This window comes from Sebastes fasciatus, chromosome 17 (assembly GCF_043250625.1).
Source record: "Sebastes fasciatus isolate fSebFas1 chromosome 17, fSebFas1.pri, whole genome shotgun sequence".
Taxonomy (NCBI): domain Eukaryota; kingdom Metazoa; phylum Chordata; class Actinopteri; order Perciformes; family Sebastidae; genus Sebastes; species Sebastes fasciatus.
In genome coordinates this window covers 30,610,821-30,671,768 of record NC_133811.1, presented here as the reverse complement: position 1 = coordinate 30,671,768, position 60,948 = coordinate 30,610,821, and the positions used below count along the sequence as shown (strand labels likewise).

The following is a 60,948-nucleotide window of genomic DNA, read 5'->3' as shown; positions in this document are numbered from 1 at the left end:
ATCAGCAATGTGTGGACTGTCAGGAATGATTGGAAGAAGTGCTCTATGAAGTAACTCGAGGGAGCGAGTTAATAAAAGTTTTCTCCTAGGGGTCTAGGGGGGCTCCGTAAAAAAACGGTCGACCCACAATTTATCATCCAGCAAGTTTGCACAGCATTGGACAGACATTGTGATAATTTCCACGTCTAACTCTGTGAAGCTGTCCTGAACTCGTCTGTTGACTGGTGTATCTGGAGAGACAACCTCGTTAGAATTACATGCACAGACTGAAATGAAGAATCAGTAGTTTTTCCTTTGCAGATAAATCAACAACTTTATTGATCTGGTCACCTAATGTAAGCTCCCTCTTTGTTATATTTCAACGTCTCTTAATCATGAGCCACAAACATGATCAGCTGTATCTTGACGATGTGAGGCTGCAAGCAGCTTTTAAATTACACAAACACAACAGGCTACCTGATATTACTCTTGAAATAGTTTTGGTAATCATACAGCAATGCAATGGTTTTTTTTTTTAATTCAAATAATTAGTAAAAGAAAAATTATTGTCCAATATGTTTTTATTTTACAAGCTGAATTAGTTGACAGCTGATCCGATGTGTATAGAATGACTATTGTGAGCAAAACAAATACTTAACTGCATCCTGCACAACAGTGGCTTTGCAAACTAGAGATAAAAAAAATGATGTATCACTGATCAAAGAAGGTGGGTAAGTCATTTCCTAGAATGACTTTCTCCTCCGTGCCGTGTTCATCAATGGAGACGATATAGGCCACGCCGCCACTGGAGCCATCGCGGCTCATTGCCAGAGAGAGAGCTACGAGAGAGAGAGAAAGATTATAAGAGAAGGGTTTTAAAAGATAACATATTCAAAAAAACATGAAATAATCGAATGATAGATCTTCTCAGCAGTCGGTACGAGAAGCAGCAAACGTCTGGTTTCTCTTTTCACCATCCAACCAAAAAAAAATGCTTTCTGTGGAAAAGAAAAACGTACTGTTGACAACAAACTGCTGGCACTCCTCCTTGTTCATATCCCTACGATACTCGGCATCAACGAACCCGTACACATATGAACTGCCAGAGCCGCCGACTGCAAAAGGCTGCCTCGTCAGGAGACCATTCAGGGTTGCAAACACCTGGGAGAGGTCAAAGGGCACAGAGCAGAGCAAGACAGATTACAATGTTCCATCTGTGTGTTGGTGAGATATGATCTTTTATTTAAGCATCCAGCAACAACGACGTTAGCAGCTGCTCCATCTATTATAGGTAGGGATGCACCGATACCAATACCAGTATCGGGTATTGGGTCCGATACTGTGCTCATGTACTCGTACTCGCAAAAAAGGCTCCGATACAACGGCACCGATACCACTTTACGGCAGTGTGACGTTAACATATCGTCATCATCTTTCGGGTCCTATCGCACGCGCTCATGCTCACACTCCAGCTCCCCGACGGGCGAGACAGGCCGATGGTGCACCCGAACCGGGGTTTTGATTGCACCCTCTGACTCGCGCATACGTTAGACTCCTTGGTCCGTGTTTCAAGACGGGTCGGGTGGGTTGCAGACATCGCCGCAGACTCCTGGCGCCTTTTACGTGGGCCGAGCCCCGCCCTGGGGGCACGACGACGCGGTTGGGGTGCACTGGTGACAGTCCGCCCCGGTGACACTTTGTCCACGGCCCCGGGAAGCACCTTCGCCCTGAGCCTTTCCAAGCCGACCTAGGGCCGGTCGCAGCGCACCGCCTCGTATGCGGGACTCCCCAGCCTGCCGTGTGTCGCTCACACCCTCCAGCTGGCTGTTAACGAGGGTCTTTTGGCACAGAGAAGTACTCGTATGGGTACTCGCTATCAGCGATCAGCGAGTACCCAAATGTAAGTACTTGTACTCGGTCTGAAAAAGTGGTATCGGTGCATCCCTACTAACAGGTTAAAGTATCACCTTCTATCTTTAGCAGAAGTTGCAGACATTCATTTTGACATTATTAACATTGTCTTTCCAGTAATCTTTCTTGTTTCATGCTTGAATCTCTGGAGCCGACTACATGTTATTATCACCGACCTGTCCTTTGTCCTTCCTGTCCCAGCCGGCCACGATGAGATGCGCTGACAGCTCCTCCTTGTACTTGTACGAGATGTTTCTCACCAGAGTGGCAGCTGAGCGAACCTGGGGGTCCTCGTCTATCTCAATGCTGACAGAGGAAGACATAAAAAAAATGTGTTGTGGTTTAGACTTACGGACACTTTTGAAAAGGCCAATATAATACTGATATCTTTATATTTAAGCTGCCAGTAGCTGGAATATTTCACTCAGAGGAATTTTCTGTATTGTATTTCTGTTTAATATTAAATTTTTAAATATCACGATTATCGTCAATACCGGTATATCGCGACACAGAGTTGGACTATACGTTTCCATTGTGTTGTATTTGGTTAAACGGTAACAAGTCTGTTGCTCTTCTTTGAGCGTGTATTTATGTACCTGTGGACATCGAGCTGGTAGTTGACCATCTCAGCGATGGTCTGAGCGTCTGCTGCAGAGCCAGACAGAGCACAGTAGATCTTGTCATGGAGAGGAGACAGCTTGTTCATCACCCTGTTCACCACTGATGCCCTGGATGGAGGATGGAGAGGGAGAGTGTGATTGTGGGTTAATCATACTGTATATAACTTAGTGTATTCATATTTACCCCTTACTGTTTATTTATATATCAGCACCATACATATGCACATATCTGCACTTTAATACTTTTTGTACTCCAATCTAGAGATGGTGCATGACAGGAAAGATGGAGAGGTGGAAGGATTTTGGGTCATTACGCATGAGGTGTCTTGGTAAAAATAGTATTATGCAGATAGAAGTGCATGCAAAACACAACACATACGCACACACTTACCCTGCAGACACCCGGGAATCAGACCCCAGCACGACCCCTCCATTAAACTCTATGGCAATGATGGTCGTCTACAAACAGAGGTAATAAAAGCGATGCATAGTTAGAAGTTATTCGCAATTCCGCATGTGGCCCAGGATACGTTTTCACACCAAGTCTCTCAAACATCAACATTAAAATATCTTATACTTACTCCTGTTTTCACCTCCTCAGACAACCACTCAGGCCCGGTTTCTTCCAACATGCTGCTGCAGCTCCGGTACCGACAACAGCACCGACCGTCTCCGTCTCCGTCTGTGCGTAAAGGGACGTTTAGGAGACCCCGGAGGACACTGGACCGTTCAGGCGAGCGGTCACGCTTTATTATAAAGTTCTGAAACCTTCTTACGGCTCTATAAAGTGTTCTCGACGCGTTTGTTCCTTCATCAGACGGACTCCATGTTTTCCTGAATTAGGTCGAAATTGAAAGTGAACTGTGTTCCTCCTCTGAGCTGAGCTGAGCCACTGAGAGCAGCAGAGAGGCTTTCAAACTGCGTATCACTGAAATGTGCGCACATTTCTTTAAAGTGGAACACCACCTAAATTAATAACTCCAATGTGTTATTTCTTTATTTTAGCCTAGGAAAGTTATATCAGTATTAGTGAACATGAGCTACTCCATGGTGTAGCCTAGTGGTCGTTGATAAAGTAGGTGTTCTACTGAGTAGATATGGGTTACTGAGGAGGAAATGGGTATTCTCTCCTATTCCAGTGTCTTTTTGGCTGATAGATGGGTAAACTGTAAACCACCAGATAAATATAGGTTTTGTATATAAAAAGGAGTGAACCCTCCACTACACCACCGAGCTCCTCCCCCTCAAAGCCAAAACCAGTAAGTCTTAAACTTGTGACGTCATCAGGTATTAAAGTGTGGAGCTGCTGCACAGACGATGAGGGAGGCAGATTTTATGATCCGTTTTATTATTTCAAAATGAGTTTTATTCTATTGTAGAGTTCTCAGTCCCATCTAAAGGGAGGGAAAGAGAGAGATAGAGGGAAAGAGGGAAAGAGAGAGAGAGGAAGGGGGGAGAGAGAGAAAGAGAGATAGAGAGAGAAAGAGAGAGAGAGGGGGGAAAGAGGGAGAGAGAGAGAAAGAGGGAGAGAGAGAGGGGGAAAGAGGGAGGGAGAGAGAGAGAGAAAGGGGGAGAGAGAGAGACAGAGAAAGGGGTGAAAGGGAGAGAGCGAGTGAAAGAGAGAGAGAGGGAAAGAGAGAGAGAGAGAGAGGGAAAGAGGGAGAGAGAGAGAGGGAGAGAGCAGGTGAAAGAGGGAGGCAGAGAGAGGGGGGGAGGGAAAGAGAGAGAGAGGGAAAGAGGGAGAGAGAGAGGGGAAAAGAGAGAGAGAGAGAGAGAGAGAAAGAGAGATACAGATGGAAAGAGAGAGAGAGGGGGAAGAGAGAGAGAGAGAGAGAGAGAGAGAGAGAGAAAGGGGTGAAAGGGAGAGAGCGAGTGAAAGAGAGAGAGAGAGAGAGGGAAAGAGGGAGAGAGAGAGAGGGGGGGAGGGAAAGAGAGAGAGAGGGAAAGAGGGAGAGAGGGAAAGAGGGAGAGAGAGAGAGAGAGAAAGAGAGATACAGATGGAAAGAGAGAGAGAGAAAAAGAGAGATACAGATGGAAAGAGAGAGAGAGATAGAGAAAGAGGGAGAGAGATGCACAGCAGCTATAAGTAGTAACAAGGACTAATAACAATAATCAACAGCAGTGGATGTAATAGAGTGATAATAGAAATAGCAGTAATAATAGCAGTAATATAATATAAATATAACTAATAATAATAAAAAGGCTGATAATAATGATGGTGGCAGTGGGTGTCAGGCAGCAGACGCAACCCTGATCCAGGTGTAAACCCCGATCCGTGGACACCTGCGAGACGAGACAGCACAAAGACTCCGGGGGAAGGAATCATGTCAGTAACATGTATGACTGGGACATGAACATATACAGATAGAGAGGGAGAGGAGGAGAGAGGAGCTACAGAGACTAGGCTATGCACCAGACTGTAACATTTTAAAACCTTTAAATGATATATGACAACAGGATCATTTACAGAACACATCACAAATCCATGAACAGATTTTAAAGCACAGAACCCAAAAATAAAGAAACAGAGGAAGAACGATGAGGTTTATGGAATATGTTTATTTGTATTTCTACACATTAAGAGAAAATACACAAAGCATGTGATGTGGACTCAGGAAAAGGCAGAGATGACCTCATATAATAATGGAAATACAATATGAGTTGTGAGTAGAATTTAGTAGTTTGGTATAATTAGTTACATCCCAGTCCTATACAGCATATTACTGATGAAACTGAGGCTCAGGGATTACAAAGCATGACTCCATAATGCATCATCAACGTGTCACTCATCGTGGAACTTGGGCAGCTTGTTACCGGGGACAACCACATGCTCCACCCCGGTTTCCGTGATCACCACCAGGTGAGCCACGCCTCCGCTGACGTTGTCTCTGCCCATGGCCAGAGCAAGAGCTGTGAGCACAGAGACGAAGAGAAGGGAGGGAAGAGGAGGAGGAAGGGAGGAACAAAGAGCAGGAGAAATAGAGGTCAAGTTGAACAACCTCAGATATTAACTCTGGAACATTTAGAAAGCTTCTAACTACAACACACATTTTCAAACATGAATGTTATCTTTCCCTCTGAGTGCAAACAGAAGCTTTCTCCTCTCAAAAAAGGTGTAATACCCAGGGGTCAGCAACCTTTACAGTGAGGGAAAAAAAATCTGAGATTTCCAGAATAAAGTCATTAACATACACGAAAAAAGTTGTAATATTTCGAGAAAAAAGTCGTAACTTACGTAAAATTACTACTTTATAATATTATGAGTTTATTCTCGAAATCTCAGATTTTTTTTCCCTCAATGTTTCCTTAATACTCCGTCGTACCATAGACCTACAACAATGATAAATAAAAAATGAAAATTTAAACATAAAAAACAGTTATTCATTTCCATTTTTAAAAGTCCACAGGGAGCCACTGGAGAGGAGCTGAAGAGACGCATGTGGCTCAAATCCTGACATGAACTTTTTCTGACAAAACATATTTAGGTTCACAAGTAAGATAATACAACAAGTACCATTAGTGGCAAACTGTAGGCACTCCTCTCTGCTCATGTTGGGTTTGTATTTGGCGTCAACGTAGCCGTAGATGTAAGTGCTGCCTGAGCCGCCGATGGTAACCGGCTGACCGACTAACATCCCGCCTAGAGACACCACGTACACCTGGAGAAGGGACGGAGAAGATCAGCTATATGCAGCAAGGTGGAGTTATTATGTACCATCATCATCATCATCATCATCATCATCATCATCATCATCATCATCACTGCTGTCCTGCTCCCTACCTGTGGTCCTTTCTTCCTGTCCCAGCCTGCTGTGATGAAGCCAGCCTGCAGCTCGTCTTTGTTTTTGTAACACAGTTCTTTCAGCACCGACGCTGCTGCTATCACCAGTGGAGGGGTCTCCATCTGGACACTGGGGATTAGGAGGGGGCAAGAAAGATCAGGGAGGGTCAACTGTTGTTTACTGGATGTGTGTGAGACTGCTGGAGCACATACAGGATATGCATTACAACTGTGTATGACTGTCTTCACATAGGAGTCATAGAGGAATACAAATAACCAAAATAACCAATGGGATTAACACAATTTTATTTCAATGTGATGTGAAAATGTGATAAGCACGTTTTCTCTGTGTGCACACTGTGCGTAACATGTGCCAATGTATTCATGTGTGTGTGTGTGTGTGTGTGTGTGTGTGTGTGTGTGTGTGTGTGTGTGTGTGTATGTGTGTGTGTGGATATGGCACCTGTGGAAGGACAGGTGGAACTTTGCAGCCTTAGTGACGGCCTGAGCGTCTGCGAGTGAGCCAGCCATGCAGCAGAAGATCTGGTCATGAACCTGAACCACCTTGTTGATGGTCCTAGACGATACATATTCCCTGAAGAGAGAGATAAGACGAGATGAAATGAATAAAGTAACTAGAATTACCGGCGCCTAGCAAGTTGTACGCCTCCGCCAACCAGTCAAGTTGCAGTCTGTCTAAAATGTCCTCACTACATCACTTCATCCTGTTAGATATTTGTGTGAAATTGTCATAATTAGCATATGAATTCTTGAGTTATGGCCCAAAATCATCCGGTAGTGCACGGTTTAGCTGTAAAATGAGAAAGTTAGCTCTGGCTGGTGGGCAGTGCTTGGTATTAAAACATTTTTTGCAAGAAATAGGCATTACAGTAACAGAATATTGATTCATATTTGATCAGCGCTGCCTAGTTTGACCGTTTGGTCGGCGAGTGATTGACAGCTGCTCAGAGACGGCAAGGCTCCAGCTCGGCTCTGATTGGTTGTTTTCCTCCGGTCTGTGAAATCTTGCAGATGCCGTTAGGAGCACCGGAGGACACAGAGGAACATTATTTTTTTTCAGATTACCTGTCTCAAGCACTACTGCCAGGATATAGTGACGGTTTCATAAAAATAACTTTTTTTAATCACATTTGCTCCAATCTCGCCTTCTTCAGGCTTTAATAGAGCAATACATAAAAATTTAACTGCTTTAGTTTTGAAGTTTATATAAAATGTAGTTTTTAACTGGAGCTGTGGCCTTAAAAAGTTACCATATTGCAAAACATATTATTGTTATTGTTTGTAAAATTGGTTTTCACGGTGGTGCAGTGGTTAGCACTGGCGCCTCACAGCTAGAGGGTTGCAGGTTCGAATCCGGCTTGGGACCCTTCTGTGTGGAGTTTGCATGTTCTCCCCGTGTTAGCGTGGGTTTTCTCCGGGTACTCCGGTTTCCTCCCACAGTCCAAAGACATGCAGGTTAAGTTAATTGTGGACTCTAAATTGCCCGTAGGTGTGAGTGTGAGCGTGAATGGTTGTCTGTCTCTATGTGTCAGCCCTGCGATGGACTGGCGACCTGTCCAGGGTGTACCCTGCCTTCGCCCAATGTCGGCTGGGATCGGCTCCAGCCCCCCCGCGACCCCTAACGGGATAAGCGGTTGCAGATGGATGGATGGATGGTTTGTAAAATTGCAGGTTGTGTGTGTCCTGAAATATTCTGTTCTGTTGGCCTTTTGTGCCTACACAACTAATACACTTTGTAACCTTGCTCTCTGCTTTAAAATAACCTTATAACACGTTTCAAAGGTTGTGCACAACACATCAGCCTTTTGTTTCCGTGTATCAATTTGAGTGTGTCGTCACAACATCCTCACCCTCCAATGGAAGCCCTGGAGTCTGACCCGATCACGACCCCTCCATCGAAGGTGGCAGCCAGGATGGTGGTCTAAAGGGAGGAGGACAGTGTGGTTGGAGACACGGTTTCATTCTCCAGCACTGAACAAGTAGTTATATATTGAGCTAAATATGACAGAAGACAAATATAACATACGTAATTGGCATTGTTTGAGTTTTGCATTGGCAGTAGAGGTTTTAAACGCTTGGTGTGCATGACGGTGGTGAAAACGCTTTCTCAGTTTATGTGATATTTTAATTCATATTTTACTCAAACTGATAAGAGAGAATGTGGTTGTTGTTGTTTTTTTCCTTTTTAGGGGTTTTGAGCTGTACGGCCAAATTCTTGAAGTGTGTTTGTATTCACACACAGCTTTCCCTTCTTTCTTTCCTTTTTATTCTATGCACCAGTGAAATGACAGACTTTGTTTGGACACCTTGATTTTCCAGCTGAGCAGCACAACAACAAATGCAAAGCCCATGTCAGCTATGATCATTTCGTATCCTTGAGTTGGATAAATTGTAAATGTACCGTAGTGATGCTGTTAGTCAGACTGTTAAAAGCTGCTTGCAAACTAAAAGTAATACTCAGTAGGTCCACAACTATTCTCAGGGACTCCTCGCACCCAGCTCATCACCTGTTTGACCGGCTGACCTCTGGCAGGCGCTACAGGTCAGTGAAAGCCCGCACCTCCAGTTTCTCTCCCTGGGCCATACGGACACTGAACCAAAAACAAATCTGTGCAATATCAATACACTGAATGTGAATATATTTATCTGTGCAATATATACACCTCAAGTGCAACTTTGTTTACATTTTATTTATTACATCTACCCTACCTCCTATTTTACAAGTGCTATTACCTCTGTTTACATTACATCTATTTTTATATTTTATACTTCTAGTGTAACACTTCTGTTTCTATTTATTTATTACATCTACTTCACCTGTTTTATTTACTTTATAACTGTGTGTGTTTTACCTGTTATATGTTTTATCTGCCTCGTTTAGCACTGATCAGAAGTGGACACTGTGAATCTCGTTGTATTTAATACAATGCCAATAAAGCTTTCTATTCTATTCTAATACTAAGACATGTCTTATTTATCACTGCTTCGTGTCCATACAGCAGACTGAGCAACGCTATGCATTCTGGGATTTAGAGTTCTGTGAAGGTTCTTAAGGGGATATGAACTGAAGGTGAAAGTGTAGCCATGTCGCTTCTCTGTAGAAACATTGGGAGGTAACAGAGGAAACATTTAAAACAATTCACTGATAATAAAACACAAGGAACGTCCAGTCGACGTCTTTTCATTTTGTGTTTGTACTATTCAGGCATCACCTGCTCATCCTGCTCGGAGACGGTTATCGATCATTTTTACGCGTAAAATGCGCGTAAAAGACGCGTAAAAGGCATCACTACTGCTGCTGCTGCTTCAGCAGGCTGGATACAAGATACTGGTGAACCGATCCGGATTTACTCACCCCGGTGCTGACTCCTTTAACTTGTGCGTCCGTGCAGCGTTTCTCCATTTTTCACTCCAAAATCGAAAGAGAAGAAGGAGGAGAGGCGACGCTCAGAACAGCGACCTCAGGCGCATCGAGACGCGCAGAGAAGCCGCAGCTCAACTCTTCAGCATGGCGCTATCAAATGTCCTCCAAACTCCTGCAGCTGGGTTCAATTTCGACAACGCAGCGAGGTATGAGCTTCTTCTTCTTGTATGTTATAAGAGCAGCAGGCTGTATCATTAAAGAAAACACATTAAAACGAGTCAAAATCAAAAAGATCAAAAGTGAAAGTAACTTTTTTTCCTGCTTGTTTATCAGTTGAATCAATGATGGCGGTTATTATATCTATAACATATATTCATCAGTTGACCCTCCCTCTTCTCTCCTTCCCTCTAGGAATGCTGCATTAGAGGGTCTTTTTGATGGACACACACCTAAACCTATGAAAACAGGCACCACAATAGCAGGAATGGTGTTCAAGGCGAGTATAGAGCTGTGTAAACTGAGCTGGACCAGAGGGGTGACTTTAGTCCATGAGCCATAAATTAGATTTTTTTACATTGTTTTTAGTATACCAGATTGTAGGAAGGTAAACAATGAAGTCTCTGTTTGCATCTGCATTGCCATGATGCATATGCATGACAGGAGCTGCCCAGTGCATCTCCACTGCTGGTGACTGGGCAGCTCCACTGGACCGACTGAGATTGAAATGCCTTGCCCAGGGGGAAGGAAGGCTGGGTCAATTTATTCCTCCCTTTCACAGTCAAATCTCATGACTGTCCATCCTCCATACACAGCCCCCTCCCCTGGGTCATGGGGATCATGCCCACAATGGGCCAGCCCTCTCCTATAAGGGTCGGGGTCGGCCCAATGCTGGGTCATTCAGTCAAGAATAAATAATTAAAGAAAAATAAAATAAAATAGAATAGATGCACAAATACAACTTCAAATCAATAAGTACAATATGAAACAATAACCTAGTTGACCCTGCCGAACTGAACCTGCTGACCTGCTCTGGAGGTCTCTAACGGTGCCCCTGTTGTGCCTCGCCGCCGGTGGATGGGGCTGCGCCGCCCCTGACTCTATCGTTGTTATAACTGTTATTATTAGTCTAATTATTATTAGAATTAATTATGTTCCTTGCTCATTTATTTAGTTATTTCCTCCTCTATGCTTCCCCTTAGTTAACTACTTAATAATTGTTTTTGTATATATGCATGTATGTATATGCATGTATATAAATATATATATTTTTTATTAACCTCTCCTCTCTCCATGTATCCACCCTATAGACCCCACCCCAAGGCACATGCTCGTACGCACGCTCACGCGCATACACACACATACAGAAATGTGCTAACTGGCCTGTCTTCACTGTTCTTGTCGTCCTCTTGTTGTTGTGTTAATGTATTGTCGTTTGTCTTGCAATAAAAAAAAAGAAAGAAAAGAAATGCCTTGCCCAAGGGCAACCAGAGGGGATGACAATTTGAGTGGTTACCAGTATCCCAATTTGTGTGTGTGTTGGTGCAGGATGGTGTGGTGCTGGGAGCAGACACAAGAGCGACCTCCGGTGAAGTGGTGGCCGACAAGATGTGCGCCAAGATCCACTACATAGCTCCAAATATATAGTAAGTCTCATATACATGGTACCCTGAAACCAGAGGCGGAGGAAGTCAAAGTACTCCCGCTATTATCCGTCTATACCAGGGGTCAGCAACCTTTACTATTAAAAGAGACATTTTAGTGCAACAAAAAAAAAAAAATCTGTCTGGAGCCGCAAAACATTATACAGTTTATACAGCTTACACACAGTTTATAGTCTAAGTATATAGTATATCAGTCTAATGCAGTGAGGACCAAAGAGACAATGTACTACGGAGTATTAGGGCCACATTGAGGGAAAAAACATCTGAGATTTACAGAATAAAATATTACGAGAATAAAGCCATAACTTTACAAGAAAATAAGTTGTAATATTACAAGAATAAAGTAAATAACTTAATGAGAAAAAAATAAAATAACACTACTACTTTATAATATTATGACTTTATTCTCGAAATCTCAGATTTATTTTTTTCCTCAATGTGGCCCTAATACTCCGTCGTACCGTCGTACCATAGACCTAACAATGATAAATAAAAAGGAAAAAGTAAATGAACAGAAACAGTTATTCATTTCCATTTTTAAAGCTCCACAGGGAGCCACTGAAGAGGGGTTAAAGAGACGCGGGTTGCTGACCGCTGGTCTATGATGTCCAATGCAATTCTATTTGTTTTGCAATGAAATGTCGTTTCCTTTTTTGGTGCCTCCTGCATATTTTACCTTAAACTGCCTCCTTTACTTGTGATTTCCTACATATCCCAGAATGCCCTACAGTGACCTTTTAAGGTTGGCCACATTGACTGTATTTTGGCTTCACTTCTGTACGTGAGATGCGTCGTCCATCTTAACATACAGTCTGTTGTTTGCCACATAAAAACAGCTGGAAAGTAGACAGTCCTATGGTGACTTCTCGTTTGAAATCAGACTTGTAATTACAGTAACATGCTATCGATGACAGATTGCCCCAATGCAAGTTGTGGTTGCATTGCATTCTGGGATATTGAGGCTATTGAGGGAGAAGAAATTACTTTAGTTTAGTTTTCCACTTTATCTTGTTCTTATTTTCCCCTCATCTCTTCTTCCTTGATCTCTCTGATCCCTCTCCGTAGTTGTTGTGGAGCAGGCACAGCTGCAGATACAGAGAAGACCACAGACATTCTGTCCTCCAACCTCACCATCTTCTCTCTGAACAGCGGGAGGAACCCTCGTGTCATCATGGCCGTCAACATACTACAGGATATGCTGTACAGGTTCGTGTTTGCATCTAGAGGTGTTGTGAATGAGTTAAACTCACACGGTGGTGGTAATCAGACTTGGATCTCTGTGCCCCTCAGGTATCACGGACAGATTGGTGCCAGTCTTATACTGGGAGGAGTAGATTGCACTGGGAACCACCTGTACACGGTGGGGCCGTATGGGAGTGTAAACGAGGTGCCTTACCTTTCTATGGGTATGTACAGTTTGTTGCATAACAATGTTCTATAAGCGTTGGCGGCACTGTATCTGTGTCATCTTTTCCTTGGGTTCTTTGCTGGTTTAGTCTCTCTATCATATCACAACATGTTCTATCGTATATTATGATGTCATTCTATAATTTACCAATATAATCAACATTTTAATTAGCTGCAGTTTTGCATTTGATTCCCTCTCTGGCTACATCTTCACTTCACTGTGTGTCTGTGCAGGATCTGGTGATCTGGCTGCTCTTGGGATTCTAGAGGACGGGTTCAAACCCGACATGGAGGTACGCCACCTGGACAGCTGCTGTTACACATCGTGACAATGATTGCTGGTCGTGATCATTTAGACATGATCACAACATAATTTAATTGTTTAATTGGATGACTGTAGTGTGGTGGGACTATACTACATACTGTAAATAAGCCTCTAGATCAGGGGTTTCCAACCTTTTTGTCCTCTGAGAGCTAATTTGACCAAATGAAAGTGGCCGAGAGCTACTCCTAGCACCATGTTATATATCGCCAATCGCATACTTAAATTCTATCTTACTTTTATGGTCCTTTAATAACGTACGTATTCAGTATGACCAAGATGACCCATATATTTATTTTTAGTAATAATTCTACACACAGAACCAAGTTATTTGTCTTTATTTATTTTTCTTGTTTTTGTTTTTATTTGTTTTTTGCAAGTATATATTTATTTATTCAATTATTTATTTATTTTTATTTGTTAGGATGCATATATTGCTATGATGTGTTTTTTTTTAGCAAGGCTTACTCACTCATCTCACTGCCCAATGTTATGTTGTGTATAAGAAAATTCAAAGAAATAGATCACAAAAAAAGATTAAACATGAAAGAGTGTGTAGGTATTTGGGAAGGTGGATTTTAAAACTGATGAATGTCTTCTCCTTCATTTTCTTCCATGTCTCTGTTTGTCCCTCTCTCTCTCTCTCTCTCTCTCCATCATTTCTCTGACTCCTCATAAGCTGGAGAAGGCGAAGGAGCTGGTGTGTCTTGCCATCCACGCGGGCATCATGAGTGACCTCGGCTCAGGCAACAACATCGACATCTGCGTCATCACCAGACAAGGAGTGGACTACATCAGACCCTACCAGGTGTCAGAGTACAAAGACAACAGGTAGGCCAGTGTGTTTCTTACAAGAAGAGGTATCATGTTGAACCACATCTGCAAATCAGATTTCCTTCTCAGAGAGTGGTGCATATCTTTAGTTTGTGACTAACATGTAATCCTTCAGCTTTTTAATCAACAATTTACCACTTGTTTTGAATACCAAAGATGAAAACCTCCATCAATATATTATTTGTTCTGTAAAACAAACTTGATCAAGCTTCGCCCATCTCCATCTCTCTCTCTCTTCCTCTCTCCTTAGGAAAATGAAATACAGGTATGGTCCGGGCACCACAGCGATCCTGACGGAGAAAGTAGTCCCCTTCAAGCTGGAGGTTGTGCAGGAGGCCGTGCAGCAGATGGACACAGCCTGAGCCACGACGCACACACACGACGTCAATCCATATAATCACCACAACATTCACATTAATAAATAGAAGTAGTGGGACATCTCAGACATTTAATTAACATTGTCATCATCGTTTTTTTACTGTGCCTCTCTCTACTTCACTTTAATGTGGAAGAGTTCAGAAATACTGCAGTTCTACAGTAAGCAGTAAAATGTTTTTACAGTGTGGAATAATAATAATAAAAAAATTGAATACAATTCTACCTGTTGCATAATTTCTTTGTTGCATGTTTTGTAATTATTTACTGTAATATTTGAAGCCCCAAACAGCCCAGTATGAAAAGGACGTATAGGCATGTTATGTTAATGTATATATATAATACTTAATTAACCTAACTGCATAGATTTTGTGTGATCAATACTGTGATCTACCTCTGCTGGCTTCCACAAACCTGAATTCTACATTTTGCTGAGAGACTGATGACGAAACAAATATCCTGCTCTCCTATTGGTCAATGCGGGTTTTTTAGAGCCATTTTTTTTTTTTTATTCTAGATGAATATGGCGGAGTGTTGTGTTTTTTATTTTGATTAATTACCTTTTTAAGTTACAAAAAACCACAGGACTGGCCAAATATATTTAATGATAATTTCGCATAGATTTAGTGCTATTTAGCATCTTATTTTCAGAGGACATTCAGGACTACAATGAAGTAGTTTTTAAACTCTTTCACTTTCGAATTCCTCGTCACGCACAAGGAAATTATCCTCCTCGCTTTGTCAGATCGCCTTCGTCGTTGTTGGAACCCCTGAACTATAGTATAGTTATAGTATATACTGAGTATACTACCGAGTATAGTTTGACACATAATGGCTCTTTTCCAAGTCACTGGTTTTAAGCCTTATGCTGAACTCCGTGGGCAGATTCTTCCAGCAGGACAGACGCACCTCGTCGACCGAACCAACCACTACAATTTCGGGACCAAAACTCAAGAATTTGCAGTGCCTGTGGGTGTAGACGTGAGTATCATTTTCATCAAGTTTTGGTAAGAAAGTGATCTTCTGAATGTGATCTGGTAAACCAGCTGCTGCGTGCGTAAAAGCGTCCAGACGCGCTTTGGATCGAGCTCTTTTACGCGTCTGTGACTCTCAGCTTGTGGTGCAGCTTTGCGTATCTTATAATGCTTTTAGCTTCACTATCACGAGTTATTGTCAAAGAATATTAGATTATGATTGATATTGCACTCTCGTGTTCTCTTACATGCACACACACACATACATACACTTATAGCGCCATTACGCATCATGTGTCCACTCTGCTTTCATTTTAGCCTTCAGGGTTTCTCAAATCCTGCAACCGTGACGGAGGTGTGTGCATAGACCTGAACCACGGCACGACCACCCTGGCCTTCAAGTTCAGACATGGAGTCATCGTGGCTGTGGACTCCAGAGCCTCAGCTGGTCGTTACTTAGGTGAATAGACAACACATTATTACTTCTCTCTTCCAGACCTGGAAAATGTTAGAAAAGATGGATGGAACTGCACAACATGTTTGGAAATGTGTGGGACAAGTAGATTGTGCAAACACATAGCTCATATAATGTATCATAGTCTTATCTGTAAAGAAAAGGAAGGAGTGACATGACCCAGTCAGTCTTATTGCCCAGCTACCATCAATATACTGTACATCATTAAATCAGACAGACTCATCAGCTCAACAAAAGGTCTCAAAGAGGAGTGGAGTTTTGAAATGTAACATTTAGGGACCATGATGGTCACAGAATGTAAATCAGGCAACACGTGTAATCAAGGTGCTGCTACACTGGGCTACTCTATGCTGCAAACTGTAATCTTGCTCACTAAATGTCTCCTTTCCCCCAAATGTATCGCGGCTCTTCAGCGTCCAACGATGTCAACAAGGTCATCGAGATCAACCCCTACCTGCTAGGCACCATGTCGGGCAGCGCTGCGGACTGCCAGTACTGGGAGAGACTCCTGGCCAAAGAGTGCAGGTCTGTCATGCAGTGTTTTCAACATTGGTCTGTCAGTCCCTTTTTATCACTTAAAGCTGAAGTAGGCGAGATTGGAGCTAATATGATTATATACAAAAACATGTATTTTAGTGTTAATCTGAGGAGCAAAACCTGACATTTAGCAAATCGGACAGCACAAAGACAGCAAATTCCAGTACAGAATATGCATTTTCTGCAAAATAAATGATGTGACCTTTTGATTTTTTTTGTATTAAATGAAAGAGAAATGTGCCCCGATATAGAATTGATCATTGCTAACCTGCACCACATGCATCACTGATTTGATTTGCTTATGAATTGTTTTATTATTTCATCCATCCAGGCTGTACAGGCTGAGGAACAACCACAGGATCTCTGTGGCTGCTGCCTCCAAGCTGCTGTGTAACATGATGGTGGGTTACAGAGGCATGGGCCTCTCTGTGGGGAGCATGATCTGCGGATGGGACAAAGAGGTAAACTGTGGATGTGAATAGAGATGTCCTCACTGTGGTAGTAGAGGATGGTGATGTTGTGGTTTGCAGTGCAGGTCAGGGGAGTGTAGGGGGTGGGGCAGGATTCCTACTGTAATCTGGATGTTTTCTGCTCCTGTTAACATTATAAAAAAGGGCTACATTATCATTATTTCTATTTACTATCAATGACACTTAAAGCTGCGTGGGGTAGAAACGGAGCAATTATGATTAATAAATAAAACGGTCACTATATCCTGACAGTAGTGCATGAGACAGGTAATCTGAAAATAATCATGTACCTCCGGTGTCTTCCGGTGCTAGATGTTCTCAAGCCTGAAAACAGAGCCATGAGGAGGAGCAGAAGTCTAGTTTTCTCTCAGAACACTTGAATTATAATATGCTGAAAGGTTATTATGGAATTTTTGCCCAATTATGCCAAAAATATACTGACTACTGAAGATTTAAAGTATACTTTCTTTAAGAAAACATTACCCAAAACGTACGTTATTATTGTCTCGCCTCTATTTGGAACTTAGTATACTAACTTAAAGGGACTGTTTGTAACTTCTTACACGTATAAACATATGCGCGCTCACATGTGTGTCTCCGCTGTTCAGACAAGACTCCAACACAAACTACAGTGAATCACCAAAACCTCTTGGTTGTATCTAGTGAAGCCCGTCTGTTAAACAGTGTTGGCCGCGGTCGGAGGACGCGGGGGAGACCGTAGCTTTGGTCTCCAGGGCCGGAGTCTCTGCTGTACTCTGCTCCTCTGCCTGCCTTCACTCAGCTCGCTCCACCTCTCACGTGCATGCGTGCACACTACACACTGCAGAACGTCTGATGTGACGCGTGTCGCCTCACTGTTTTGAGCAATTTTTGTTCATGTCTATTTAGAGCGAGCAAGCGCGAGCCCGACGCTGACTTTCGTTGACTTAACGGCCACAGGTGTCGCTGTTAACAAGCATTTCTGATTCTTACCAACAGACTCTTTAATCTAGTTGTCTGGTAAAATAATGTAAATTAAAATGATCATTTCCCTGCAGACTATACTGATTAATGACCCAAACTGTGCTCTCCAGGGCCCTGGGCTGTACTATGTGGATGACAATGGGACGCGTCTGTCTGGCCGTATGTTCTCTACCGGCTGCGGCAACAGTTACGCCTACGGCGTGGTGGACAGCGGTTACCGGGAGGACATGACGGTGGAGGAGGCGTACGAACTGGGCCGTCGGGGCATCGCTCACGCTACGCACAGGGACGCCTACTCTGGAGGGTCGGTCAACAGTGAGTATACTCTGAGAATACTCCTCGGCTTTGTTTTTTGATTTAGCATTCAAGCATATCTTTTATCTCTGTTTGGCCGCACCATCGGTATGGTTACAGAGGGTCAGTCCGTCCTCTTTGGTCCAGACTGACATCTTAACAACTATTGGATGGATCGCCATGAAATGTTGTACAGACATTCATGGTCCCCATAGGATGAATCCTCGAGCTCCACTGTGAGGTTCACATTTTGGTTTTCAGTTAAATATCTCAACAACTTTTAGGATGGACTACGATGACATTTGGTTCAGACATTCATGTACCGGTGATCCTCTGACTTTTCATCCGTCACCATCATCAAACCTTCAAGACTAATGACATTCCCATCATCCTCAACTGCTCTTTTACTAGCAAGGACCACACCACCAACAAGACGAGCTTAACGATTTATTAAAGAAAGACATGACTGATGTGTAAGACTTAAACTGCCTGTAGCTCATCCGCTTTGCCAAATGCGCTGTGGGGATGCTTCGACAGGGAATCAGCCGCAGCACCCGGACACGACGAAGCATAGACTGAATGTTGTGCAGTCATGAAATGTATAACGCTGGAGTATTAGGGCCACATTGAGGGAAAAAATAAATCTGAGATTTTGAGAATAAAGTCATAATATTACGAGAAAAAAGTCATGCGTTTACGGGTAAAAAAGTTGTAAAATAATGAGAATAAAGTCAGAAGTTTAAGAGAATAAAGGCGCAGTATTATGAGACTAACGTCATAATATTATAAAGTAGTAGTTTTACATGTTATTTTAGAGGGGAAATAGAGCAGCGTGTGTGAAAATGAGGAACGTGGAGCATCTTGTGAAGTTCTACTTTAGTTTAGGTTTCACAAATAACCAAATACTCACCATCAGCAGCACATTATCATCAGGATCAGGACCTGGAAAAGAAACTGCGTTTATTGCAAAGAAAGAACAGCACGGACCTGATGGAGGAAATATTTTTTTTCTCATAAAGTTATGACTTTATTCTCGTAATATTACGATTTGTCCATCCATCCATCCATCTTCAACCGCTTATCCGGGATCGGGTCGCGGGGGCAACAGCTCCAGCAGGGGACCCCAAACTTCCCTTTCCCGGGCCACATTAACCAGCTCTGACTGGGGGATCCCGAGGCGTTCCCAGGCCAGAGTAGAGATATAATCTCTCCACCTAGTCCTGGGTCTTCCCCGTGGTCTCCTCCCAGCTGGTCGTGCCTGGAACACCTCCCAAGGGAGGCGCCCAGGAGGCATCCGTGCTAGATGCCCGAACCACCTCAACTGGCTCCTTTCGACGCAAAGGAGCAAGGACTCTACTCCGAGTCCCTCACGGATGACTGAGCTTCTTACCCTATCTCTAAGGGAGACGCCAGCCACCCTCCTGAGGAAACCCATTTCGGCCGCTTGCACCCGCGATTACGATTTGTTTTTCTTGAAATAGTATGACTTTACCTTCCATCCGTCCCTCCTTCCGTACTTCCGCCCGTTCGCGTGTCACACTTTAGTTTCCGGAGCAGAACTCGGAAACTATTTAATTTTGGAACTTCAACTTTGGTCTGATGGTTGACAGTTTGGTCTAGTTGTGCCTTTTGCGGGTTAGAAGTCCAGGGTGCCCATTAGTTAATTAGTTAATGCTCATTAATTCCATTAGTTCCAAAAGGGCAAAACCTTTGGCACTACTTTAGTAGGGGTCAAGCAGTGTGCGGGGGTAAGTGAGTCATGCTCACTTTTGCCACTTTTCCCTCAATGTGGCCCTAATACTCCGTCGTACTGGGAGCACTTGAAAAGGGTAAATTGTCATTTTTGTCTTTATGTGTTTACGTGTACATTTGTGTGAATATGTGTGAATATGTGTACTCATCTCTGTGTGTGTGTGTTTCTGTGTGTGTGTGTTTGTGTGTGTGTGTGTGTGTGTGTGTGTGTGTGTGTGTGTGTGTGTGTGTGTGTGTGTGTGTGTGTGTGTGTGTGTGTCTAGTGTACCACATGCAGGAGGACGGCTGGATAAAGGTGTGTAAGGATGACGTATCAGAGTTGATCCACCGCTACAGGAAGGGAATGTTCTGAGTTTGACCCCTGAACCCAGATCAACCTCAGCACTCGACCCAATAAAGCGCTTGTTTCCAAGATGATGCAATGTTTTTTCAATACAGTTTATTTAAAGATAAATTGAAATAGTTGATTTTAGAAATGAATGACCCCACTTTGTCTCCCAGCAGAGTGTGTGGTCCATTTCTGATTTTGGATCAATGAAATATCAGAACATGAAATGCTAAAGAACCGTTTCTTTCCGGGACAGACGAACCTAAACTTTGCAGAATCAAACTGTTATTAGATCGTTAACATCTTTGTTTGGTTATTGTTCTTTAATATGATGTAATGCAGGTAACTGTGTATGTTGATTCTTACATGGTTCAGTGTATTGTTTTGTGGTTTTGTTAAAACAATCTCAGCAACACAACACACAGCTCCAAATAAAGACGTTTGTTCAGCTCACTGCTCTGTCCTGTAATGATTAACCTGAACTGATACGTCCTGTTGCTGTATGATATAAAGTGGACAGGATTCATGATGATGATGCAGCATGCTGTATGATATATGTAGTAAAATATGTTGACATGATGTGGGTGATGGTGTTAAATATAAATAATATTCCTTGTTTTCTGTCAACCACATAGTTATTCAATATGATCGTGTCATCACATTTTCAACGTGAGGTAAATCTATGTTTTTTTTTATATATCTTATTTTTATATTTATGGGAGAAACACTCTCGATGCATCGTCTGATCGTTACAGACTTTGTTTTTATCATCGCTGGGCGTCTGGTGAAATGTGACCGCAAACATACAGGAAGTGCCAAACCTCATTTCCATGACTAAATCTGTTGGGTGAGATTTCTAAAGCTGTCGTATTTCTGATAACTGGTGTTACTGTATCCTACTAACAAATCCATATTAATACTGGACTGTTTTACATCACTTCAGTATATTTAAGTATGGTTTATTATATCATTTATAGTTTAAAGTATAATACAGGTAGGTAATGCAACACAAAAAAATATAAATTTTGACAAAATAGCTCATCTGTTTCCGTGCAGAACTCAGCCACACACACAGGTTTTACCCGTGGAGGTATATACAGACGTAGGCAAAATTGTTGGTACTCTTCCGTTAAAGAAAGAAAACCCCACAATGGTCACTGAAATAACTTGAAACTGACAAAAGTAATAATAAATAAAAATTTACTGAAAATGAACTAATGACAATCAGATATTGCTTTTGAATTGTGGTTCAACAGAATCATTTTAAAAAACAAACTAATGAAACTGGCCAGGACAAAAATGATGGTAGCCCTAGAAAAGATGTAAAATAATGTGACCATAGGGACATATTAAACTAAGGTGTGTCCTGTAATTAGCATCACAGGTATCTTCAAACTTGTAATCAGTCAGTCTGCCTATTTAAAGGGTGAAAAGTAGTCGCTGTGCTGTTTGGTGTCATGGTGTGTACCACACTGAACATGGACCACAGAAAGCTAAGGAGAGAGTTGTCTCAGGAGATCAGAAAGAACATTATAGACCTTCATGTTAAAGGTAAAGGCTATAAGACCATCTCCAAGCAGCCTGATGTTCCTGTGACTATAGTTGCACATATTATTCAGAAGTTTAAGGTCCATGGGACTGTAGCCAACCTCCCTGGACGTGGCCGCAAGGGGAAAATTGATGACATATTGAAGAGACGGATAAAACGAATGGTAACCAAAGAGCCCAGAACAACTTCCAAAGAGATTAGAGGTGAACTCCAAGGTCAAGGTACATCAGTGTCAGATCGCACCATCCGTCACTGTTTGAGCCAAAGTGGACTTAATGGAAGACGACCGAGGAGGACACCAAATCCTAAAAAAGCGAGACTGTAATTTTCCAAAATGCATATTGATAAGCCACAAAGCTTCTGGGAGAATGTCCTTTGGACAGATGAGACAAAACTGGAGCTTTTTGGCAAGTCAAATCAGCTCTATGTTTATAGACGCAAAAATGAAGCATCCAAAGAAAAGAACACTGTACCTAATGTGAAACATGGAGGAGGCTCGGTTATGTTATGGGGCTGCTTTGCTGCATCTGGCACAGGGTGTCTTGAATCTGTGCAGGGTGCAATGAAATCTCAAGACTATCAAGGCATTCTGGAGCGAAATGTGCTGCCCAGTGTCAGAAAGCTTGGTCTCAGTTGCAGGTCATGGGTCCTCAAACAGGATAATGACCCAAAACACAGCTAAAAACACCCAAGAATGGCTAAGAACAAAACATTGGACAGTTCTGAAGTGGCCTTCTATGAGCCCTGATCTAAATCCTATTGAACATCTGTGGAAGGAGCTGAAACATGCATTCGGAGAAGGCACCCTTCAAACCTGAGACAGCTGGAGCAGTTTGCTCACGAGGAGTGGGCCAACATACCTGTCGACAGGTGCAGAAGTCTCATTGAGAGTTACAGAAATCACTTGATTGCAGTGATTGCCTCAAAAGGTTGTGCAACAAAATATTAAGTTAAGGGTACCATCATTTTTGTCCAGGCCAGTTTCATTAGTTTGTTTTTTTAAATGATTCTGTTGAACCAAAATTCAAAAACAATATCTGATTTTCATTAGTTAATTTTCAATAAATTTTTATTTATTATTACTTTTCTCAGTTTCAAGTTATTTCAGTGACCTTTGTGGGTTTTTCTTTCTTTAACGGAAGAGTACCAACAATTTTGCCTACGTCTGTAAGTATAAGTACTTCATCTGTTTGTGAACAGAGGGCTAGCAGTTAATGATATGACTTTTAAAAAAAAAATTTAAAAACCAAAGGCTGCACAAAATGTTGTTATCACAGCTATTTTAATGACATAAAGTATGTATTTGGGGTATTTATTACTGTAGGTACAGTATAACCTACAGCACATTGCATCTAGTTAGAAAGATACTGAGGAGCCACAGAATTTCCTGACTGTTGTAGTGTCATCAGTTGCCGGGCAGATTTCAGTGCAACAGGTTATAACAAGGGAATACCAGTGCAGCGTGCAGCCGGAAGAATAGCTGAGTGGAGTGGATCTGCCAAGTCTATCAATAAAAGAATATATACTGTATATATACAGTATATACTGTATTTATATATATACATACAAATAACATGTTAAGACCTTTCTTATTAGAAAAAGCAGAAAACCACACGAGAGAGAGAGAGAATGTAAAAGGTGGTCAAACTAAATCATCCCATTTGTTTTCTTATCATGTGAAAAGTAAAATCCTCCTTCCTCTTCCTGCTCTTTAGTTTAACATCTACAGGTCAGAGACACGTTCATTTAGTCTCTGTGACTATATAATGAATACTATTCAGATAGTTGTAGCTACAATCAGCCACTGGAATCACACAAAGACACACACATTTGTAATATTGGCCAATTTATTGAAAAGCAAAACAGTACAAAAAGGAGTAAAATAGCAGAGGAACTTGATTCATGTTCATCTAGTTCACCCAGGGGTCAGCAACCTTTACTATCAAAGGAAACACAGACTGTTAAGTCTAATGCAGTGAGGACACAAGTCCAAAAGAGACGCAGGACATTTGGCTGGAAGCTCCTGCTGGAATATATTCAGCAGATGCAGTGAGCTTCTTCTGAAAATGTCTTTCAATATTACTGTTTTATTGTTGAATCTGTCCGCGCACTATTAAATTACTCAGAGACTTTTCTTCTTTGGGATTTGGAATCGACAGCGAGCCTATTGAGCTATTAAGGTTCGGCAAAATTAGAGGATAAGGCGCCGGGCCGAAGACAGACATACATAGACTATGAGGCACGTTTTAGCTGATTGAAGTGATGACAATTTGTATTCAGTGTATAGGCTACATATTTTTTTTTTTTTTACAATTGGAGAATGTAAGACACACTTTAGGTCTACAACAATGATGTTAAAAATAACTGTTATTCATTTCCATATATATTTTGTTGTCAAAGCCACTGGAGAGGGGCTAAAGAGCTGCAGGTTGCTGACCGCTGACTTAACCCAACACAAGACGTGATTTTGAGCATCGCTGTTTATATTTACAAGAACATTTCTATCAGTGTGCTGAGAAGCTCCAAACATCCCACAACCCTTTAAGAAGCTCAGCTAACATTACAATATATTAATGTGTCAAAACAGATCAACAGATATTATGAAACAACAACACACTCCTGATTAATTAAGAAAAACCTCAAATACATGGATTATTATTTGCTTTGGAAAAACAAGATCTTCAAAATGTATCAGTTTTTAAAGGGACTGTTTGTAACTTCTTACACGTATAAATCATTGCGGGTCGGTGTCCCATGCGCGCTCGCGTGTGTCTACGCTGTTCAGACTCAGACTCCAACACAAACTACACAGAGTTGTATCTAGTGAAGCCCGTCTGTTAAACAGTGTTGGCCGCGGTCGGAGACCGTCGCTTTGGTCTCTTAATCTAGTTGTCTGGTAAAATAATGTAAATTGAAATGATCATTTCCCTGCAGACTATACTGATTAATGACCCAAACTGTGCTCTCCAGGATCCTGGGCTGTACTATGTGGATGACAATGGGACGCGTCTGTCTGGCTGTATGTTCTCTACTGGCTGTGGTAACAGTTACGCCTACGGCGTGGTGGACAGCGGTTACCGGGAGGACATGAAGGTGGAGGAGGCGTACGAACTGGGCCGTCGGGGCATCGCTCACGCTACGCACAGGGACGCCTACTCTGGAGGGTCGGTCAACAGTGAGTATACTCTGAGAATACTCCTCGACTTTGTTTTTTTGATTTAGCATTTAAGCATATCTTTTATCTCTGTTTGGCCGCAACATCGGTATGGTTACAGTGGGTCAGTCCGTCCTCTTTGGTCCAGACTGACATCTTAACAACTATCGGATGGATCGCCATGAAATGTTGTACAGACATTTATGGTGTGAGGTTCACATTTTAATTTTCAGTTAAATATCTCAACAACTTTTAGGATGGACTACGATGACATTTGGTTCAGACATTCATGTCCCCGTCAGGATGAATTATCACTTTGGTGATTCTCTGACTTTTCATCAGTCACCATCATCAAACCTTCAAAGCTAATGACATTCCCATCATCCTCTACTGCTCTTTTACTAGCAAGGACCACACCATCAACAAGATGAGTTTAACGATTTATTAAAGAAAGACATGACTGATGTGTAAGACTTAAACTGCCTGTAGCTCATCCGCTTTGCCAAATGCGTTGTGGGGAAGTTTCGACAGGGAATCAGCCGTAGCACCCGGACACGACGAAGCATAGACTGAATGTTGTACAGTCATGAAATGTATAACGCTGGAGTATAAGGGCCACATTGAGGGAAAAAAAATAATCTGAGATTTCGAGAATAAAGTCATAATATTATAAAGTCGTAGTTTTACGTGTTATTTTAGAGGGGAAATAGAGCAGCGTGTGTGAAAATGAGGAACGTGGAGCATCTTGTGAAGTTCTACTTTAGTTTAGGTTTCACAAATAACCAAATACTTCATCTTTTGGCTCATCAGCAGCACATCATCATCAGGATCAGGACCTGGAAAAGAAACTGCATTTATTGCAAAGAAAGAACAGCACGGACCTGATGGAGGAAATATTTATTTTCTCATAAAGTTATGACTTTATTCTCGGAATATTACGACTTTTTTTTCTTGAAATAGTTTGACTTTACCTTCCATCCATCCCTCCTTCCGTACTTCCGCCCGTTCGCGTGTCACAATTTAGGTCTGGAGCAGAACTCGGAAACTATTTAACTTTGGAACTTCAACTTTGGTATGAAGTCAACTGATGGTTGACAGTTTGGTCTAGTTGTGCCTTTTGCGGGTTAGAAGTCCAGGGTGCCCATTAGTTAATTAGTTAATGCTCATTAATTCCATTAGTTCCAAAAGGACAAAACCTTTGGCCCTACTTTAGTAGGGGTCAAGCAGTGTGCGGGGGTAAGTGAGTCATGCTCACTTTGCCCACTTTTCCCTCAATGTGGCCCTAATACTCCGTCGTACTGGGAGCACTTGAAAAGGGTAAATCGTCACTTTTGTCTTTATGTGTTTATATGTACATTTGTGTGAATATGTGTGAATACGTGTACTCATCTGTGTGTGTGTGTGTGTGTGTGTGTGTGTGTGTGTGTGTGTGTGTGTGTGTGTGTGTGTGTGTGTGTGTGTGTGTGTGTGTGTGTGTGTCTAGTGTACCACATGAAGGAGGACGGCTGGATAAAGGTGTGTAAGGATGACGTATCAGAGTTGATCCACCGCTACAGGAAGGGAATGTTCTGAGTTTGACCCCTGAACCCAGATCAACCTCAGCACTCGACCCAATAAAGCGCTTGTTTCCAAGATGATGCAACGTTTTTTCAATACATTTTTTTTAAAGATATATTGAAATAGTTGATTTTAGAAATGAATGAACCCACTTTGTCTCCCAGCAGAGTGTGTGGTCCATTTCTGATTTTGGATCAATGAAATATCAGAACATGAAATGCTAAAGAACCGTTTCTTTCCGGGACAGACGAACCTAAACTTTGCAGAATCAAACTGTTATTAGATCGTTAACATCTTTGTTTGGTTATTGTTCTTTAAATATGATGTAATGCAGGTTCTGTGTATGTTGATTCTTACATGGTTCCGTGTATTGTTTTGTGGTTTTGTTAAAATAATCTCAGCAACACAACACACAGCTCCAAATAAAGACGTTTGTTCAGCCCACTGCTCTGTCCTGTAATGATTAACCTGAACTGATACGTCCTGTTGCTGTTTGATATAAAGTGGACAGGATTCATGATGATGATGCAGCATGCTGTATGATATATGTAGTAAAATATGTTGACATGATGTGGGTGATGGTGTTAAATATAAATAATATTCCTTGTTTACTGTCAACCACATAGTTATTCTATATGATCGTGTCATCACATTTTCAACGTGAGGTAAATCTATGTGTTTTTTTTATATTTTATTTTTATATTTATGGGAGAAACATTCTCGATGCATCGTCTGATCGTTACAGACTTTGTTTTTATCATCGCTGGGCGTCTGGTGAAATGTGACCGCAAATATACAGGAAGTGCCAAACCTCATTTCCATGACTAAACCTGTTGGGTGAGATTTCTAAAGCTGTCGTATTTCTGATAACTGGTGTTACAGTATCCTACTAACATATCCATATTAATACTGAACTGTGTTATATCACTTTAGTATATTTAAGTATGGTTTATTATATCATTTATAGTTTAAAGTATAATACAGGTAGGTAATGCAACACAAAAAAATATAAATTTTGACAAAATAGCTCATCTGTTTCCGTGCAGAACTCAGCCACACACAGGTTTTACCCGTGGAGGTATATAAGTATAAGTACTTTATCTGTTTGTGAAGTTAACCTTTGGAGGTCACAGAGGGCTAGCAGTTAATGATATGACTTTAGAAAAAAATATATTAAAAACCAAAGGCTGCACAAAATGTTGTTGTCACAGCTATTTTAATGACAAAGTATGTAATTGGGGTATTTATTACTGTAGGTACAGTATAACCTACAGCACATTGCATCTAGTTAGAAAGATACTGAGGAGCCACAGAATTTCCTGACTGTTGTAATGTCATCAGTTGCCGGGCAGATTTCAGTGCAACAGGTTTCAACAGGGGAAAACCAGTGCAGCGTGCAGCCGGAAGAATAGCTGAGTGGAGTGGATCTGCCAAGTCTATCAATAAAAGAATATATACCGTATATATACAGTATATACTGTATTTATATATATATATACAAATATCATGTTAAGACCTTTCTTATTAGAGAAAGCAGAAAACCACACAAGAGAGAGAGAGAGAATGTAAAAGGTGGTCAAACTAAATCATCCCATTTGTTTTCTTGTCATGTGAAAAGTAAAATCATCCTTCCTCTTCCTGCTCTTTAGTTTAACATCTACAGGTCAGAGACACGTTCATTTAGTCTCTGTGACTATATAGTGAATAATATTCAGATAGTTGTAGCTACAGTCAGCCACTGGAATCACACAAAGACACACACATTTGGAATATTGGCCAATTTATTGAAAAGCAAAACAGTACAAAAGGAGTAAAATAGCAGAGCAACTTGATTCACGTTCATCTAGTTCACCCAGGGGTCAGCAACCTTTACTATCAAAGGAAACACAGACTGTTAAGTCTAATGCAGTGAGGACACAAGTCCAAAAGAGACGCAGGACATTTGGCTGGAAGCTCCTGCTGGAATATATTCAGCAAATGCAGTGAGCTTCTTCTGAAAATGTATTTCAATATTACTGTTTTATTGTTGAATCTGTCCGCGCACTATTAAATTACTCAGAGACTTTTCTTCTTTGGGATTTGGAATCGACAGCGAGCCTATTGAGCTATTAAGGTTCAGCAAAATTAGAGGATAAGGCGCCGGGCCGAAGACATACATACATAGGACATGACGCACCTTTTAGTTGATCGAAGTGATGACAATTTTTATTCAGTGTATAGGCTACTTTTTTTACAATAAGAGAATGTATGACACACTTTAGGTCTACAACAATGATGTTAAAAAATAACTGTTATTCATTTCCATATATATTTTGTTGTCAAAGCCACTGGAGAGGGGCTAAAGAGACGCAGGTTGCTGACCGCTGACTTAACCCAACACAAGACCTGATTTTGAAAATCGCTGTTTATATTTACAACAACATTTCTATCAGTGTGCTGAGAAGCTTCAAACATCCCACAACCCTTTTAGAAGCTCAGCTAACATTACAATATATTAATGTGTCAAAACAGATCAAAAGATATTATGAAACAACAACACACTCCTGATTAAATAAGAAAAAACTTAAAGACAAATTATTATTTGCTTTGGAAAAACAAGATCTTCAAAATGTATCAGTTTTTAAAGGGACTGTTTGTAACTTCTTACACGTATAAATCATTGCGGTTCGGTGTCCCATGTGCGCTCGCGTGTGTCTACGCTGTTCAGACTCAGACTCCAACACAAACTACACGGAAGAACAAAAACCACAAAGTTGTATCTAGTGAAGCCCGTCTGTTAAACAGTGTTGGCCGCGGTCGGAGGACGCGGGGGAGACCGTAGCTTTGGTCTCCAGGACAAACTGAGGTTTCCCGTGTCTTGTGAAGTGACGGGGCTCCGCAGAGAGAAACGTTATCGTCTCCGACCAAAACTCTGGTGTCTCCCCTGTTCCCTCCGGCCTCCGAGTTGTTAGCTGACGTGTGTCTCCTCACTGTGTTGAGCGATGCTCCTTCATGTCTATGTAGAGCGAGCACAAGTGCGAGCAAAAGGGTGCAGACTTTCGTTGACTTAACGGCCACAGGTGTCGCTGTTAACAAGACATTTCTGATTCTTACAAACAGTCCCTTTAAAGAAATAATCAAACAAACTATTTACACAACTGGATAATAAATGTTGAACTGATGTTTCTATTGTGTGTGTGTGTGTGTGTGTGTGTGTGTGTGTGTGTGTGCGTGTGCATAGGGGATCATCACTGGATGCTGCTGATTGATTAGCAGTATTGACTATCTGTTATCTCAAGGTATATATCATCATATTGACAGACCTGAGTGTACGTGGATGTGTGTGTGTGTCTATCATAGAAATATTTCTATGGTGTCTATATCTGTAAATTAACGTTTGTGTTACCACTAAGCAGAAAACCCCAACAGCAGAAGCATCAAACTGTAACTATGGTGGATTTAATGTTTAGTCTTTATTATGTATGAAGAGTTCTGTGATGCTTTCATTGTTTTACTTCTCTCCAAAAATAATCATCCTCATTTGATTTACCAACATTTAAACTAATATTTTATCAGAGGAAATTACACTTTTTTTTTTATTGAAACTAAATAATCCAAATAATTTAATGTCTCCATTTATGTTTGATAATATTTGTAATTTTTTTTCTAATTTCTTTGTATTCCAATCAATGAGCATCTACAAATAAATTCCCAACCCTGATTCCACCAGTTTGTGATATGAATGAAGAATAACCAATGAATTCCCAGTTGACGGAGGAGAATGTGGCACCGCTCCTTGATCCAGTGCAGAATGTATCCATAAACCTAAAGAGGCAGAAAGAAAATAAACATACATAAAATAGAAAACAAACTATTTACCATAAATGTTTGGAGAGTTCAGTTCAACAAAAGCACATATTTACAGCCTCATGTAGACCTCAGATATCCATGATTCAGTCATTGAAGTGTTAACATGTTGTTAGTATAAATCGTTTATTTTAATTTGGTTCGACACCATTTTAATAAATTGGTGTCTCTGTTTTTCTAAAGGTTAATATTTGAGTTTTTAATCTACAGACAGTTTATCTGAGCTGCTGATGTGAAGCTTTCTGAAAGCATCTCCGTCTTTCTCTTAATAATCTCACTTCACGTCATATTAAACAGTTTCACCTTCGTTGTGGAGAAACTCAAAGATGTTCTTTCCAGCTACAACGTGTCACAGAAGTTTTACAGCGGATAAAGAAACAATCACAGAAGCTCCTTCTGCACAGAGTTTAAGGCAGCTTTGTTTAACAACAGGTGTGAATGCTTCATGTCCCATATGAAGCAACTCACTGTGTGCAGGCTGGTGTGTTCATCATTTAGGATCCTGGATTCAGTTCCTCCAAGACCTCAGCGTTGTTTACAGCTGTAAGGTCAGAAACACATTGTTAGCCCTCAGCAAACACTGCAGGAAGAAGTCCTTCAGCACAAAATACACTAACTCTTTTTAATCTACAGAGATTCAGCTCAGAGGAAATAGAATAAAAACAAGTTGTACTTACGAGATGGAGGGCGTTTGGCTGAAATAAAAAGACAAGACTAGTTATTGATGTTGTCACAGTTGAAGATGTCAGACTTTGTCTCCTTTAATGTTTCCAGTGATGACCCGCTCTTCTACTCACTCAAACTCATCAATAAATCCCTTCTACCTTTTGTTTGACATCATTTATCTTCCATCACCTCTCCCTTACATCATCATGCTATAGTCATATTATCATCAAACTGTGGCTCTGAGCCTTACAGCACTGACTGCTGGTTCAAACACATTTAGATGTGCTGGGAAGGGAAATTAGTTTGGATAAAAGCATCAACTTAAAAGTCTCAAATCAAAACAGAGAGGAAAAGACATGAGACGATGTTTCTGTTTGGGTTTCTCACCGTTCTTCTTTTTATAAATGACGAATCCAACCACAGCGATGAGGACGAGAGCAAGAACAACCACTGCAGCGATGATGGGGACGGTCATGTCAGTGGGCTTCTCTTTCTCTGTTGAGCACAAAACAACAACAAATAGTCACAACCTGAACACATGAAGCAGGCGCCTCTAATCTCTGAACTGTGGCTACACATTAAAACAGTTACACAAGGCTTTATAGCATCTAACATCTAAAACTAATTTACAAAGGTGACAGTGAACTAAATGTGTGTTTGCCATCTCCATCACTCCTGATCTCAGTCTCACCTCCGTTGCTCCTGATCACTGCTTTGTCCAGTCTGGTGACGAGGTCGTCCTTCACACCAGAGAGTTGAAACACACAGTCGTACCTCGTCCGATCTTCAGCTGATGAAAGTTTCAGGTCAACACTCATCTGGAAGGTTCCATCGTGGTTGGGGAGGATCTCTCCGAGGTCCACGTCCTCATGAAGGTCCTCTCCATCTTTCCTCCAGAACAGTGTGGCTCTGTCAGGGTAGAAACCTGTAGCGTGGCAGCTGACTGGAGAGGAGGGAGTCTTCTGGAGGAGAGACACTGAGGGAAGCTCTGGAGAGTAAAGACAACAGTATTATTATTTACTGCATATTAATATTAGCATTCCTGTTTGATGTGTTTTAAATGCCTTCGTAACACATAGGGGAGAGCGGGGTCGGTTGGGACAGGGGGACAGTAGAGACAGAGACTTTTTAAATATAAGGTGTTAATATTTAGACTGCATTTATTCAATTTAAATGATATTTGTTTAGTCCAGAACAAGATGTCCCAACCGTCCCAGGGAGGAAGAATTTTGTGAAAATGTACTCCTTGTACATTTATCTAAATTGTGTCTTTCACGTTCGGGTTTAGCTCTAAAAAAAAACTTTATATAAATTTTTAGCAGACACCTGTATCTGTTCAGGGATCAAACTATTCTCATTACTGGTCAAGTAGTCTGTGAGCAATGGGACGTTATTTGGTGTCGATACCAAAGTGTGAGAGAGGTGAGAGGAAATGAAAGAAAGAGAAATGTGTGTAAAGAGAGACGCAGTGGGTCTCTGTATGTTGGTGACATGTACTGTAATGTTACTGTTGCTTAGAAACAGAGGAGACATATGAAGATTGTTCAGGTCATGTGATTCTACCTGTTCTCAGCAGAACGCTCCTCCCATAGTTCACATACTTCTTCAGATACTCAGGACAAATCTGGGTGAAGTAGTGTTTGTTCTGTGCCATCAAAGCTTTGTTATGATCCCACTTGTGTTTGGTGATGACAGCCTGTTGTTTTGGAGCGACCCATGTCTCTGTCTTCGGGTCAAATGATATGAAGTCTTCTCCATCATAACCATACTGACGAAAACCTTTAACCTCATCAGTCTCATCGTCCCATTCACAGCCGTACATCTCCTGGTAAATGTGGACATCTGAGAGAGAGAGAGAGAGACGGCATTAAACCAGAGTGAGATCACAGCCCAGTCATCTATTATCAGTTGATATCACATCTTTACCACAGAGACACACTGATCCACAGACACCAAGACAGAGGATCTACACCTCCTGCTGTTATTGGCTCCATGAAAGACACTTACAGCCAATCATCATGTGGACAGTGTGGACGTCTTGGAGAGAGACAGAGAGGCAGAGACTGCTGGGAAACAGAGTGACATCCTAACACAGTTCAGATCCTCTTTTTACCACAGAGACACAGTGCCTCCACTGAGACCAACAGTTTCTCTCCACTGCTGAAGGTGCTGTGGCTTCATGTGAGCTGCAGGAACAGAGTCCTGACTAGCAGACTCACATTAAACCTGATCCTGGACTGAACCTTACACCCACTGAGACCCTGCAGCCAGTGGATCAGTCCAACAACATCCTCTTCCTGTGAGAAACTCCAGACCAGACTGTCCTGAGGCTGCTCTAGAAGCTTCCACTGAAGGACACTTTCAGTCCAGGATGAGTCACTAGACTCCAGCTGCTCAGCCAGGACAGCACTGTGTTACTACAACTGGTCACAATAAGGCAGAGACCATCAGGACCATTATGGAGACTGGGAGGCAGTCTGTGTGTCCTGATTGGTCCATCCATCAGTCAGTCATTCAAGACAACCAACAGCTGTTTCCAGCTGCAGATGTTGTCTTGATGCTGCCTGCTGGGATGGACCAACACACTGTGGTCAGTACAGTAGAGTTAATCTAATCTAATCTGGAGTTCTACTGTATAGTTAGGGCTGAAACGCATTATTCTTTTCATCATCAATTATTATTGGATTAATAGATTAAACATTTACTTATTTTAAAATGTCAGAAAATAGTGAAGATGCCCGTCACAAGTTCTCAGAGTCTAAAGTGAAATCTTCAAATTGATTCTTTTGTCTGAACAACACTGAACAGGATTTAATATAAAATGATAAAAAACTGAGAAAAGCAGCAAATTCTCATATTGAGAAACCTGAACTAGAACATGTTTGATAAATTAAAAATGAAATACTGTATCATAGACACACTGTGGTCAAGTAAAGGTAATCTAATCTAATCTGTAGTTTTAACATATATTTAAGGATAAAAGTTATTATTCTTGTGATTATTGATTATATCATGACTATGAATTAATCAATAAATCGTTTACACTGTAAAATGTCAAGAGTTATAATTAAATTAAACATATTATTAAATGATAAAAGTATTATTAAAACCTCCTGCTACTCCTCTCATATGAGGACCCAGCAGAAGCAGCCTGCGGCCCGTTTACAGTCCTGCTCCGTACTTTAAGAAACCAGCAGGCAGTAATGTTCCTCTATCAGCTGTGGGTTGTAAAACTGTTGTGATAAACAGGTTCCTGCAGCAGAGTTCTTATGGACCAACTCACTGTGGGCAGTTCAGTAGACTGATTCTGATCTAATCTAGTGGAGACAAAGGGTTCATCATCTCTGCTGGTTATTATGGGATGGACAGAAACACTGTGTGTGTGGTAACATCTGTTCACTAAAATACAGGATGAAGATATAAACAACATTTTATCAGTAGAAAGTGAAACATGAACAAACCTCCAGTTTGGTTGAAGCGCTGCTTTAGAGTGTCAATGCCGACTTTGAAGATCTGCTGGTTACCCTTACAGATCTCAGTGTTCCTCTCCCAGTACTGAGGTTCATCTTCTGTGACGTTGCTCATCCAGTCCTGTTTTGGTTCTTCTCTCCTGGTGTTACTGTCATAGTGACTGATCACAACTTCATCAACCAACCCAACAGAGACATACTCTGGGAAGTTTGGGACTCCAGTAGATCCAGTGTAGAAATACTTCAGAGAGTGAGTCACTGGAAGAGAAAGTTAACGTCATGATTTCAGTTTTTATATCATACTTTTATAAATCACTGAACAACGTTATTTCTCTGAACACAGAATCAAAAAGAACTACAAGACATCCTAATAATCTCTGTGTAGTCAATACATATATAAATATATTTAGTTCCAGACACTCTTTAATATTTCTGATGATTTAGTCTTGAAAACTGTTTTAATTCTGAAATAAAATATAAAGGAGTCTCATATTTAGGTCATACAGTTGTGTAGCTGACATTCATTGATAGAAAGCAGTTTGTAAAAACAGACATCATTTATTGATTTATTTGTATCTAGTGCTGGATATCTCAATGTGAAGAGAAAGTCCAGTTTAGTTTCCAGTTAGTGGAGTCATTTATTCTTCAGGATGCATCATTAGTAGTTCACACTCCTCATTATCACATTAGTTTGAAGTCTGTCTCTACTGTCCTCTACTCTACTGTCCTCTGCTGTCCTCTACTGTCCTCTGCTGTCCTCTGCTGTCCTCTACTGTCCTCTGCTGGCCTATACTCAGCTGACCTCTGCTGTCCTCTGAACCATCATTCCCTGTGTAGATATATTATTATACGTTATTTTGTCTAGGCAGTGGGGGGTGGGAGAAAAGTGAAAATGCTGTGTTAAATATCTGTGAATAATATTATTTTTCTTATATATATATATATATATAAGTTAATAAAACTATATCAGGTTTTTTAAATGGAATTTTTCAAATCTTTTTCTTTTTACATTAGTACCAATTCCCAGAGGACAAGAAGCACATTTTTAATAAAACTATGGTGACTAAAGTCCAACACTTTTAGCTGCTACTGGCTGCTAATTGGTAAATGTTGTTTAGACATACAATATGCAAAGCTCCAAAGCACCTTGTTTCATTATTACTGTGAGCTCTAACAACTTAAAAAGCGACTCTCTTACACCCCCTAGAGCCTGGAGGCATATTACACAAATACAATACCACAAAGAAATACATGGCTCCTACAAAAATATACTTCACAATACCATAAAACACAATATAACAGACAATACAGATACACCACCCACTACAGATAATATACAATCATAAAATAAATAAACATGTAAAAAGACAATAAAATGTAAGTATCTAGAACATGGGGTTAAACAACGTGTAAAATAAGATCTAGGTTAAATATATGACTACAATATATTATTATTACCTGATGAAACATTATGAATGAATGTATCTCAATTATTATAAATAAACTCGTTAATAAAAAAAGCCTGATGGTGTTTTCATTTCTGCCTTAAAGTGTTGTTAATGAAGCTCTTCAAAGTGACTTACAGTAAAGTTATTATAACTACTAAACGTTGTTAGTAAATCTTACCTGCGGATGCAGCGTGGCAGAGGCACAGCAGCAAAATAACTTTACTCATTTTGTTCACATAAAGAAACACCGAGAAGAGAAATTCACCACGATGTTACTCCTCTCCTTCTCCGTCTTCTTCTGGTTCCTTCCAACATGCGCAGCAGCTTCATTCTGACCATTAGAAAACTCCACATTGGCTGTGCGTCATGACTCATCATGAGTTACTAGGTGAGATTGAACAACACAGGTTTTCAGTGGGAAGTGACACTATATATTGACAGAAAAACTACAGAACAGGAAACAAACAGCAGCACATAATGTATATAAAGTCATAAATATCACTTCATAATATGACAGTTGTGGGACAGGTGTTTGGACCCATAAAATGCTTCATACATTTTATTAAAAATTATGTAATTAATGTCATCTGAAGAAAAAAACCCACATTATTTTATATTATTTTAGAACTCAATAAATAATTTAGTTCAATCTCTTAAAACTGCAGGTGGAATAATGATATATTTTTTTAAAAAGCACTAATTAAAACAGAAAACAATGATATGAAGGCATTGGGAAGAAACTGATTGATAAAGTCGTGAAAAATTGGAATGATAAAATGAAGCACCTGTGAGATATGACAAACAGTTTAATGTGAGGCTACAACCTTTCAGGAGTAGAATCCCGTCTGTGAGAACAGAGGTCAGATGAGGACAAGTAAAACAGAAACAATGAATGGACCAGAACACTCACACATACAGTCTACACATACAAACTGTGTTTTTACCGACCATCACTCTATTTAATACAACACATCAAGGTCATGGCCCTCATATCCAGAGAGCAATACTTGGGTGTTTTTATGTGCTTTTAACATGCAACTTTTTAAAGAAAAAGATAAATACAACTCATTTCCTTTTGATATATTCACCAGATACAAGGGTTATTTTCCTTTAGGTGCAGTTTCTTGTAGATTTAAAGCCAATTGTTCACACTTTATGTATGACTATTCAGTCTCACATCATTGAAGTTTCACTGATGATCATGTTTGATGTTGTTTCTTCAACACCAGAGGAATGTGGCAAAACGAAGAAGACAAGAAGCTGCGATGGCCTGGCAGGGACCAAAATAACAACCATGTTACTGTGTATGCCACAATATGCAGATCATGCTGGATCTCTGTCAAACAACACAGAAACGAAACCTAACAGACTCATCAGGGGATTTACGAGAAATGCTCCAGAGGGTTGTGCTGTTTGTGGCCAGTGGAGGAGCTCTAACCCCGTTACTGAGTCCTGAAAAGGCCTCATAGCCTACCAGAAATAAAAAACAGCAGGGTTCAGCAGAGACATAAAAAAGGAGTTAATCAAGTTGCATTGTGGGTAGGTTCATTGGGACTCACTGCTTCTGCCTGTTCCAGATCATTAGTGTTATCTGGAGAGTTTCATGTCTGTGTTTATAAAACAAATGAAAACATATTGTCATATCTTCTATTCTTGATCTATTTTACATTTCCTTTGGTTGAAATAATTATGTCTCTATGATAGAAATCAAATATTGACGCCCACAGCTACAATATTCATATTATTGTATCTACAGTCACAGATGTGTGAGCATATATATGGAATCACAAAAAGACAGAACTTTGGAATATTGGGGATTTTATTGAAAAGCAAAACAGAACAAAAGGAGTGAAACAGCAGAGCAACTTCATTCAACGTTCATCTGCTTAACCCAACACAAGACGGGATTTTGAGCATCGCTGTTCAATTTCTTTACGTTTATAAAACTAAGAGAGAAATCGTCTCTTGTCCCAAAAATACTAGCAGGAAATATTTACAAGAACATTTCTATCAGTGTGCTGAGAAGCTTCAAACATCCCACAACCCTTTAGAAGATCAGCTAAACATTACAATATATCAATGTGTCAAAACAGATCAACAGATGTTACAGTATCCTACTAACATATCCATATGTATACTGAACTGTGTTATATCACTTAATAGTACTTTAGTATATTTAAATATGGTTTATTATAGTTTAAAGTATAATACAGGTAGGTAATGCAACACGAACAAATATACATTTTGACAAAATAGCTCATCTGTTTCCGTGCAGAACTCAGACACACAGGTTTTACCCGTGGAGGTATATACTGTAGGTGTTAATGAAAAAAGGTAAATCATCTATGAGGATCTGTTTGTGAAGTTAACCTTTGGAGGTCACAGAGGGCTAGCAGTTAATGATATGACTTAAAAAAATATATATATATTAAAAACCAAAGGCTGCACAAAATGTTGTTGTCACAGCTATTTTAATGACATAAAGTATGTATTTGGGGTATTTATTACTGTAGGTACAGTATAACCTACAGCACATTGCATCTAGTTAGAAAGAGACTGAGGAGCCACAGAATTTCCTGACTGTTGTAATGTCATCAGTTGTCGGGCAGATTTCAGTGCAACAGGTTTTAACAGGGGAAAACCAGTGCAGCGTGCAGCCGGAAGAATAGCTGAGTGGAGTTGATCTGCCAAGTCTATCAATAAAAGAATATATACCGTATATATACAGTATATACTGTATTTATATATATATATACAAATAACATGTTAAGACCTTTCTTATTAGAGAAAGCAGAAAACCACACAAGAGAGAGAGAGAATGTAAAAGGTGGTCAAACTAAATCATCCCATTTGTTTTCTTGTCATGTGAAAAGTAAAATTCTCCCTTCAGTTAAAAAGTTTCTGTTCTGCCTTCAGTTAATGTTAAAAAGCTCGGACCAAGCCAGAACTCTTGGTGTAGTCATGGACTCTGACCTGAGTTTTAACAGCCACATTAAGACAATAACAAAGACAGCCTTCTATCACCTGAAGAATAGAGCAAGAATTAGAGGACTGATGTCTCAGCAGGATTTAGAAAAACTAGTCCATGCATTTATCTTCAGTCGACTTGATGACTGTAACGGCGTCTTTACTGGTCTTCCTAAAATATCCATCAGACAGCTGCAGCTGATTCAGAACGCTGCTGCTAGAGTCCTCACTAAGACCAAGAAAGAGGATCAGATCAGTCCAGTTCTGAGGTCTCTACACCGGCTCCCTGTCTCTCAGAGAACTGATTTCAAAATACTGCTGCTGGTTTACAAAGCACTAAATGGTTTAGGACCAAAATACAGTTCTGATCTTCTGCTGTGTTCTGAACCATCCAGACCTCTCAGGTCATCTGGATCAGGTCTGCTTAGTGTCCCCAGAGTCACAACTAAACATGCAGAAGCAGCGTTCAGGTTTTATGCACCAAATATCTGGAACAAGCTCCCAGAAACCTGCAGGACCTCCAACTCTGAGTTCTTTTAAATCAATAATGATCTTATATTGCACTATAACTTTTACTCTTGTGTGTTATTCTCTATTTTAGCTTTTATTTTTAGCTTGTTTGTTTTATTTTCTAATCTTTAATGTTTTAATGACTGTTTTAATTATGTCTTAATGTTCTTTTGCACTTTGTCACAATGTTCTTGAATGTTTGTGTAAAGCACTTTGAGTTGCTCTGTTGCTGAAATGTGCTCTACAGATAAAGCTGCCTTGCCTTCAGTTATCTGTGAAGAATCCCAGGTTTGCCCAAATAATTAGTCTCTTCCTGCTCTTTAGTTTAACATCTACAGGTCAGAGACACGTTCATTTAGTCTCTGTGACTATGTAGTGAATACTATTCAGATAGGTGTAGCTACAATCAGCCACTGGAATCACACAAAGACACACACATTTGTAATTTTGGCCAATTTATTGAAAAGCAAAACAGTACAAAAAGGAGTAAAACAGCAGAGCAACTTCATTCATGTTCATCTAGTTCACCCAGGGGTCAGCAACCTTTACTATCAAAGGAAACACAGACTGTTAAGTCTAATGCAGTGAGGACACAAGTCCAAAAGAGACGCAGGACATTTGGCTGGAAGCTCCTGCTGGAATATATTCAGCAGATGCAGTGAGCTTCTTCTGAAGATGTCTTTCAATATTACTGTTTTATTGTTGAATCTGTTCGCGCACTATTAAATTACTCAGAGACTTTTCTTCTTTGGGATTTGGAATCGACAGCGAGCCTATTGAGCTATTAAGGATCAGCAAAATTAGAGGATAAGGCGCCGGGCTGAAGACAAACATACATAGACTATGACGCACGTTTTAGTAGATTGAAGTGATGACAATTTGTATTCAGTGTATAGGCTACATATTTTTTTTTTTTTACAATTAGAAAATGTAAAACACACTTTAGGTCTACAATAATGATGTTAAAAAATATTCATTTCCATATATATTGTTGTTGTCAAAGCCACTGGAGAGGGGCTAAAGAGCTGCAGGTTGCTGACCGCTGACTTAACCCAACACAAGACGTGATTTTGAGCATCGCTGTTTATATTTACAAGAACATTTCTATCAGTGTGCTGAGAAGCTCCAAACATCCCACAACCCTTTTAGAAGCTCAGCTAACATTACAATATATTAATGTGTCAAAACAGATCAACAGATATTATGAAACAACAACACACTCCTGATTAATTAAGAAAAACCTCAAATACATGGATTATTATTTGCTTTGGAAAAACAAGATCTTCAAAATGTATCAGTTTTTAAAGGGACTGTTTGTAACTTCTTACACGTATAAATCTTTGCGGGTCGGTGTCCCATGCGCGCTCGCGTGTGTCTACGCTGTTCAGACTCAGACTCCAACACAAACTACACGGAGTTGTATCTAGTGAAGCCCGTCTGTTAAACAGTGTTGGCCGCGGTCGGAGACCGTAGCTTTGGTCTCTTAATCTAGTTGTCTGGTAAAATAATGTAAATTAAAATGATCATTTCCCTGCAGACTATACAGATTAATGACCCAAACTGTGCTCTCCAGGGCCCTGGGCTGTACTATGTGGATGACAACGGGACGCGTCTGTCTGGCCGTATGTTCTCTACTGGCTGTGGTAACAGTTACGCCTACGGCGTGGTGGACAGCGGTTACCGGGAGGACATGAAGGTGGAGGAGGCGTACGAACTGGGCCGTCGGGGCATCGCTCACGCTACGCACAGGGACGCCTACTCTGGAGGGTCGGTCAACAGTGAGTATACTCTGAGAATACTCCTCGGCTTTGTTTTTTGATTTAGCATTTAAGCATATCTTTTATCTCTGTTTGGCCGCACCATCGGTATGGTTACAGTGGGTCAGTCCGTCCTCTTTGGTCCAGACTGACATCTTAACAACTATTGGATGGATCGCCATGAAATGTTGTACAGACATTCATGGTCCCCATCGGATGAATCCTCGAGCTCCACTGTGAGGTTCATATTTTGGTTTTCAGTTAAATATCTCAACAACTTTTAGGATGGACTACGATGACATTTGGTTCAGACATTCATGTACCGGTGATCCTCTGACTTTTCATCTGTCACCATCATCAAACCTTCAAAGCTAATGACATTCCCATCATCCTCAACTGCTCTTTTACTAGCAAGGACCACACCACCAACAAGACGAGCTGAACGATTTATTAAAGAAAGACATGACTGATGTGTAAGACTTAAACTGCCTGTAGCTCATCCGCTTTGACGAATGCGTTGTGGGGAAGCTTCGACAGGGAATCAGCCGTAGCACTCGGACACGATGAAGCATAGACTGAATGTTGTACAGTCATGAAATGTATAACGCTGGAGTATTAGGGCCACATTGAGGGAAAAAATAAATCTGAGATTTCGAGAATAAAGTCATAATATTACGAGAATAAAGTCAGAAGTTTAAGAGAAAAAAGGCGTAGTATTATGAGACTAACGTCATAATATTATAAAGTAGTAGTTTTACATGTTATTTTAGAGGGGAAATAGAGCAGCCTGAGTGAAAATGAGGATCGTGGAGCATCTTGTGAAGTTCTACTTTAGTTTAGGTTTCACAAATAACCAAATACTTCATCTTTTGGCACATCAGCAGCACATTATCATCAGGATCAGGACCTGGAAAAGATTGAGCAAGAAACTGTCCTCCAGCACGGACCTGCTGGAGGAAACTGAGTCTTTTGAGGAAGAGGAAATGACTTTTTTTTTCGTAATATTATGACTTTATTCTTGAAATGTGGCCCTAATACTCCGTCGTACTGGGAGCACTTGAAAAGGGTAAATTGTCATTTTTGTCTTTATGTATTTATGTGTACATTTGTGTGAATATGTGTACTCATCTGTGTGTGTGTGTGTGTGTGTGTGTGTGTGTGTGTGTGTGTGTGTGTGTGTCTAGTGTACCACATGCAGGAGGACGGCTGGATAAAGGTGTGTAAGGATGACGTATCAGAGTTGATCCACCGCTACAGGAAGGGAATGTTCTGAGTTTGACCCCTGAACCCAGATCAACCTCAGCACTCGACCCAATAAAGCGCTTGTTTCCAAGATGATGCAACGTTTTTACAATACATTTATTTTAAAGATATATTGAAATAGTTGATTTTAGAAATGAATGACCCCACTTTGTCTCCCAGCAGAGTGTGTGGTCCATTTCTGATTTTGGATCAATGAAATATCAGAACATGAAATGCTAAAGAACCGTTTCTTTCCGGGACAGACGAACCTAAACTTTGCAGAATCAAACTGTTATTCGATCGTTAACATCTTTGTTTGGTTATTGTTCTTTAAATATGATGTAATGCAGGTAACTGTGTATGTTGATTCTTACATGGTTCCGTGTATTGTTTTGTGGTTTTGTTAAAATAATCTCAGCAACACAACACACAGCTCCAAATAAAGAGGTTTGTTCAGCCCACTGCTCTGTCCTGTAATGATTAACCTGAACTGATACGTCCTGTTGCTGTTTGATATAAAGTGGACAGGATTCATGATGATGATGCAGCATGCTGTATGATATATGTAGTAAAAATATGTTGACATGATGTGGGTGATGGTGTTAAATATAAATAATATTCCTTGTTTACTGTCAACCACATAGTTATTCTATATGATCGTGTCATCACATTTTCAACGTGAGGTAAATCTATGTATTTTTTTATATATCTTATTTTTCTATTTATGGGAGAAACATTCTCGATGCATCGTCTGATCGTTACAGACTTTGTTTTTATCATCGCTGGGCGTCTGGTGAAATGTGACCGCAAACATACAGGAAGTGCCAAACCTCATTTCCATGACTAAACCTGTTGGGGGAGATTTCTAAAGCTGTCGTATTTCTGATAACTGGTGTTACAGTATCCTACTAACATATCCATATTAATACTGAACTGTTTTACATCACTTCAGTATATTTAAGTATGGTTTATTATATAATTTATAGTTTAAAGTATAATACAGGTAGGTAATGCAACACGAAAAAATATACATTTTGACAAAATAGCTCATCTGTTTCCGTGCAGAACTCAGCCACACAGGTTTTACCCGTGGAGGTATATAAGTATAAGTACTTCATCTGTTTGTGAACAGAGGGCTAGCAGTTAATGATATGACTTAAAAAAATATATATTAAAAACCAAAGGCTGCACAAAATGTTGTTATCACAGCTATTTTAATGACATAAAGTATGTATTTGGGGTATTTATTACTGTAAGTACAGTATAACCTACAGCACATTGCATCTAGTTAGAAAGATACTGAGGAGCCACAGAATTTCCTGACTGTTGTAATGTCATCAGTTGCCGGGCAGATTTCAGTGCAACAGGTTTTTACAGGGAAAACCAGTGCAGCGTGCAGCCGGAAGAATAGCTGAGAGGAGTGGATCTGCCAAGTCTATCAATAAAAGAATATATACCGTATATATACAGTATATACTGTATTTATATATATACATACAAATAACATGTTAAGACCTTTCTTATTAGAGAAAGCAGAAAACCACACAAGAGAGAGAGAGAATGTAAAAGGTGGTCAAACTAAATCATCCCATTTGTTTTCTTGTCATGTGAAAAGTAAAATCCTCCTTCCTCTTCCTGCTCTTTAGTTTAACATCTACAGGTCAGAGACACGTTCATTTAGTCTCTGTGACTATATAATGAATACTATTCAGATAAGTGTAGCTACAATCAGCCACTGGAATCACACAAAGACACACACATTTGGAATATTGGCCAATTTATTGAAAAGCAAAACAGTACAAAAGGAGTAAAACAGCAGAGCAACTTCATTCACGTTCATCTAGTTCACCCAGGGGTCAGCAACCTTTACTATCAAAGGAAACACAGACTGTTAAGTCTAATGCAGTGAGGACACAAGTCCAAAAGAGACGCAGGACATTTGGCTGGAAGCTCCTGCTGGAATATATTCAGCAGATGCAGTGAGCTTCTTCTGAAGATGTCTTTCAATATTACTGTTTCATTGTTGAATCTGTCCGCGCACTTTATAAAAGGTTACAGGATTTAGGTTTAATAAGAAAACTCTGATCTTTTGTTCTCACTTCTTCAGCTGAGTCAATTTTAATCAGGATTATTACAGTATTGATATATATATAATTATTACACAGACAAATCAATATGTGTCACATCTTTTATCCAGACAATGCTGTATTTATATTGTTTGTGATATAAACTCTGGTTGACAAAAACTCTTCCTGCTCACTGCTGATCAATACCTGAGTTTATCACTGCTGATCAATACCTGAGTTTATCACTGAGTTCACCTTTACAGAGAAGTCAGCAGTGTGACAGCGCCCCCTGTGGACGGTTTATGTATCTGCCTTTGAACTCCTCATGAGAAACCACCTGATGATGTCACCTGACTTTCTGTTGGTGTCAAAACATCATGAAGATCCATCACTCTGATCACATGTACTCATCAAATTAATAACAATAATAATAATAACAATAATAATAATAATAATAATAATAATAATAATAATAATAATTATAATTATAATAATAATAATACAAAAATAACAATAAATAGATAAATAAATAGATACAAAAATAAATAAATAAATCAAATCCATCTAGAATGTCTTTAGTATTAATGAACAGCCTCACTGCTCCCTGAAACTTAAAAACACCTTTAACAAAACTGAATTGAGGTAAAAATCCTTTTATGTTGTGAAACTGAACTGAATCAACCTCCAACAAACAATAAATAAACAGATAAATCTGAACTGTTTTTCAGAAACACTTTATTCATGAATAAAACTCTAATCTGTACAAGTTGTAGTAAAAATGGTTGATGTTGCTCTCTATACAGTAATGGCCTCAATAATCCACCACACTCACTGATTGTAATGATAGAACATCTCAAAGTTAAACTGACTAATAAACAGGAGCCATGAATTAAAATAAACATTTTTTTACAACTCCAGATAAAACAATTATTCTCATCTTTATTATTTTATTCACACACAATGTCTGACTGGTGTCATTTTCACCACATAAAAGCAGCTTGTTGTCAATAAGAACAGCTGCACAGATTGGAGATCATCTCTACACCATTACAGAGTTTACAAGTGCTGTACATGACATGACAGCAGACAGAGACACAGCAGCATCCCAGGGCGTAGTCCTAGTCTCTGGCACTAAACTAGTTTACTCTGGGTTAGCAGTGCAAACTGAGCTGAGCAGGAATATTTCAGGCAGGTTCACGCGTCCTCTACCTTTAGAAGAGTTCTGTAAGCTATGTCTGCTGTTAGCAGGCCATCGCTGAGAGCTGAGGTGAAGTGAGCTGCTTCTGCAGCTGCAGAGGTGGAGAGAAAGAGGGAGAACAAAAAACAAAAGAAAGTAAGTTTTCACACTTAAGATGTGAAACCTGAAGGACCCTGGTGACGTCACGGGGTCATGGGTTACAGTTGCCAATGGTTACTGTTAACATTGAGTCCATGGGCGGAGTTAAGGACTTCAGGACTTGAGTCCCAACAGCTGTAAAAAAACAAAATGTAGCTACAATATTCATATTATTGTAGCTACAGTCACAGATGTGTGAGCATATATATGGAATCACAAAAAACAGAACTTTGGAATATTGGGGGTTTTATTGAAAAGCAAAACAGTACAAAAGGAGTGAAACAGCAGAGCAACTTCATTCAACGTTCATCTGCTTAACCCAACACAAGACGGGATTTTGAGCATCGCTGTTCAATTTCTTTACGTTTATAAAACTAAGAGAGAAATCGTCTCTTGTCCCAAAAATACTAGCAGGAAATATTTACAAGAACATTTCTATCAGTGTGCTGAGAAGCTTCAAACATCCCACAACCCTTTAGAAGATCAGCTAAACATTACAATATATTAATGTGTCAAAACAGATCAACAGATGTTACAGTATCCTACTAACATATCCATATGTATACTGAACTGTGTTATATCACTTAATAGTACTTTAGTATATTTAAATATGGTTTATTATAGTTTAAAGTATAATACAGGTAGGTAATGCAACACGAACAAATATACATTTTGACAAAATAGCTCATCTGTTTCCGTGCAGAACTCAGACACACAGGTTTTACCCGTGGAGGTATATAAGTGTTAATGAAAATAGGTAAATCATCTTTGAGGATCTGTTTGTGAAGTTAACCTTTGGAGGTCACAGAGGGCTAGCAGTTAATGATATGACTTTAAAAATATATATATATTAAAAACCAAAGGCTGCACAAAATGTTGTTATCACAGCTATATTAATGACATAAAGTATGTATTTGGGGTATTTATTACTGTAGGTACAGTATAACCTACAGCACATTGCATCTAGTTAGAAAGATACTGAGGAGCCACAGAATTTCCTGACTGTTGTAATGTCATCAGTTGCCGGGCAGATTTCAGTGCAACAGGTTTTAACAGGGGAAAACCAGTGCAGCGTGCAGCCGGAAGAATAACTGAGTGGAGTGGATCTGCCAAGTCTATCAATAAAAGAATATATACCGTATATATACAGTATATACTGTATTTATATATATACATACAAATAACATGTTAAGACCTTTCTTATTAGAAAAAGCAGAAAACCACACAAGAGAGAGAGAGAATGTAAAAGGTGGTCAAACTAAATCATCCCATTTGTTTTCTTGTCATGTGAAAAGTAAAATTCTCCCTTCAGTTAAAAAGTTTCAGTTCTGCCTTCAGTTAATGTTAAAAAGCTCGGACCAAGCCAGAACTCTTGGTGTAGTCATGGACTCTGACCTGAGTTTTAACAGCCACATTAAGACAATTACAAAGACAGCCTTCTATCACCTGAAGAATAGAGCAAGAATTAGAGGACTGATGTCTCTGCAGGATTTAGAAAAACTAGTCCATGCATTTATCTTCAGTCGACTTGACGACTGTAACGGCGTCTTTACTGGTCTTCCTAAAATATTCATCAGACGGCTGCAGCTGATTCAGAACGCTGCTGCTAGAGTCCTCACTAAGACCAAGAAAGAGGATCACATCAGTCCAGTTCTGAGGTCTCTACACCGGCTTCCTGTCTCTCAGAGAACTGATTTCAAAACACTGCTGCTGGTTTACAAAGCACTAAATGGTTTAAGGTCAAAATACAAGTCTGATCTTCTGCTGTGTTCTGAACCATCCAGACCTCTCAGGTCATCTGGATCAGGTCTGCTTAGTGTCCCCAGAGTCACAACTAAACATGCAGAAGCAGCGTTCAGTTTTTATGCACCAAATATCTGGAACAAGCTCCCAGAAAACTGCAGGACCGCTTCAACTCTGAGTTCTTTTAAATCAATAATGATCTTATACTGCACTATAACTTTTACTCTTGTGTGTTATTCTCTATTCTAGCTTTTATTTTTAGCTTGTTTTTATTTTCTAATCTTTAACATTTTTATAACTGTTTTAATTATGTCTTAATGTTCTTTTGCACTTTGTCACAATGTTCTTGAATGTTTGTGTAAAGCACTTTGAATTGCCGTGTTGCTGAAATGTGCTCTACAGATAAAGCTGCCTTGTCTTCAGTTATCTGTGAAGAATCCCAGGTTTGCCCAAATAATTAGTCTCTTCCTGCTCTTTAGTTTAACATCTACAGGTCAGAGACACGTTCATTTAGTCTCTGTGACTATATAGTGAATACTATTCAGATAGTTGTAGCTACAATCAGCCACTGGAATCACACAAAGACACACACATTTCGAATATTGGCCAATTTATTGAAAAGCAAAACAGCACAAAAGGAGTAAAACAGCAGAGCAACTTCATTCACGTTCATCTAGTTCACCCAGGGGTCAGCAACCTTTACTATCAAAGGTAACACAGACTGTTAAGTCTAATGCAGTGAGGACACAAGTCCAAAAGAGACGCAGGACATTTGGCTGGAAGCTCCTGCTGGAATATATTCAGCAGATGCAGTGAGCTTCTTCTGAAAATGTCTTTCAATATTACTGTTTTATTGTTGAATCTGTCCGCGAAGTATTAAATTACTCAGAGACTTTTCTTCTTTGGGATTTGGAATCGACAGCGAGCCTATTGAGCTATTAAGGTTCAGCAAAATTAGAGGATAAGGCGCCGGGCCGAAGACAAACACTGTTAAGAATTTCCCAGTAAAATAACAGTAAAGAGCTGGCAGCAGGGTTGCCATTATTCTACTGTAAAATTTACATTATTACACTGTCGCTGAAATTTACAGCTTTGTACTGTTAACGAAAAATACAGTATTTTACAGTTAATTTACTGTTTAAGGATACATTATAAAGCTGTTTTTATCCTTTTACATTATCTTACTGATTTGTTTCAATGCACTATTTAGGTTGTATTTTTTACATACATTTTAATAAACATTATTTTTTGCCGAGATGAATAGACTTAGCAGGTTAAAGACATAGGAATAGTCACACTAAATACAATTAAAGGCACTTGTTAAGAAAAAGGCTAAGGCTATAAGGCCCAAAATGTCTGTCTATAGCTGGCTACAAGCACAGAATGCAAACCATAACAACATGTGAGTGAAGAACAGAGCTAATTCACTGATTTTCTAATCATGTACAATGTGTGAGAAAAGAACATCTACAGCTTATCTTATTGCACTTTATTTTTTATTTTCATATGAAGTTCAACACAGCGCCAACAAAAACCTGACACAGATAACACACCAAATTTCAGAAGAAATAGCATTTCTGAAGACATCTGTCAATCTTACTAACCTTACTTTGTGGAACAGTTACAGAGAGTTGAGCTATATCATAGTTAAAACAAAACTCTCAAATAATATTTTGCCTTATATCATGTAACATGTGAATATACTGAATATATTGCTGAGCCTTAAGGCATATCAGTGGTACAAATGAAAAAAAAAATTAACATTAAAGGGACTATTTGTAACTTTGTACGCACATAAATGTAGCGGGTCGTCACACATGCGCGCTCACATATGCGCGTTCGCGTGTAGCCGCTGCCTCTCCAACTCTGCCTGCTTGCCTTCGCTCAGAGAGCGTGTGCGTTTTCAGCTCGCTCCACCTCTAGACGTGAACGCGCGCTTACTCCTCACTGCAGAAGAGTTAGTTTAGCTCTGAGAATATCTAGTGAATGATCAGTGGACGTTTGTGCAGAAAAAAAATGCTGCAGCTCCTCCAGACCAACAGAGGTTTCCCGTGTCTTGTGAAGTGACGGAGCTCCTTAGCTAGTAACGTTGTCTTCTCGTTACCGACCGGGTGCCGGTGTCTCCTCTGCTCTCTCCGGCTGCGGGAGGAGAGAGGAGGGAGACATGCTGCAGAGCCCCGCTGCCTCAGCCTGCACTTAGGCAGGAAAAGCCAACACTAAGATCAGATCTAAATCATGTTCATGGAGAGACCTTGGTCTGGTCAGCTAACATTACTGCCAAGCAGCTGAAATATAGAGTGATATTGTGGTTTTAGCTGACGTGTGTCGCCTCACTGTTTTGAGTGATGCTCGTTCAGGTATATTGAGAGCGAGCAAGTGCGAGCCCGACGCTGACTTTCGTTGATTTCACGGCCACAGGTGTCGCTGTTAAGAAGCATTTCTGAAAGTTACAAATAGTCCCTTTAAAAAAAGTATTATTTGTCTATATACTAATGAACACCAACACCACCAGACATGTGACATCATGTCCAAGTATGAATATTCAGGCTCTAACAAGGCACATGGATAAGTGTGGAAGTCCAAGTATTGGGCGATAATGGGGGAGTGAGTTAGTGAATGACTTATGGCCCACTCAAAGACACCAGTTCTCTCAATCCAGCCTTGGTAGCCCGCTGACTGTGTGAGAGAGAGATATATGAGTTCCAACATAACTTTCATTGTAACTTCTCACATACAAAATCAGCGTGTGTAGCCCTCATTTCCTCTTATCATGTATGTAATGTAAACTCACCATTTTAAATGAAGTCCCACTCAAGTCCATGAGTCCCATCAGCAGAGTGGATACATGTGGATATACGGTTGTAGTCTTGTCTTGTAGCTCGTGAATTTGCCAGTTTTCTTTGAGAAGACTTTGCCCTGTCCATCCTTGGTGCCTCTCTCAGGGTTTATTCCTACGGTGCACCTGAAAAATGATAGTGTTTCTTCAGGTACTGTGTAAAAATCAAGTTGTGTGAATCACTTAGATTAATGCCACAATAAAAATACAGGTTTTACTGAAAGTATCTAACCTTGAGATTAACTTGAGTGTGCAGGTGTAGAAGGTGGAAAATAATGCAGCAAGCCCCATCAAGAAGGTGGGCTGGATCCCCTCACATATGAAGTGGCCCTCAAGGCTGACCATCCAGCGCCAATAGCTTCCTGCTGTTTCACCTGAAACTTAGAAAGAATTTTCCTCAGTCAACTTCATGGATTTTTAGTCAATGTTTGAAATGAATTGTGTTGAGTGGTGTGCATTACTGGTTGAGAAACTGTTTTTTGATGAATATTCTGACCATCTGATCTATAGAACATGTGGTTTTCAGATATCATTCAAAAACACTAGTTAGCTAGTAAATAACCTTGCCTTCAATTTTGTATCTGCTCTGCTGAATTACCACCCAATAACCAACGTGCACTGAAGTCTTAATGCTACTTTAAATGTTGAAAGGACTTCCATAGACTGTAACATGTATACACCGTCGTTATGCATGAATTCACTGGCAAAATACATGTGTCAGCACATTAACTTAGATATTAACTTGAATACATAGAAATTAAAATGAGCTCCTTGTGTTGTCCGATTAATGTGCAATCATCTGTGAAATTCTAGCTAGCTGTTGAATCCCTCTATCATGACATGCACATATTCTGTAATGCAAACTAACTGGAAACATCACTGATAAACTTTGCACAGATTTATTAATTAAATAGAATTACTACTTACCAAATAATCAGTAAGATGGGAATGGATGAATAAAGAACGTATCCAGCCTCACATGTGCAGATCAGGTGAAATTGCTCTTCCCAGAATTAAAAAAATACTGCATGAAACTGTTACTGATGATACTTTAGACAGTTGATCAGCAGTAAAGTGCTGTTTTTTAAGAATGCATTATAGTTCAGTTAAAAAACGGCCTATGAGCGTAATTTAACAGATTTTCTTTTGTATTAACAGTAAAGCACTCTATTATGCCTCTATTATGAAACAACAACACACTCCTGATTAATTAAGAAAAAACTCAAATACATGAATCATTATTTGCTTTGGAAAAACAAGATCTTCAAAATGTATCAGTTTTTAAAGGGACTGTTTGTAACTTCTTACACGTATAAATCAATGCCGGTTGGTGTCCCATGTGCGCTCGCGTGTGTCTACGCTGTTCAGAATCAGACACCAACACAAACTACATGGAGTTGTATCTAGTGAAGCCCGTCTGTTAAACAGTGTTGGCCGCGGTCGGAGACCGTCGCTTTGGTCTCTTAATCTAGTGGTCTGGTAAAATAATGTAAATTAAAATGATCATTTCCCTGCAGACTATACTGATTAATGACCCAAACTGTGCTCTCCAGGGTCCTGCGCTGTACTATGTGGATGACAATGGGACGCGTCTGTCTGGCCGTATGTTCTCTACCGGCTGTGGTAACAGTTACGCCTACGGCGTGGTGGACAGCGGTTACCGGGAGGACATGACGGTGGAGGAGGCGTACGAACTGGGCCGTCGGGGCATCGCTCCGACGGCCCAGGGTCGGAGGGTCGGTCAACAATGAGTATACTCTGAGAACCCAGTTGAGCAAAATTGAGCATAGACTGAATGTTGTATAGTCATGAAATGTATAACGCTGGAGTATAAGGGCCACATTGAGGGAAAAAAATAAATCTGAGATTTTGAGAATAAAGTCAGAAGTTTAAGAGAAAAAAGTCGTAGTATTATGAGAATAAAGTCATAATATTATAAAGTAGTAATTTTATGTGTTATTTTAGAGGGGAAATAGAGCAGCCTGTGTGAAAATGAGGAACGTGGAGCATCTTGTGAAGTTCTACTTTAGTTTAGGTTTCACAAATAACCAAATATTTCATCTTTTGGCTCATCAGCAGCACATTATCATCAGGATCAGGACCTGGAAAAGAAACTGCATTTATTCCAAAGAAAGAACAGCACGGACCTGATGGAGGAAATATTTTTTTTCTCATAAAGTTATGACTTTATTCTCGTAATATTACGACTTTTTTTTCTTGAAATAGTTTGACTTTACCTTCCATCCATCCCTCCTTCCGTACTTCCGCCCGTTCGCGTGTCACAATTTAGGTCTGGAGCAGAACTCGGAAATTATTTAACTTTGGAACTTCAACTTTGGTATGATGGTTGACAGTTTGGTCTAGTTGTGCCTTTTGCGGGTTAGAAGTCCAGGGTGCCCATTAGTTAATTAGTTAATGCTCATTAATTCCATTAGTTCCAAAAGGGCAAAACCTTTGGCCCTACTTTAGTAGGGGTCAAGCAGTATGCGGGGGGGTATGTGAGCCATGCTCACTTTGGCCACTTTTCCCTCAATGTGGCCCTAATACTCCGTCGTACTGTGAGCACTTGAAAAGGGTAAATTGGGACTTTTGTCTTTATGTATTTATGTGTACATTTGTGTGAATATGTGTGAATATGTGTACTCATCTGTGTGTGTGTGTGTGTGTCTGTGTGTGTGTGTGTGTGTGTGTGTGTGTGTGTCTAGTGTACCACATGCAGGAGGACGGCTGGATAAAGGTGTGTAAGGATGACGTATCAGAGTTGATCCACCGCTACAGGAAGGGAATGTTCTGAGTTTGACCTCTGAACCCAGATCAACCTCAGCACTCGACCCAATAAAGCGCTTGTTTCCAAGATGATGCAACGTTTTTTCAATACATTTATTTTAAAGATATATTGAAATAGTTGATTTTAGAAATGAATGACCCCACTTTGTCTCCCAGCAGAGTGTGTGGTCCATTTCTGATTTTGGATCAATGAAATATCAGAACATGAAATGCTAAAGAACCGTTTCTTTCCGGGACAGACGAACCTAAACTTTGCAGAATCAAACTGTTATTAGATCGTTAACATCTTTGTTTGGTTATTGTTCTTTAATATGATGTAATGCAGGTAACTGTGTATGTTGATTCTTACATGGTTCCGTGTATTGTTTTGTGGTTTTGTTAAAATAATCTCAGCAACACAACACACAGCTCCAAATAAAGACGTTTGTTCAGCCCACTGCTCTGTCCTGTAATGATTAACCTGAACTGATACGTCCTGCTGCTGTTTGATATAAAGTGGACAGGATTCATGATGATGATGCAGCATGCTGTATGATATATGTAGTAAAAATATGTTGACATGATGTGGGTGATGGTGTTAAATATAAATAATATTCCTTGTTTACTGTCAACCACATAGTTATTCTATATCGTGTCATCACATTTTCAACGTGAGGTAAATCTATGTATTTTTTTTACATGTCTTATTTTTATATTTATGGGAGAAACATTCTCGATGCATCGTCTGATCGTTACAGACTTTGTTTTTATCATCGCTGGGCGTCTGGTGAAATGTGACCGCAAACATACAGGAAGTGCCAAACCTCATTTCCATGACTAAACCTGTTGGGGGAGATTTCTAAAGCTGTCGTATTTCTGATAACTGGTGTTACAGTATCCTACGAACATATCCATATTAATACTGAACTGTGTTATATCACTTCAGTATATTTAAGTATGGTTTATTATATAATTTATAGTTTAAAGTATAATACAGGTAGGTAATGCAACACGAAAAAATATACATTTTGACAAAATAGCTCATCTGTTTCCGTGCAGATCTCAGACACACAGGTTTTACCCGTGGAGGTATATAAGTGTTAATGAAAATAGGTCAATCATCTATGAGGATCTGTTTGTGAAGTTAACCTTTGGAGGTCACAGAGGGCTAGCAGTTAATGATATGATTTAAAAAAAAAAAAATTAAAAACCAAAGGCTGCACAAAATGTTGTTATCACAGCTATATTAATGACATAAAGTATGTATTTGGGGTATTTATTACTGTAGGTACAGTATAACCTACAGCACATTGCATCTAGTTAGAAAGATACTGAGGAGCCACAGAATTTCCTGACTGTTGTAATGTCATCAGTTGCCGGGCAGATTTCAGTGCAACAGGTTTTAACAGGGGAATACCAGAGCAGCGTGCAGCCGGAAGAATAGCTGAGAGGAGTGGATCTGCCAAGTCTATCAATAAAAGAATATGTACCGTATATATACAGTATATACTGTATTTATATATATACATACAAATAACATGTTAAGACCTTTCTTATTAGAGAAAGCAGAAAACCACAAGAGAGAGAGAGAATGTAAAAGGTGGTCAAACTAAATCATCTCATTTGTTTTCTTGTCATGTGAAAAGTAAAATCCTCCCTTCAGTTAAAAAGTTTCAGTTCTGCCTTCAGTTAATGTTAAAAAGCTCGGACCAAGCCAGAACTTTTTCAGAACAGAAGGCTCACAGCAATGTTATGTTCAACAGTTATTCTATACAGTCAGACCCCCCCACCCTCCCCCAAAACCAATAAATAAAAATAAATGAATTATAAAAATGGGTGAAAAGGGACATTTTACATAAAATAACAGTGGTTAAACTGACCGTAAAATAAATATATATATATATATACACATATATACACATACATACCTACATATACATACACATATACCTACATACCCATACATAAAAATAAATACATAAAAAAAAAGAAAAAAAAAAAAAAGAAAAAGAAGACAATAAGAATGGCAGATAGTATCTCATAGAGTAAAGTATATTGTCCTCAGACTCTCATGAATGGTAAACGGTGATCCTAGAAATATATTTTATGTTTTACGTGGCACTAGGCATAACTTTTTTTTTTTTTTTTTTCACTTCTTGTGTTGCCTTTATTAAGTCCTTTCAATTTGGGAAACACTCGCTGCTTTTTTTTTTTTTTCAAAATATTTTTATTATTTTCAGAACAGAAGGCTCACAGCAATGTTATGTTCAACAGTTATTCTATACAGTCAGACCCCCCCCACCCTCCCCCAAAACCAATAAATAAAAATAAATGAATTATAAAAATGGGTGAAAAGGGACATTTTACATAAAATAACAGTGGTTAAACTGACCGTAAAATAAATATATATATATATATATATATATATACATATATACACATACACATATACCTACATACCCATACATAAAAATAAATACATAAAAAAGAAAAAAAAAAAAAAGAAAAAAAAGAAGACAATAAGAATGGCAGATAGTATCTCAGAGTAAAGTATATTGTCCTCAGACTCTCATGAATGGTAAACGGTGATCCTAGAAATATATTTTATGTTTTACGTGGCACTAGGCATAATTTGCTTCCACCCTGAAGGGTATTGGCCCTTCAACAGAGTGTGTTTGAGCTCTGATGGTATATAGTCCAGGACAGGGTTCCAGATCTTAATAAATGAGCCCTCAACACCCCTAAGGACTGCACTCATCCTTTCATGTGGCAGTACGTTGAAGATCTCCCTGTACCAGAAAGTTACTGTGGGTGGAGTGTCTTTCACCCATTTTAGCAGGATGCATTTACGAGCAAGGAGTAGAAGTTTGTCCAGCAATTTGTACTGATTTCTCGAGAGAGAAACTACTTTAGAGGGCAAACCCAGTAAAAATAACCCTGGATCCTTTCTTATTGTAGTCTTAAAGATCCCGCTCAGTTCTCGGGCTACGTGATTCCAGTATCTAGCAATCCGATTGCACCCCCAAAAGTAATGGTAATGGGACCCAAGGTCTGTGTTACACTTACCGCAAATGGGAGAGATGGTTCGAGATATTTTGTGGAGGGTAACAGGGGCTATATGGAGCCTATGTAATATTTTATATTGAATCTCCGCAAGCCTGTTGCAAGTGAAGGTTGATTGCACCAGGTGCACTGCTTCCCGCCAGTCTTCCTCATTGTAGTCATTACCCAGGTCACCCTCCCATTTGCGTGATAATTTGGTCGTGTCATATTTATCCTGAGAGTAAAGTACAGAATAGAAACGGGATATTCCGTGCTTAAAACCCTTCTGCTCACGGATAAACTTTTCTGCCTCACTATAGATGGAAATGTCCTCTGTAGGCTTTACAAGTGTATTAACAAAATGCCTTAATTGTAGATATGCAAAAAAGTGATCTTTAGGGAGATTAAATTTGTCTTGAAGCTGCTGAAAGGACATCAAGGTATTAACCTCAAACATGTCCCCTATCACATGAATCCCTTTGTCACGCCATGAGTGGAATAAAGAAAGCCTCAAGCCTGGTAAAAATTCCTGATTATTACAGATGGGAGACAGCATGGATTTGACACCTCGTCTATCCATGTAATCGGAGATCTCCCGCCACACTTTAATAGAGTTGATAATTAAAGGGTTATTCTTAATGTTCATTTTAATTTTTTCCGGTCCACATGTCACCAAACTCCACAGGGACTCAGGGGAGCACGCCCAAGAGTCTACACAAGTTTCGAGCCTAAGATATGAGTGTAACCAAGTCCAAAGAGTACGAATGTGACAGGCCCAGTTGTAAAAGAGCATGTTGGGTACCGCTAAACCACCTTTTTCTTTGGGCAACTGCAGAGAACTAAACTTTTGTCTCGGCCTTTTACCGTGCCAAATACATTTTGAAAAGGATCTCTCCAAGTCTTTGTTAACTTTTTTGGAGATGCGCAGTGGCAACATTTGTAGAGGGTATAGAAGTCGAGGGAGTACGTTCATCTTTATCAGGCTAACACGACCAATAAGTGAAAGCGGAAGATCATGCCACCGAATCAGATCTTGTTTCACTGTATTAAGTACAGGGGCAAAGTTAAATTTCCATAAGTCGTGGTTATCTGGCGATATTTTTAGACCTAGGTACGTGAAACCAGCAGTGGACCACTTGAAAGGGAAATTTACTAACATGCTGGTATCACTGAAGCTGCCCAGGGGCATAGCCTCAGATTTGCTAAAGTTTATCTTGTAGCCTGAGATATAGCTAAATTCGTTTATTATTGCTAGGATGGTGGGAACAGAAGTTTCAGGAGAGGTAAGGAATAAAAGGATGTCGTCAGCATATAACGCAATTTTGTGAGTGGTACCCTCGACAGCTATACCCGTCACATCTCCATGGCATCTAATGGCTTCTGCCAACGGCTCGAGAGCGATGGCGAAGAGCAGAGGGCTTAGAGGGCAGCCCTGGCGTGTGGACCTTTCCAAAGGGAAGGAGCCCGAGCGCAGACCATTAGTTATAATACAGGCCGTGGGGGAGTGGTAAATAGTTTGGATCCACTTAAGGAAATCCCCCCCCAAACCAAACCTCTCAAGGACGTCATATAGATAGTGCCACTCAACTCTATCGAACGCCTTTTCGGCATCTAAAGAAATGGCGAGGGCCTTCTTTTTAAAATGGTTAGTAAATTGGATAATATTCAACAGCCGTCTAATGTTTGTATGTGAGTAGCGCCCATGAACAAAACCCGTCTGGTCAGGATTAATAATACAGGGCAGAAGCAATTCTAACCTCCTAGCAAGTAGTTTGGTAAGCAACTTATTTTCTACCGGGATAAGGCTAATAGGCCTATAGGAGCCACATAGGTCGGGGGGTTTGCCCTTCTTCAGAATAAGGGAGATATTAGCTAGATTAAGAGTTGAGGGGAGGCAGCCATTTTCAAAAGAATCTCTATACATGTCTGTAAGAGGGCTTACTATGATACTCCCTAGTTTTTTATAAAATTCTGGGCAGTACCCATCAGGCCCTGCCGCCTTCCCTCCTTTAAGTACCCGAATAGTTTCCAGAACCTCCTCCTCTGTGATTGGTTTGCATAAGCCTTCCTTTTGGTCATCTGAGAGAGTTGGTAATTTTATTTTGTCAAGGAATCTTCCCCTTGTCTCCTCAGAGGTGAGACCATCTGATGAATATAATTTCTGATAAAAGACCTTCATAATTTTATTTATTTCAGTAGATTTGTGACATCTAACTCCATTGGTGTCTTGGAGCGCTGATATTGAGGTTGAACCGCTCCCCCCCTTGGCCAGACGGGCCAGCAGGCGACCTGGTTTATTACCTGATTCATAGAGCCTATGTTTTGCAAAAAATATTGAAGACTCTGCATTCTTTGTTAACAGTTGATTTAAAGCAGAACGCGTAGCATCCAACTGTTCCCCAATGGACCTGAATGGAGAACTTTTAAATTCTCCCTCCAACTCCTTAATTTTCTTCTCCAACTCTAACTGGGTTTTGAGAGCCTTTTTCTTTTGTGCTGATGTGTAGGATATGATAGCCCCACGAAGGTAAGCCTTAGCCGCCTCCCACAAAGTAGTAGAACTCACTTCAGGTGATTTATTCTCAGCAAGGAATTGTTTAAGTTCTTTACTAAGAAAATCAACAAAGGGTGGGCTGCTTAATAAGGAAGGGCTCAGGCGCCAGTGTCTACAAGAGGGGTCTTTATACGGGGGACCAATGGTTACGCTGATAGGGGCGTGGTCAGATATAGTCTGACTTCCTATAATACAGTCTTTAATTCTATCTAAGAGTGTCCTGGAAGAAAGGAAAAAATCAATTCTAGAGAAGGACTGGTGAGGCTTAGAGAAGAAGGTATAATCCCGGCCTGTTGGGTTAAGAACTCTCCATGCATCATTCAAGTCCAAGTCAGTACAAAATTCAGTCAGTTTAAGACTTTTGCGAGAAGGAATAGGCCTAGGAGGAGATTGATCGACAGTAGAGTCAGGGGTACAATTAAAGTCACCACCTATCAAAGTAAAGGAGGTAGAAAAGTCAGACATGTCTGCCAGAAGTTTGGGGAAAAAGGTAGATTCATATATATTGGGGGCGTAAATGCAACCCAGTAAAATGTGCTCTCCATAGATGTATCCGGAAATAAGCACATAACGCCCTTCTTTATCGGTTACTGTTCTATCCAATGTAAAAGGAAGGCTGCGATGTAAGAGAATAGCCACACCTCGACTGTTGGATTTAAAGGAGGAATAAAAAACTTGCCCAACCCAATTTCTACGTAATTTAATATGTTCCAGATCGGACAGGTGGGTTTCCTGTAAGAAGGCGATGTGGCACTTCTCCTTTTTTAGTAAAGTAAGAATCTTTTGGCGCTTGACGACATGGTTTAAACCTTTAACATTTAGCGAGGTAATTTTGAGATCACTCATAAGTACAACCACTAACAAGGTAAATGGGTGGAAGCATATTTGCAAATGGGTTTACAAAACCCAAACTAAGATGAGAGGTCTGATAAGATCTAGTCTTACATGAGAGAGAGGACATCTTATTACATGAGAAAACTGAAAACAATGGAACAGGATAACAAAAAATAAAACACAAAACACTACCCTCAAAAACAAAGCCTGACAGCTGGAGCCTATCGAACACTTTCCCAAAGAAAACACAACCAAAATCACAAATGGTGAACACATTTGGGTGCGTGAAGCTGAGAAGTAACATTCCACCAAACCAGGAGAGAAATCTAGATCCCATAACTTACCCCTAAAGATCCAGATCAGCTTCTGTCACCCTCCCGCCACCTACCACCTTGAAAAGTACAGTTGTCCAACAGTATAGGGCTATACTAATTATTACTCATTCCAGTGTTACACAAAAAAAAAACAATCATTAGAGGCAACAACTTATTAGTGTGGCGATAAAAAGAAAAGATAAAGATAAAAGGTGGTGGGCGACTCAGCATTTTAAAGCTCTTAATTATGCAACTCAAAAAGAACAGGCAGTTGTCAAAAGGAGAGATTATGTATGGCAGAAACACCACATGAACTGAAGAAGACGTTATCAAGGGCCAAGATCTTAATAAACTGAGGTCAGCCTTGACTTCATCCAGTCCATTAGATTATTCACACAAAAAAGAAATGCAATGACCGTTTTAAAACAAAGTATTGACCCCGTTATTTTCTCAAAACAGAATATAAATAACACGTGAGAGCTGGGTGTATTATAAAGAGTGTCTGTATCTGCCAGAGCGCGCGCTCGGCTGTAGCCTACGGGACTATTTACGTGCGTAATTGTGTGCATGTGCGTAATGCAGGGTTCTACAACCAGCTAATGTGAATGTGTGTGTGCGCTCATGGATGTATAGGAAACGTGTATAATGTTCGGGTGTATGAAGTTTAGAATATGTACCAGAGACCGCTGAGTCGCCCTAAACTAGTTCAACATATGCCTTCATGTCCCCATCCCACAGAGAGCAGGGAAAGAGACGGAGTGGTACCTGACCAAGTTTTTCATTTGTCCCAGTCCTTCACAAACTCCCAAGCCTTGCGTGGACACTTGGACGTGTAGTCCTGGTTGTTGTACGAAAAGCACAGGCTGGCTGGAAAGCGCATCTGGAAGCGTATCCCTCGCATGATGAGACGCTGGCAGACATCATTGAACTCCCGTCGGGTCTGCCTCACCTGGACCGAGAGGTCCTGGTGAATGTAGATTTGGTTCCCGTTGTACAGAAGCTTCTCTTTTTCCTTGACTGCAGCCATGACCCTCTGTTTGTCGCAGACATTGTGCAGCTTGATGATCACCGGTCTTGTATGCTTTTCCTTCTGAGGGCCGAGGGATCTGTGCGCTCTGTCGATTTGAATCGTCCCTCGTTTGGTTTGCAAACCCAGTAGTTTGGGGAGCCATGAAGTTGGTTGTTGTCCCTCCGTGCCTTCCTTCAGACCGATAATCCTGATG

The 60,948-nt window shown here is 40.2% G+C and overlaps 5 protein-coding genes across 8 annotated transcripts; 2 read left to right on the top strand and 3 right to left on the bottom strand.

The window, feature by feature from the left end:
- Positions 1 to 542: 542 nt before the first annotated feature.
- On the bottom strand, positions 543 to 3,680 carry psmb9a (proteasome 20S subunit beta 9a). The gene is made up of 6 exons (XM_074613259.1): positions 3,092 to 3,680; positions 2,902 to 2,969; positions 2,487 to 2,618; positions 2,067 to 2,196; positions 999 to 1,140; positions 543 to 818 (listed from the first exon to the last, which is right to left on the bottom strand). Exons 1-6 carry the CDS (start codon positions 3,140 to 3,142, stop codon positions 691 to 693), a joined length of 651 nt encoding a protein of 216 aa, XP_074469360.1. The 5' UTR covers positions 3,143 to 3,680; the 3' UTR covers positions 543 to 690.
- Positions 3,681 to 5,049: 1,369 nt separating this feature from the next.
- psmb12 (proteasome 20S subunit beta 12) lies at positions 5,050 to 9,807 on the bottom strand. The gene is made up of 6 exons (XM_074613470.1): positions 9,668 to 9,807; positions 8,163 to 8,233; positions 6,755 to 6,886; positions 6,292 to 6,421; positions 6,025 to 6,169; positions 5,050 to 5,420 (listed from the first exon to the last, which is right to left on the bottom strand). The coding sequence occupies exons 1-6, from the start codon at positions 9,713 to 9,715 to the stop codon at positions 5,293 to 5,295; spliced, it is 654 nt and encodes a 217-aa protein (XP_074469571.1). The 5' UTR covers positions 9,716 to 9,807; the 3' UTR covers positions 5,050 to 5,292.
- Positions 9,767 to 14,495, top strand: LOC141754413 (proteasome subunit beta type-7-like). The gene is made up of 8 exons (XM_074613469.1): positions 9,767 to 9,882; positions 10,088 to 10,172; positions 11,222 to 11,319; positions 12,403 to 12,543; positions 12,628 to 12,743; positions 12,979 to 13,037; positions 13,746 to 13,897; positions 14,151 to 14,495. Exons 1-8 carry the CDS (start codon positions 9,821 to 9,823, stop codon positions 14,260 to 14,262), a joined length of 825 nt encoding a protein of 274 aa, XP_074469570.1. The 5' UTR covers positions 9,767 to 9,820; the 3' UTR covers positions 14,263 to 14,495.
- A 282-nt stretch (positions 14,496 to 14,777) lies between these two features.
- On the top strand, positions 14,778 to 42,695 carry psmb8a (proteasome 20S subunit beta 8A). Of its 2 annotated transcripts, none has more exons than XM_074613468.1 (6): positions 14,778 to 15,256; positions 15,568 to 15,709; positions 16,138 to 16,249; positions 16,593 to 16,722; positions 40,809 to 41,013; positions 42,177 to 42,695. In XM_074613468.1, exons 1-6 carry the CDS (start codon positions 15,107 to 15,109, stop codon positions 42,263 to 42,265), a joined length of 828 nt encoding a protein of 275 aa, XP_074469569.1. In that variant the 5' UTR covers positions 14,778 to 15,106; the 3' UTR covers positions 42,266 to 42,695. The 2 variants fall into 2 exon arrangements, with proteins under 2 accessions (XP_074469569.1, XP_074469568.1); XM_074613467.1 differs by lacking the exons at positions 40,809 to 41,013; positions 42,177 to 42,695 and adding exons at positions 17,805 to 18,009; positions 20,004 to 20,518.
- Positions 29,502 to 36,096, bottom strand: LOC141754405 (major histocompatibility complex class I-related gene protein-like). Of its 3 annotated transcripts, none has more exons than XM_074613459.1 (8): positions 35,937 to 36,096; positions 34,302 to 34,568; positions 32,404 to 32,682; positions 31,532 to 31,828; positions 31,228 to 31,335; positions 30,852 to 30,869; positions 30,643 to 30,715; positions 29,502 to 30,132 (listed from the first exon to the last, which is right to left on the bottom strand). In XM_074613459.1, the coding sequence occupies exons 1-7, from the start codon at positions 35,983 to 35,985 to the stop codon at positions 30,669 to 30,671; spliced, it is 1,065 nt and encodes a 354-aa protein (XP_074469560.1). In that variant the 5' UTR covers positions 35,986 to 36,096; the 3' UTR covers positions 29,502 to 30,132; positions 30,643 to 30,668. The 3 variants fall into 3 exon arrangements, with proteins under 3 accessions (XP_074469560.1, XP_074469561.1, XP_074469562.1); XM_074613460.1 differs by having other exon boundaries at positions 31,228 to 31,329; XM_074613461.1 differs by having other exon boundaries at positions 31,228 to 31,324; positions 31,551 to 31,828.
- Positions 42,696 to 60,948: the final 18,253 nt, after the last annotated feature.

Excerpts from the sequence above, each read along its gene's own strand:
- psmb9a (XM_074613259.1), bottom strand. The coding sequence starts at position 3,142 with ATGTTGGAAGAAACCGGGCCTGAGTGGTTGTCTGAGGAGGTGAAAACA. Across the intron at positions 2,970-3,091 it reads CTGAGGAGGTGAAAACAGGA|ACGACCATCATTGCCATAGA; the intron begins GTAAGTATAAGA and ends CTCTGTTTGTAG. Across the intron at positions 1,141-2,066 it reads ACAGGAAGGACAAAGGACAG|GTGTTTGCAACCCTGAATGG; the intron begins GTCGGTGATAAT and ends GACCTCTCCCAG.
- psmb12 (XM_074613470.1), bottom strand. The coding sequence starts at position 9,715 with ATGGAGAAACGCTGCACGGACGCACAAGTTAAAGGAGTCAGCACCGGG. Across the intron at positions 6,887-8,162 it reads TCCAGGGCTTCCATTGGAGG|GGAATATGTATCGTCTAGGA; the intron begins GTGAGGATGTTG and ends CTCTCTCTTCAG. Across the intron at positions 6,170-6,291 it reads ACAGGAAGAAAGGACCACAG|GTGTACGTGGTGTCTCTAGG; the intron begins GTAGGGAGCAGG and ends TCCCTTCTCCAG.
- LOC141754413 (XM_074613469.1), top strand. The coding sequence starts at position 9,821 with ATGGCGCTATCAAATGTCCTCCAAACTCCTGCAGCTGGGTTCAATTTC. Across the intron at positions 13,038-13,745 it reads GGTTCAAACCCGACATGGAG|CTGGAGAAGGCGAAGGAGCT; the intron begins GTACGCCACCTG and ends ACTCCTCATAAG. Across the intron at positions 13,898-14,150 it reads TCAGAGTACAAAGACAACAG|GAAAATGAAATACAGGTATG; the intron begins GTAGGCCAGTGT and ends CTCTCTCCTTAG.
- psmb8a (XM_074613468.1), top strand. The coding sequence starts at position 15,107 with ATGGCTCTTTTCCAAGTCACTGGTTTTAAGCCTTATGCTGAACTCCGT. Across the intron at positions 15,710-16,137 it reads CTCAGCTGGTCGTTACTTAG|CGTCCAACGATGTCAACAAG; the intron begins GTGAATAGACAA and ends GCGGCTCTTCAG. Across the intron at positions 16,250-16,592 it reads CTCCTGGCCAAAGAGTGCAG|GCTGTACAGGCTGAGGAACA; the intron begins GTCTGTCATGCA and ends TCATCCATCCAG.
- LOC141754405 (XM_074613459.1), bottom strand. The coding sequence starts at position 35,985 with ATGAGTAAAGTTATTTTGCTGCTGTGCCTCTGCCACGCTGCATCCGCA. Across the intron at positions 34,569-35,936 it reads CTGCCACGCTGCATCCGCAG|TGACTCACTCTCTGAAGTAT; the intron begins GTAAGATTTACT and ends TTTCTCTTCCAG. Across the intron at positions 31,336-31,531 it reads AGTGATCAGGAGCAACGGAG|AGAAAGAGAAGCCCACTGAC; the intron begins GTGAGACTGAGA and ends TGTGCTCAACAG.